Source organism: Triticum urartu, chromosome 7A (genome assembly GCF_056163025.1).
Source record: "Triticum urartu cultivar PI428250 chromosome 7A, HENAU_Tu73, whole genome shotgun sequence".
NCBI lineage: Eukaryota > Viridiplantae > Streptophyta > Magnoliopsida > Poales > Poaceae > Triticum > Triticum urartu.
The window spans coordinates 744,666,636-744,737,575 of NC_141879.1; the positions used below are offsets into that span (position 1 = coordinate 744,666,636).

Here is a 70,940-nt window from a genome sequence, read left to right on the forward strand (position 1 = left end):
ACGTCTCCGGTGACCGAACCGAGTCTGGCCAGGTATATATATTAGTTAAGCTTCTGTTGACTAGCTAATTGATGCATTCATTGGTTTGGTATGTACACATATTAATTAAGTCTTTGTTCTTTTTTCTAGCCCTCCGGATCGAGCACAACTTCGGTAAAGAGACGAGGCCCGAAGAAAAAGTTGAGCTCGGATGAAAAGTTTGAGATCATAGCAATCGCGCCCGACGGCCAACCGATTGAACCCCTCCGGACAAAGAGCGCATTTGTTGCTCAGTGCGGGGTTTTGGTTAGGGACAAGATCTCGATCAGCATTCAGCAATGGTTAAAGCCGGCTACAGAAGACCCTGAGGTGTCTTATGTCAATGATATGCAGAAAAATGATCTTTGGACTGAGCTGAAGTCAAATTTCACCCTATCGCCAGAGGATGATCCAGAGAAGCCAGTTAAAGAGCAATTAATCAAGTCTTTTGCTCTTAAGAGGATGGCAGAACTATTCAGGAGGTGGAAGAAAGAGCTGAATAAGTTTGTCAAAAATAAAGAGACACCAGAATTCAAGGGTAGATATGAGAAGATCAGAGATCACTGGCCCGCATTTGTGGCCCACAAGACATCAGAAAAGAGTAAGAAGATGTCGGCGACAAACTAGCAAAATGCTGCGAAGAAGAAGCATCACCATCGCACGGGGTCAGGTGGCTACCTCGTAGCCCGGCCTAAGTGGGCCAAGACTGAGAATGATCTGATTGATAAAGGGATCGAACCAGAGACAATTAACTGGCCAGACCATTGCCGGACTTGGTTCTTCGGGGCTGGCGGAACCTTGGACCCTGTAACTGGGAAGTGCATTTGAATGAACTATCAAATGGACATACCAGTCAGGAAGCTTCAGCAGTATATCGAAGCAGCGCAGCAAGGGACATTCTTTCCAGACAGAGAGAACCACGAGCTCACAATGGCCCTCGGGAATCCTGAGCACCCTGGATGGACACGAGGCACGCCAGGCTCCATTCCGTGGAAGGTTGGGTTTCCGGACGCAGGCGGTTACAAATCCCATGAGAGGAGGAACAAATTGCAGCAGACCCAAATGCAGGCGCTGCAAGCAAGGGTACAAGCGATAGAGGAACGAGAAGCAAATCGCAGCAAACGTACTGCCGAATCTTCCCCCGAAGCTACCCCGCCATCTCAGCGGAGAAGCAGCGTGGCTTCCACCGAGCTGCTTCAGCCGGAGCATGCCTTGACGGCTCCTGCCAACTATCCCGTGGATGCTATCACGGAATCTCAAAATTGCCACCTTATGACGCAATGGATGAATTTGAAGGTTAAGGCGGCTGTTGGCTCTGTTTATCCTACTGAACCCGGCGCAACTTTTCACTGCTGGCCGATTCTAGAAGGATATGCTAGGGTGATGGTGGATGAAATAACGGAGGGATTTGAGGACCTCCAGCTTGACCACCCTACCGGTGAAGGGGAGACTAGGCTGGGGTTTGCTCTGAAGACTCCATGCCTATGGCGGAAGGAGCTCATCAACCTTCCGAACTGAACGCCTCCGCCTCCTCCTCCTCCTCCGGCAAGTCAGGGCACTCCGCCTCCTCCACCGCCTCCTTCCCCGGCGAGTCAGGGCACTTCTTTAGGAGACCCACATGAAAGACATTATGAATGCGAGCACGAGGTGGCAGTTTCAAACGGTAAGCGACATAGTCAATCTTAGCAATGACATTGTATGGCCCATAGTACTTGGGCGCAAGCTTGCCTTTGGCACTAGAACAAGGAACACAATTGAGCGGCAGTGTTGGGGAACCAAGCCCATTCTTCGATGTCAAAGGAAGAGCGACAAATTAGCCTATCATAGGTGACATTCTGTTCTGTCACCGAAAATGGCCATCAGTGACAACATTTGGTTCGTCATTTAAGATACGAGCATGCATGACGGGGGAAGTGGTACCGTCAAGATTTTATTTTTTTATGACGACGCTTCAGTGACGGGGGGGGGGGGGGCAGTACATTTTCCGTGAGAAAAAATGGTTTTACGTGACAAGTGAAACGTCGCAAAATAGAGCAAATTTTGTAGTGCCAACGCTTATCACAAGTAGCATCCTCCGACATGGAAGTTGCTCCATTTTGGCTTGATTTACAATATTTTTACTTGGTTTCCTTCCATGTGTGATATTTCCTGCCAAATAATGGAAAAAATGGATTTTCTTCTCTTTCAAAGAGTTAGCATTAGAAATAAGCAGAAATCAATATAATCTGGTGAAAACCAAATGAACACTAAATAATCATAAATTCTCGAGCCATCACTGGCTAACCAAGAGGGCGATGGCGAGGGCGCTGTGGTTGAAGAGGGTCATGGGGTCGTTGGTGAGGGACTCGTCGACGTTTGATGGAGGCTTATAAGATGAAGATGTGTTGCAGGAAGACTGAAAACTATAGGGTGTGGTTCTAGCTGGCGGCTGCGGGGGTTTCTAATAGAGACATACAGTGGACAATGCATATAACAACCAAAGTACACAGCAACGCTTATGGACAGGAAACACGAAGGTTGAATTTATTAAATGAACTCAAACGGGTCAAATAAACCAGTCGTTCAGTGACAAATATTGGTCTATTTTTGTCTTTGGACCACAATATCACACATGGGTCATTTTTAGACTAGCTTGTGATAAGAATTCTATCGAGCCCCAGAATTTTATCATTGATGCGCTTGAGTAGGCCAGTCAGTGATAAAACTCGTCACACTAACGCGTGCTTGGTGGCTCATCATGATGAGGGGTCAGTGCTCCCGAATCTACATTAGTGAGATGTTCTGACGGCTCGATATCTTGGAAGTGCTCACATGGTCAGCATGTGCGCCTGTGTGTTTTCAAAGTGGTGAGTATATGTGTGTGTTGACGGATATCTTGCAGTTCTACTATCAAAGCCATTCAACCTTTTGTATATGTTTTGTATGTTCTTTTGTGGCGCACAAAGCATGCAACTTATCTTGTTTTGTGTATCTCATCTTAGTCAACCACAACTAATTAAACATAGCATCCTTTTAATAAGATGAATGGATTCTTTCTTTTTCATGTATTTTCTGGTCTCATTTTTGGTTAGCCGGTTGGTGAAAGACTTTTTGGCTCTCATATTAATACCATGAACAATGGCACCTATTGAACCCTTGTTGTTGCAACTCGTTAACAAGTGAGAGGCAATCAGAAGCAACTTCGAAAGACTGAACTCCTATGCTTTCAGCAAGCATAAGCGCCTGGCGGATGGCCTCTGCTTCAGCAATTTCAGGACATTGCACATGATCAACAACACATCGACAAGCAGCATGCATTACCCCTAGATGATTATGCATGACAGCACCATATCCAGCCTTTCCAGTACCGGAAAAGATCTCAGCATCCACGTTCATCAGCATTAGGCCCTCCGGTGGCAGACCCATTTCTCAATTGACGTCAAGGTCCACTACTTTGGTGACTTAAGAGACTGAGGAGCTTGTTTACTGCACTTCTTTTTTAATATGGTGTTTCAGGTTTCATAAGTGAGGACAAAATATATTTTGTGCTCGATTTCACTATGGATGTTTCAAGCTGCAACCATATGTGCTTGGCGGTAGGGATTTTGTGCTGGGATTGTGTGTTGGAGATAAGAGGATAGTCCGAAATCCGAACAACCATATGGCAGCAAGTGTGCAAACAATTTAAGGTACCGAAACCCCCTATTTTTTGACTTAGGGTTTGCTTTGTTACACTATGCTATCATGAATTAATGAATATGTCAGTTGTGGCCGAAGAGCAAGTTAGAGAACTTGTATGTATGCAATAGCCGAAGAGCAAGCCGGAGGCCTGGAGACATTGGTGTTGATTCTACCGGTGGCAACAACAAATATTGAGAGAGCATTTTCTACCATGAGTATAGTCAAGAGCAAGTTGAGAAATAAGATGGGTGATAGTCTTTTGGATGATGGCCTAGTCACATACATTCAGAGGGATGCTTTTGCCGAGGTGAATGAAGATGATATAATTGATACTTTCATGGCAATGCAAAAGCTTAGGCCAAAAACATAGTCCTTTTGAGCTTCTCAAGGTACGTACTATGGTCCATATAGTATGTACTATGTATGCTTCTTTATGCAAAACTTAGACTTAATTTAGAATTTTAGTGTGTTTATACGAGCATATTTATCTATTTCTATGTGATATTAGTAACTAGTTAGAACGCCCAAATGTCATATTTCTCGTAAATTGTTTTTTGAGGGGTCGGACCACCTTGATGTCAAATGCTAGCTCCGCCATAGCCGAGGGTGCGGGCCTGGACGGGAGTGAGCGGGAGAAAAGGTTGCTCTCCTTCGGTCGCGTTGCCGAGCGTCGCCATTGCAAAGCGGGAGAACATGGTGCTAGTTAGCGCCGCTTCCATTTCTCATCATTAGTTCACGGTTGATAAGGTGCTAGCTTGCTTAGCCTGGATTCAGAATTGACGCTGAAGCATCACGAGCTAAATTGGTACGCAGTGTGGTACGAGCAATTGACGCTGAATTCAAAGTATCGTATTTGTTGGTGTTGATGGAGACGGCGAGCAGCGGCTTGTCATGTGCGGCAGCGCAACTTGGGACCGTCCCAGGGGAGATGAGGCCGTACAGAGGCAATCGCTTAATTCGGTTTCCTGCTCGATTGATAGATCCGAGGCCCTAAACAGATCACGTGCTGGCGGGAGTCTAAGCAGAGATGAACATTACTAGCAAATTAGAGCATCTTAGCCGTTCGGTCCACATGACGTCGAAAAAAGCCGCCTGAAGGTGAGCCGACGCTAAATTAACGCGTGTGGGGGTGATTTAACTCTCAGTCGTCGGCCAACAGGTCATCTCGGGTTCGACGATATTTCGTACAAAATATATGCAAACTCGACGATTTTTGCATGAACTCGACAATACTTTATTGGAATTTGTAAAAAAAAAACATGAAAACATGCAAACTACGACTGAACTACGCCTAAACTACGCCAAACTCCGCCTAGCCGTCACCGCCACCGCCGTCGCCGTCGTCTACATGCCGAGAAGCCAGTAGAAGCGGGTGTAGTCGCCGCCGTCACCATCATCGTCGTCGTCATTGCGCGGCTGGCTTTGGCCGGCGTCGTCCCTGCTGCACCCCTGGCCAGGGTTGCCGAGGCGCGGTGGCACGCTGGATGGCCCGGCCTCGTCCTCCTCGTTGCTGTCGAGGACGATGCCGCCGTCCTCCTCGCGCCCGCGGCGCCGGGCCTGGAGCTCCGCGTACGCCCGACGCTGACGGCTTACCTGCTCCCGGACGTAGTCCTCCTTCGCCCACTTGACGATCGACTCGTCGTCGGGGGCCGCCATCTCGACGTGCTCCGGCTTCATCGAGAGCAGCCCTGGCTCCGGCTTCGGCTGGACCAGGCGGAAGGACCGCGCGGGGAGGGCCAGGCGAGGGCACCGCGGCGGGTGCGGCGCCCGAGCGGCGTCTCCTCCGGCTCGGGCTTCACGGGGCGGAGCGCGGCCGACGAGGACGACCCCGGCTCCATCCGCCGCGGCGTCCAGGAGCTACCACGGCGGCGAGAGAAGGACGGTCGCGGCGGGTACTCGAGGCGCGGCACGTTGCCGGTCTCGATGTGGTCGTGGACGGCCTCGAGGGTGCGGGCTGGCACGCCCCACCACTCACACCGTCCGTCGGCGTTGAGGCGGCCCCGCGGGATGACGCCGTTGGTGGAGGCGATCTGCTCCTCGCAGCGGCGTTGGAAGTACATGGTCCAGTGGCCGTGGCTGTCGGCAGCGTAGCACGGCTCGTTCCGTTGTTCCTTCGTCAGGGACGAGTGGATGCGGGTGATCTTGGCCCGCCACGCCGCCCCTTCGGGCACCGGAGGCACCGGGCCGCCGCCGGCGCTTAGCCTCCACGTCCCCAACACCCGCATGTCAGGGGGCGCCGAGTACTCGGCCTCGTACAGCAGGCGCGTCTCCGGCTCTTGGAGGTGGCGGCGGCCGAAGCCGTTCGCCTGGGTACCTCTCGGCCATCTTTCTCATCGGCGGGAAGAGGGGAGAGTGTTGCTTTCTGCGCCGAAAAGGGGGGAAAATGAGAGCAGTTGCGTCCACCGGCGGGGAGGTCGCCTTTTATAGCCGTAGCTGGGCGGCGACAGGCTGCACGCCGGGCGACGCGTGGCTGGACGCGCGTCGCGACGCGTTCACTGCGCCGCTCGTGAGGCATCAATGGAGGCTGACCGGCGCGGCAGCCTTCGCATTGATTTCCACGGGAATCGAGGCGATGAGGGCGATGAAGCGTTGTCTCGCTGACTCGGCGGGCCCATCCGCTTTCGCGCCCAAAACGCTCGCCTTAGCGCCTCCGGACGCCCCCCAGCGCGCCGGGTTTGGCCTGGTTCCGCCGACGCCAGCTTCGGTCCAAACCAGCGAAAAACGAGCTCTCAAGGACGTGATTGGGCTGATTTTTGGGCGCCGACACGAAAAAATCGCCGGGGAGGGCCTGTTGGAGGCGCAACTGAAGATGCTCTTATCAAGCTATCCTCGAATCAATCTTTGATGCGAACAATATCAGTTGTTGGATCAATTTAATACTACACCTTAAATTCGGTAGTATGATGTACCCTAAAAAAATCTCTAGATAAATCGCGTCTCCTGTCTCCGTTGTCATCACACAATTCGTTTGGCAGGTCTCCTTTATTTATTTTTTCTATGCTTTGGCAGGTCTCGCTCGAGACAACCAAATCGTAGAAGACCATGTACACATGGGCTGCGACCGGCGGATCGGACACGGCCTTGAAACCGTGTGCGATGAGTTGTTGTGTAGTAGTGATAGTGCGTAGCTTGCCTTGTGCGCAATGTCCGACCGAGTCGACATGCAGATGGATTGCCGCTTGTACCACATCATGCATACGTTGTTTATAATTTTTGTACGTAACTATACATTTTATCCTTACTCTATTAGCATCTGCTTCCTAACCTCCACCTAACACTAATTCTGATGTATAAGAAAGGAAGATCAACGCGGCGACGACCACGACCTTTGCCAAACCGCATCCATCCATCCGTGAGTCCATTCATCCGTCAATAACTAATGAATGCATTGAATATGCATATGTACTACTACTACATATATCCAACAAAACAAAAGAGACTGGAACTTCAAAAAAAAAAGAGAGAGAGAGACTGGCCGGTGGAACACGTCAACAATCCATTCTGCTCCTATATATACATGCCATCGATGCGGGCTTCCTCAACCCAACCGGAGCAAAGCAAACACCACATCCACCTCACTCAGCTCAGCTCACTTCATCCCGAAGAAGAAGAAGAAGATCGCGTCATGGGGCCTGGAAGGTTTCTTGGTCAGAAGAAGGAGGAGGCGAGGTCACTAACAGGTGGTGGCCGTGGCTCTGGGGCGCGAGGCGGCGTCCGCGACACTCCGGAGTCCAGCTCCGCGGCGCGCGGCGGCCTCGGCGGCCCTAAGAAGGAGCGGGAGCCGCCCCTGCTGGAGGAGCACTTGGGGTTGGCCTTTGAGGCCGGCGACCCGGAAGACTCGCCGGGGTTCCTCCAGGCGATTCGCGAATCGGAGAAGGCGTCGGCGTCGCCCCTGCTGCTGGAGAAGTACCAGAAGTTGGCCCCGAGGCCGGTCACCCCGACGACCCCCCGGATTCTCCGGGGCTCCACGCCGCGCTCGCCGCTTCGAGGGCCCCGGGCGGCGTCATTGACCTGAGTGACTACGACTTCGGCAGCGACGACGAGGACAAGAGGATTAGGACTAGTTAGGTCAAAACTCAAATTTTGTTTCAATATTTGTAAAAATCCTAAAATTTTAGTTGTTTGAAACGATCGTTCAAATTCGGTTTATTCGGCGTAACTGGTTTGGTTTATTAGATTTTAAAAATATCAGTTTTTACAAAATGCTAACCGAAATATGATACCTAAAAAATCAAGCAAAAAAAAATAGACCGACCTACTTCGGTTTGGTTAATTCGGTATTTCGGTGCACGGGAGTAAATCAGATTTCGGAAAAGTAGAGTACATCCAAGCAAGAAGTTGTATGGTAGTTGCTCATAAGGCAAACACAGATTAGATTGGTGTCTTCGGGCTAATCGGTTGTTTAGCGACTGGAACTGAAGTAACAATCGAACACCGAAGTTCATTTAAACAAAAACAAAACAAAAGAGAAAGATCGAAAAAATGAAACTATTTGATTTATTCGGTTCGGTTCAGTTTCCGGTTGAAAGTGCCCACCCCTACTTCATGTAAAAAAAGGCATGCATGCAAAATTGTGAAATGAAAATAAATATTAAAGAACAAAAATTAAAATAATGAAAATAAGACAGTAAATAATGAAAATGGTTTAAATTCATTTGGAATAAACAAAAGAATTTAAATTTAAAGTTGGGGATGGAATTGGTTGAAATGTTAAAATGAAAATAATTAATGGAAACCATCAATTTAAATAATGAAAAAAGACAGAAAAGAAGAATCTAAAATAAAAATAAAAATAAAATATTTTATAAAAGGAAAAATAAATAATTTAAAGTTGGGGCTGGAATTGTTTGAAATGTTAAAATGAAAAAAATGAATGAAAACATCAATTTAACTAAACAAAATAGACAGAAAACAAGGGTAAGAGGCTGCAAAAAAATATAAAGAAAAAATTAAAAAGTTCAGATGTAAATAATTGTTGAAGAATAAAACTGAAGTAATGAAAATATGACATAAAAATTTTATAAAGACTTACATTTATTTTTAGTAATGAAAACAATTTCAGTTTCTGTTGGAATGACAATTCAAAAGTATGTGAAAAAACAATATAATGAAAAGAATTAAAAATAATAAGCCCACCCTAGTCACTAGGCTTCGCGTGGCATAGTCGGCCCATCCCGAATCAAGCACACACGGGCGATAATGACAAGCCTTTCTGCCGGCAGATGGCCCAGTGTCTGGGCCCAACATGCCAGTGACGGCGAGAGGAACGGCAAGTTAGTTAAGAGGAGCTCGACGGCATAGGTGGGACTAAACTCCCACCCCCGTGCGGGGGGAGCAACTAGTTAACGGGCGCTCCTTCGGCTGCCTCGCAACGATCAGCTTCACTTGGCGCGCTTTCAGCCATTCGTCACATGTCGCGCTTTGGACGCTTCTTCCAGATTTTTTTTTATTTTTTCGCACGCGTTTTCGGCCTTTTAAACGGGTTTTTCGATGTTTTGGTTTTCCCCGGTCTTCCTTAGCTTTTCGATCAAAGAAAAATATTCGGAAAATTTATTTTTGTTGCGCGAAAAAAACATGTTCTTTTCTTTCGCGAAAGTCACTGTTTTTTTCCGCGAGAGGCACGGTTGTGCTTTAGCGAGAGTCACGACCGTGCCTTTCGGAAATGGAAATAACGTGTTTTCTGTTTTTTTTTCTTTCACGAGAGTCACGGTTTTGCTTCGGCGAGACGCACGGTTGTGCTTTCGCGAGATTCACGGCCGTGCCTCTCGGAAAGGGATAAACAAAACGCGTTTTCTGCTTTTTCTTTCTTTCGCGAGAGTCACAGTTTTGCTTCCGCGAGAGGCACGGTTGTGTTTTCGCGAAAGTCACGGCCGTGCCTCTCAGAAAGGAAAAAAATATGCATTTTCTGTTTTTTCTCTTTCGCGAGAGTCACGGTTTTGCTCCGCGAGAGGCACGGTTGTGCTCTCGCGAGAGTCATGGCCGTGCCTCTCGGAAACGAAAAAAATGTGTTTTTTGTTTTTTTCCTTTCACGAGAGTCACGATTTTGCTTCCACAAGAGGCACGGGTGTGATTTCGCGAGAGGCACGGGCGTGTCTCTTTCGAAAAGGAAAAAAAACATGCTCCCGGTTTGTTTTTTCGCCCGGTTTTTTCGTACAGTTTTTTTCGTAAAAAAAGTTCGTGAAAAACTATCAACATGAGATCTAGTTTTAAAAATCTCAACGCGAGGAATCCAATGATGAAAGTGGTTCGAGATTTGGACGTACGGTTTAAAAGATAAAACGTTTTGAACGCTGTGACCGCCTCACATGGACCAAACGGGAGCGCTGCAACGCTGCCGACTTCCACCTTGCCGTCTGCGACCCCCTGTCCAGCAGATACGTCTTGCTTCCAACCATACCTGAGGACCTTGCCGCCCAGCCGCAGGATCGCTCCATGGATTCGAGCCCGTGCTTGCTCCCAACACCAGGGACGACGGCGAGGAAGAGCCCTTCAAGGTGATATGCATAGCAAGATACATGACGAAGCTTGTCCTCTTTGTGCTCCCGTCCACAACCATGCGATGGTCTATGGTCGAGCCTCCCACTTCACCTTCGTTGGAACGCATGTCCTGTTTTGACTGCGTGCGCTGCTGCTTCTACTGGACACAGCCTTATGGCTGGAGTGACCATTTGATGGTGCTGGACACGCGCACTTTGAGGTTCTCAACTGTCGACCTTCTCACCGGCTACCATCTGGAGCTCAGCTATCTGCCTGACCAGAGCTTTGGTCATCGTCACGCAAATGCCGTTGTGATGGGCCGAGAAGGAGCCCTTGAGATGTTTTCCCTTGTCGGTCAACATGGATCCTTTGCCCTCTACCATACCTCTCTGAAGAATAGTTCGCGGCAGTGGAAGCTAGAGAAGATCATACAGCTTCCTGGGCAGTATCATTCCATTTGCACAATGCGTGCAGCCGAGGGATTCTTGTTCATCCGAGGCGCTCCAGAAGGTATTCATATTGGGAATGTGGATTGTTACTCAATAGAGGTCAGGACTTATGAAATTACCAAAGTCTGCACAAAGATGGAGAATACCTTCAATCCCAGACGTGCCCTCCCATACTTTAGCTTCCCACCGCTGTTCTCGGAACTAACTATCTGATCAACCGGTAAACCTAATTATTTCAGTTTATGTTGCCATTGGGTGCAGGCTATGCTTGCTCTATTCACATGGTTATATAGAGAATTAATTATTGTTCTATTGGGCTTGACTACCACGTCAAACTAGCTAGGAGAGGTGGCCAATCGATGGTTTTATAAGCTGATATCTGAGTACTCTTTATTTGCCTTGTTGTGTTTTCAAGAGCATAGAGTTCACATGTCATGGTCTGCTATTTTTTATTTATCTTGCTTCACTGCAATAAGATGGCTATAGGATTATTCAAAGTTTTAAATAGCGCGCTAAGCCTCTTAGCGGCGGATCTTTTCTAAATGCTATAGCGTGCTATAGCGGAGCAATAGCGAGCTATTTAAAAATGTTTGCTCAAGTGTTTAAACAAAAGACTCTTAGCGCGGGACCTCTTCTAAACGCTATAGCGTGCTATAGCGGAGCTATAGCGGGCTATTTAAAACCATGGGATTATTGCGCCTTTGTTCTTAAGCTATATTTTACTCTTTAATTTTTTAGATAGGAAAGATTCCCATTGCATCAACTGCAGTTGCTTCAAAATTCTACTCCCATGGTTATATAGAAAGTTAATTATTGTTCTATTAGGCTTGACTACCTTGTCACCTGCTAGGACAAGTAGTCAATTCTTGGTTTGATTCTGCATGCATGTTTAACTCCCATGTATGTGATTGAAAATGCTAACTGAAAAGAAAGATTAGACTCTAGTTTCGACAGCTAGTTTCTATTGCTCCATATCTCAGGAGAGAAAATGGCATTCACGCTTGCATCTCTATGCAAATCTGTCTTTACGTAGGAGTACATTGTTAGTCATACTTAGCACTTACTACATATTATTCACTCAGTTGAAAAGATGTTCAAAACAAGAATGTTGCATAACCTGTAAGTTGATGTTTGAAGGTTCTGAATCTAATATTTGTGAACACTCCTTATGTACCATGTTCTGTTTCCAAGGAAAGATAGGATTCACCTGTTATGGTCTGCCGATTTTTGTGTATATTGCTTCCAAACTGCAAAATGAGCAGCGGGTGCACCTTTGTTCTTAAGCTATGGTGTGCTCCGCGGTTTAGCACATTCCTCCTTCCTAAGAAGTTGGGATAGGGAAATTTCCCATTGCATCAACTGCAGTTGCTTCAGTTTTCTAACTAAGTACATTTATGCAGATCTGAGCTCGCTTGCTAGTCATTTTGGTCTTGCTTGGGCGATCTATGCCTGTGGGGTTGGATGGCGGATGTTCAAGATTGTGCTGATGTGGTTTGATATGTCTGTATTAGTATGAATGTAAGCAGGATATGCTGTCAGCAAGGACCAACACTGAGGTCTAAGACTCCGGTTTATATTATGTACTGATGTTTGTGTTGAAAGACTTCGCTTTATGTTCCCCTTTTTAATCCATGCCCTTAGTCTAGATGAACTAGCTTTTATTTTGCATGAGTGAATGAGTTCATCTGTAACCCCTTCCAGTTTTCTGGATGATTGAGTTTATCATGCACTCAGCATAGATGTTTTGTGCAAATGAGGACCGGCTGTAATAGAGATGGATATCATACAGACATCAACTTCCAGAGCTTCAGGTTTCGCAAAGATGTGGTCCTCTCTCAAACTTCAGGTTTCTCTACCTTGTTCTAAATTTTCTAGACTTGTGCCTAGGTGGTTCAGGATCCTCCACGCACCTAGGTGACAGTTTCGTTATCAGGCTGTGACTGGGATGCGCGACCCTCGGCTGCTGCCGCCCTCTCAAGCGCCTTGAGCCGGTTAGCCTCCATGTGTGCCTTCTGCTCCTCTGTCTGCTCTAACTTTGCTTTGCTTGCTGCCACCATCATCACCTCCATCTTGATAATTCTTCGCGCCTCTTGGAGGCATGGGTTCTACAGCTAAGTTGGTATTTGTATGTGGATAGATGTAGTATAAGTTGGGAACTTATGACTAGTACATGAAAATTTCCATGGGTATTGTTGTGAGGTGGATGTGGACTACCAAAATGAGTTAGTTTCTGAGCACATATGAATGCCCTGTATTTGCCAGTTCGGAGCAATTTTTTGCTTATCTGCTCCTAATCTGGTACCAAAGCAAGAACTTTTCCCAAGGGTAGTTTCTGAATCTAAACTGTCCTATAATCCCTTCCTGTTTCAGTTGCTTTTTGAAATACTGACTAATTATGTTTGTGGCTAGGCAATGGCATTGTTGATGGCCTGGTGGGCATTGTGAAAGGTACCTTCATAAGCTTATGGGCCTTTTTTTCTCTGTCCATCTTGCTCTCTACTCCCTTTGATCCATACTAACTGTCGCCGATTTAGTACAGCGACAATTTGTATGGATCGGAGGGAGTAATAACTACTACTTGTATCGATCTATTGTAAGTCTGTCAATGACACATTCATGGCATGGGTATTGCTGTGAAGTGGGCAAGCATGATATTTTGTGGATTACCAAAATGAGTTAGTGTTGTCCATTTTACATGATCGAGTCCCGATCAATGCTTACGAAGATCGTGTGGTTGTTTATTTGTCAGACTGATGTTTAACTCTACTGACATGTATACAAATGGTAAAAAGAATAAGGGCAAAAATTCTACCATATGTAAAAATGGTAAAAATTAAAAAAAAAATGGGGGCATTACGAGAATTGAACTCGGGACCTCTCGCACCCTAAGCGAGAATCATACCACCAAACCAAACGCCCTTTCATGCTAGAAATTCCTTTCAAGTTCTTGTATCATCACATCGATCATTCGATCCCATGGGCACCGGAACGAGATAGCTACATGCACCGGAGCGAGAATGGATGGCACGACGAAGTTTTTGTTTCTTTTGGATGGAGCGAGCTAGCTACATACATCATCCAGGAGCTTAAACAAGTGGAAAACTTACTAATTATATCACGGAGAAGAGACGAATGAGCTACACGGCTGCTCGCACGATGAGCTGCATGGCATAGCGTGACTCTGCCGGTTATTCTATCTGCCTGAACTTTGAAATGAACCGACACTGCAAAATTTTCATTTCATAAAGCCATGGAGCTGAGGGAGCAGGCGCCGGAGGCACTGCACAACGCGTCAGCGACAAATAACGTAGTTCTGATCTACAATTACATCAGTCAATGGCTTCTTGTTCCTCGTGGCCATTTGGCATTGATAGTTCGCTCTGAACTGACCAAAACTTGTTGGTTGTTTCTCATCAGAATGTTCTCTGAGCTGAGCAAGGCCAGACGTGCTTCGATGGCTTCCTCAGCTTCCACCAGGAGGCAGTGCAAGCCGTGCCACGACACTGTTTTTGATGTAGCACGCCGTGACCCCTGCCGGCCGCTCCATCCAGCGCAGCACCAGCATCTCAGCCTCGGCTAATCCTGTCACCACGCCAAGCGGCTCGGCTCGGGTAGGGACAGTGTGGCTGGGAGCCGCCATTTGCCGGCCACCGGCGTTGGAGGGGGTGGCTGGATGTCCCGATGTCAGGGGAGAAGTGAGGAGAGAGACAGGGTTGGGCGTGGACGTCCGGTTCGTCTGCTCAAAAAACCAGACACCAAACTAGGACTTAAAAGAAAAAACTGACTATATGGCACAAAATTGAAATAAAATGCAATGGGATAATATTGTGGCACAACTCTGATCAATTGGGGCAAAACTTAAGAATTCTCTCAAAATGGGGTAAAATCTGATACAAAAGCTGAACTTGAGGGTGAAAAGTACTAGAGTTTACTTAAAACTTTATGCTAGAAGGGTTCTAGAATAGAACAAAATTGTAGGTTGGGCTGCGAGAATAAAGTGGGTAGGAGGCCACTTATTTTTGCGGGCCACCCATAAGCACCAAAAAACTGGCCCTAATTTTCTGTCCTTTTAAATTTATCAAACGTCTTTTATTTTTGCGAGGGGAATTTTCAATCTATTCCTCAACTGTCGAGGTAGTACAAAGAACACCAGAAGAAAAAATATATATTTAGGTCTGTAGACCACATAGCAACAACTACTAGCACTGAAGCAAGCCAAAGGTGTGGCGCCGTCTTCGCCCCTCCCTCATCGGAGCCGGACAAACGTTGTTGTAGTAGATAGTCGGAAAGTTGTCGTGCTAAGGCCCCATAGGACCAGCACACCAGAACAGCCACCGCTGCCGATGGAGAGAAGCGTCGCTCAGAAGGATCCAAACTGTAGACACACGATCACATACGAACGAAGATATGATCCACGTGGATTCACCGAAGACAAATGCTGACCGAATCCTGCGAGATCTGTCGGAGATAAACCTCCACACGCCCTTCGACGATGCTAAAAATACCACCGGGACGGGATTAGGCGGGAGAACCTTATTCCATTTTCAGAGAGCCGCCGCCGCGTCACCTCTCTGAGCAAGACACAAATCCTAACAAAACTCAAAGAGAAAAGTATATTTTTGGTCCATGAAGTTCCAAAAAAGTATAGACGTGGTCCCTCAAGAATTTTTGGTATACATTTTGTCCTTCAAGTCTCAAAATCAAATAATTTTGGTCCAAAACCAGATTTTGAGCACGTTGATCGGGATTTGGCCGGGTTTGACCACATTGACCATGTTTGACTGATTTTTAGAGAAAAGGCGCCGGTCGAGCCCGAGAAGAGGTCGAACCTAGCCCGACTTGGAATTAACAAAGCCATCAACCGGCCAGGATTACAAAAAGGCACCATGATACAAATGAAATGCAAAGCAAAGCAGAAGGAAGATACAAGGCACTAGGTAGAACACCACAATGGCAACAACAAACACACTCATGCCGACGACCAGCACTACGCCTACACCAACTAGCCCACTAAGAACACGAAAGGAGGGCCACATCGAGCAAGCATCGAGCACCGGCTGCATCCACAGGCCAAACATGGGCAACACTTGAGATGTCTCCACCGTCGCAAAGGACCACTACCCTTTCACCCAGGCTCGATGAGTGCCGCACCGGCGAACGTCAGAGTGGCTACCACAAAACCCAACTCAAGGTGTCCAGATGCCATATGAGAAGCAAACAGAGCTGACCAACAGACCACAGAGGACCAACCCGGCGAGCACCAAGCCAGCAGAGGCAGCACAGAGCACATGACACGAGCTATCGAAGGAAGGCGCACAACCTTGGAGAAGACCGAAGATGGCAACACTATGCACCGGGCGAAGCCGAGCAAGAGGTAGCAGGAAGACCAGGCCGTCATGCTTCGGAGCCAAGCCAATAGCCACACCACCCCCAAGAGCAAATCTCAGTCGCCGCCTTCAAGAAGGAGCACGGCACCGAGGTGTCGTCGACGCCCAGATCAGGGGAGTGCTGACTTTCACCGAAGCTCAAAGGGGGGGGCGGAAGGGGGAGGAACCACCCCAAAGCCTCCAAGAAGGGGATCAGCGCCAAAGGCGTCGACTTTGGGGGGCCGCCGCACCGGCCAGGGGTTTCCCCCGGATCCTTGCCCAAACGCCAGATCCGGCTAGCATTCACCAAGAAACGGCAACCGCAGCCGCCCGGGACCGGCGTTGGCACGGAACAGAGCAGATCGGGCGGCACCGAAGCTTCTCCAAGGTGGTCCGGCAGCCAGCGAGGCGCCACCGCAGCACCGACGTCTGCAACCACCACGCTGCCCACACCAACCCGCACGGAACAAAGCTCAGGTTTGACCGATGAACAGTAGATTCAAAAAGATAGCAAACAAATTCTAAAAAAATCTGAATTTTCTTGACAACCAACATGCTTGGGCGCGCGAGGTGCATGCAAATTTTGGTGTTCAAATAACATCCGTGGAGCACTAGCAAAAAAAAACAAATCTTGGCTTTTTTTGTGAGCCCAAATTTGTTTTCTTTTGCCACGAGCTCTTCGAATGTCACAACACCACACAAATTTTCACGCACCTAGCGCACCCAAGCATCTTGGTTGCCACAAAAATTTCAGCTTTTTTAGAATTATTTTTGCTACTTTTTTTGAATTTACCTTTCATCGATCAAATCTGGTAAACATGGTCAAACCTGGTCAAATGTGATCAAACCTGGTCAACATGCTTAAAATCTGATTTTGGATCAAGCTTATCCGGTACCAAAAAATCTTGAGGGAGCAAGTCTATACTTTTGAGAAATTTGAGGGACCAAAACATACTTTTCTCAAACTGGAAAAATGAAATAAAATTATTTTATAGGCTATGCAATCTGAATACAGAATTACCTATGGCTACTTATGTTTTTTTAGATACGGGCACGTTCTAACTTTGTTTGCTTTGACATACAAGGAATGTGTGTGCTTGAGATAATTTCCAGATCGTATTTTTGTCCTGCATACATTGTGCTGGGGTCCCATCTGTATGCACGTGTACATAGTAATACAGCTAGAGTACATAACAGTTGAAAATTGAAGAGAACTAATTGGGGTGGAAAGCTGAGCTTGAACCAACTGGAACTGCCAAATGATGATAGACTCAATTGTCACCTTTATAAGCTTATTTAAATTAACAGCTTATTCAGATCTGGATTTCTCTTTTTTGTTTCTCAATGTACATTTCAATTTTGGACCTGAAATTTTTAAGGGATGTAATGACGTTCCTTGTGAACATTCTCATTTTTTTTCGGAATTGTTTGAAACATCTAAAAATGTTTGTTGACATTCTAGCACTGGGAGTATCTTAAGGTTGGGAGCACTAGATATTTTCCGAGTGATTCGTATGGCATTCACCCTATTTTTCCAGGTTGCCTGAAAGTAGTAGCTGCATACACCTGTTCAAACAGCTAGATAAGTTCAGAAACTATATATGCTTTGGCACGAGACATTAATAATATTGTTGGTCATTCTGTGTTGCTGGACGGATTAATTACTGCCACACGATCGAGTCCCGATGGATGGGCGACGTGCTTATGAAGATAGATCGCGTGGTCGTTTATTTATCAGACAGATGTTTAACCCTGGCTGAAGTCAAAGTGTGACTTGATGAGACGATGATGAACTATTTACAATTGAGGCATGCAGCCAAGCCGCCTGTGTTTTTTCGTGGGAGATTGCAGCGGGTAAACTAAGCTCCAACGACGAAGGCGATTCCGTCATTGGACTCCGTGACAAAAGAATACGGAATACTTCATCCATTTCAAAATAAGTGTCTCAATTTTATATTAATTTTAGTATAAAGTTGTATTAAAATCAAGATACTTATTTTGGGATGGAGGGAGTAGTATATATCCGTGAATGCGATGCTACTTGACACAGATTGATTTTTGATGATATCTAATTCGCTAGCTACATGAAAGAAATCCTGCTATACCTGTAAAAACGGTAAAAAGAAAGAAAAAAGAAATTCTGCTATACATGTAAAAATGGTAAAAAAAAGAATAAAGAGAAAAAATAAAGAGGGGCATTCCGAGAATTGAACTCGGGACCTCTCGCACCCTAAGCGAGAATCATACCACTAGACCAAATGCCCTTGGATGTTCGAATTTTCTATAAATTACCATAACAACAGAGTAGAGGTTGACTTTTAAAAAGAACAATACGCGTTGTAGTTTGGAACAGAGGAAGTAGATAGTAGCTAGATTCAGAAACTATATATGCTTTGGCACTAGACATTAATTATATCGCTAGCTGGCCAGATAAATTACATACTGCCACACGGTCGATCGTTTCTTTTTTTCTTTTTTTGCGGGGACACACGTACTGTCCATCGTTTCTTATCAGACCGATGTTTAACTTGTTGTAAGTGAAAGTGTGTATCGATGAGACGGTGATGAGGTATGTATAGATGATGGGAAAAAGGCTATTGTAAAGGGCAATTTTGTGTGGGAGCTAGCTATCTTGAGAGGCCGATCCCAGTCACATATGTGTATATGTGGGTACGTGTGGTGTACACGTTGCTCTCACTCAAGCGTCGCTGCTGCAAAAAGAAGCTGTAGATTGATTCTGTGTTCGTGGGAGAAACTAAGCTCTAACAAAGAAGACGATTCCACCATCATTGGACAGGAGCACAAGGATTGTGAAAAAAGGAAAAAGGCTCTAACTAGTAATGTCTCTCTGAATGCATTGGAGTAAATAGCGGAAAACAATCACAATTGAAGTTAGGATTCTACAAAAAGAACCAGGTTACAAAAATCTAACTTAGTTTGGCAACACAGTTTTTAGAAAATCGTGGTAATTGATAACCAGAGTGTTTTGATGTGTGGGCAAGGAATACTACAATTTCTTTAAACCATGGTTTTTCTCAGTTTTACCAAAACTACCGAGGTGTTTGGCTGATGTTCTTATACAGTACTCCCTCTGTAAACTAATATAAGAGCTTTTAGATCACTAAAATAGTGATCTAAACACTCTTATATTAGTTTACGGAGGGAGTACTATATTTTTAACGGATTGTAAGGCTGGATAACATATGTAACTAACTGGGCTAACAGACGCCTGATGCAGAAGGTCAGCGAGCCCGCACCTATGTAGGAGACTGACTTATCACTTATATGTGCACTTCACATACTGTAGCACCTTTTGTTTGGTCAAATTCCTAACTTCCCACCTGGATTCTTATTGAGTGTACTCTGCCTGCTGCTTACGAGTGCAACCCAGCCGGGGCAAAACTCCTTGTGCGTGTATGTGCACCGCTTATAATCAATCGGGTAGCTAGCTAGCCTGCTGCGTACCGACGAATCGATCTACTCCATGATCAATCTTCGCTTGAGGCATGCGCTACTTGCTGGAAAGTAAGTGGGCACCAACGAGTCCATAAAAGCATGCATCTGATCTTCTCTCCACGTAGACAGGAAGGTCAACTGCGCTCTCTTCAAAGATCTCCCCCGCTTCTGTTTAGAAAAAAGAGATCCGTACCTCTTTTTCAATTACGGAGAATGTTGTATGGGGCCATGGTTCATCCGAACCTACGCTCCACGCCATTGATCTTCGGACACCACTTTTCGAGATATGTGCATGACGGGAACAGTTTACGCGACATGGCAAACTAATATGAATGGCGCCAATAGTTTAGTGAAGGTTAGAAGCCCTACATTGCTAAAATAAGCCTACTTGATGCTTACATCATAAATAGTAAAAAAATATTGTTGTCTTTTTCCTATATAGGTTGATGTCCTACTAATCATGCAGGCAACACAAAACAAAACAAAACTGTTAGAAAATTATTGTTTGCGACATGACATCAGTACAGATTCTCACAAACATCAATGAATATGTTGTATAATTTGTACAGAAGTTTTACAGTCTGCGAAACAAGTTTGTGAAGGTTCTTCTGGCCTGATATTTTTCAATAGTCCAAGTGAATTCTTATTTTTCTTATATATACAAGCTCAGTTCCGTCAGGACAGAGGAAATGCTGGAGCTTTATTTGGAAGAGCTGGGCTCCTCCCTCGGTTCGAAATTTTGCATGGAGGCTCGCCACTAACTCACTCCCGACCTGGCAGAGAAAGCACAAAATTGGCCTTGAAACTATGAGCTATTGCCCGGTATGTGGGATGGAGGAGGAAGATAACTATCATCCTTTCGTTCGGTGCCAATTTGGACGAGATCTTTACCTAGCTATGTCTGAAGTGTGGGCAATTCCGGCGCTGGATGGGATGACAAATAATGGAAAAGAGTGGTTGCTTCATGTTTTGGCCCTCCTGAATGAGATTAGCCGGATGATGATTATGAGATTTTCTGGCGATCATGGTTTGTTAGAAATGAAATAGTTCATGGTAAGCCTGCACCCCCCATGGAGGCCTCGATGAGATTTCTTCGAAGTTATGTTGACTCCCTAGTTGGCATCAAGCTAAATCCCCAGGGAGATCCGGCAAAAGGTAAAACCAGTATCATCTATGAAAGACCCGATGTGAAGTCTGCTAATGAGCCTGTAGAGAGAAGATGGAGGCCTCCGGACATGGGATGGAACAAACTTAATACGGATGGTGATTTTGAGGGATCATCGGGGGGGCATTAATTTTTCAGCTTGCAGGGGGCTGTTTTCATGCCGGGATGCATTGGAAGCGGAGCTATGTGCATGCATGGAGGGTTTTTCCTTGGCTATTCAACGAAGTGATCTCCCGATTGTTGTGGAGATGGATTCTATGGAAGCAGTGACCATGATTACATGTGCGGGCGTCGATCGCTCTGTGTATGCTCCTATTGTGCAGGAGATTAAATACCTGATGGGTCTTAGACAGAGTTGCATTGTTCATATTTCTAGATCCCAGAATAAAGCTAGTCATTCCTTAGCTGTTTTTGCTAGAGATGAAAGTAGGACCATGACCTGGTTAGGGGCGGGTCCGGCCTCATTGTTGGAGGTAGTTGCTGATGATTGTAAGGACATCTTGATTGAGTAATGAAATTTCTTTCCCGCAAAAAAAAATTATGCTCATAGAGACGTGTGCAAAAGTGCTACAGTACCTAGAGACATGTGCCAGCCCATGGAAAAAATACTTCCCACGCAGGCCTAGGGGGTCCTTATAAGCACCAGGATTAACCATGGGCTTTGACGAGTTGGGGCTTAACACAAAATTTTGAATTCAAAACAGGACACAGATCCACACGCGCGTGTGTGTGTGTGGGGGGGGGGGGGGGGGGGGTACATCCTACGGCGTGGATCGTAGGTTCGGGTGAACCATGGTCCTAAAGATCACCTCTCTTTCACATACTTCAAAAAAACCATAGTTTCTGGCATACTACAGTTTACGAAACTTCTGTTTTTGTTTCATACAAACAACTCAAAGTATATAATACCAAAGTTTTTTTTTTAGAAACCATGGTATTTTCAAAAAACTGCAAAAATACTTTGCAAACAAACGCACCATAGAGTCTATTTTTTTGCCAAAAAGAAAACTATCACTTCGCACTAGTTACCGGTTAGCCTGGAATTGACCCTGATTATGACAGGCCTGGCCCTCCCGTCAGGTCCATACGACCATACAACATCACAAGGTCAACTCTGTTTGGTTGACCATTTAGTTGGAAGCGGGGCCCACATGTCATCATCAACCCTCCCCTCTCTCAAGACTTTTCTTTCAAGGATTCTAGATTGCCGGCAGGATTTTCATGACATCTAAGCTAGCTATATGAAAGAAATTATGCTACATGTAGTGTCGCAGGCCTACATGTAAAAGACCTACGGGACAAAAACCTTCTTATCTTAAATCTTACTAACTTATTTAGACTAACTAAACTTCAATACATCCCTAGCCATCTAGTTATGACTTGGCTTTTGAAAGTTGGGACATCTTTGCATGAGGCCTAAGATGTTGATTGGCCTTTTGGCCTTCCCACCAAATTAGGATCGGATGCATTCCCTTGGCAAGGTGGGCTCGCAACGCCTTGTGAGGAGTCGGATGTGCACGTCCTTGGAAAATGGATGGAAGCTCTGGAGGCGTCTCCGGAGGAGGACCATGGTACTTCTTTAGGAGACCCACATGAAATACATTATGAATGAGAGCACGGGGTGGCAGTTTCAAACGGTAAGCGACAGAGTCAATCTTATCAATGACCTTGTATGGCCAATAGTACTTGGGCGCAAGCTTGCCTTTGGCACCAGAACAAGGAACACAATTGAGCGGCGGTGTTGGGGAACCAAGCCCATTCTTCGATGTCAAAGGAAGAGCGACAAATTAGCCTATCATAGGTGACATTCTGGGCCGTCACTTGGTTCATCACTTAAGATACGATCTTGCATGACGGAGAAGTGGTACCGTCAAGATTTTAATTTTTTATGACGACGCTTCAGTGACGGTGGGGGTGACAGCTGGAAATCGTTGTCAGTACATTTTCTGTGATGAAAAACTGTTTTACGTGACACAAGTGAAACGTCGCAAAATATTGCCAATTTTGTAGTGCCAACGCCTATCACAAGTAGCATCCTCCAATATGGAAGTTGCTTCATTTGGCTTGATTTGCAATAATTTTACTTGGTTTCCTTCCGTGTGTGATATTTCCTGTCAAGTAATGAAAAACAGACTTTCTTCTCTTTCCAAGAATTAGCGTTAGAAATAAGCGGAAAGCGATATAATCTGGTGAAAACCTAATGAAAACTAAATAATCATAAATTTTCGAGCCATCACTGGCTTGCCAAGAGGGCGAGGGCGAGGGCACTGTGGTTGAACAGGGTCGTGGAGTCGTTGGTGAGGGACTCGTCGACGTTTGATGGAGGCTTATAGGATGAAGATGTGTTGGAGGAAGACTGAAAACTATAGGGTGCGGTGCTAGAGCTGGCGGCTGTGAGGGTTTCTAATAGAGACATACAGTGGACGATGGATATAACAACTAAAGTACACAACAACACGGACGGGAAACACAAAGGTTCAAATTTATTAGATGAACTCAAACGGGTCAAATAAAGCAGTCGTTCAGTGGCAAATATTGGTCCATTTTTGTCTTTGGACCACAATATCACACATTGGTCATTTTTAGACCAGCCTGTGATAAGAATTCTACCGAGCCCCAAAATTTTTTATCATTGATGCGCCTGCGCCTGAGTAGGCCGGTTGGTGATAAACTCATCACTGACACGTGGTTAGTGGTTCATCAATGATGAGGGGTCAGTGCTTCCGAATCTACAGTAGTGAGATGTTGTCACGGCTTGATATTTTGGAATTGCTCACATGGGCAGCATGTGCATGTGTGTGTTTTCAAAGAGGTGAGTGTATGTGTGTGTTGCCGGATACCTCGCAGTTTTACTATCAAAGCCATTCAACCTTTTGTATATGTTTTCTATGTTCTTTTGTGGCGCACAAAGCATGGCAACTTATCTTGTTTTGTGTATCTCATCTTAGTCAACCACAACTAATCAAACATAGCAACCTTTTGATAGATGAATGGATTCTTTGCTTTTGATAGATGAGTATTTTCTAGTCTCGTTTTTTGGTTAGCCGGTTGGTGAAAGACTTTTTGGCTCTCATCTTAATATAATGAACAATGGCACCTGTCGAAGTCCTATCGAATCCTTGCTGTTGCAACTTGTTAACTAGTGAGAGGCAATCAGAAGCAACTTGGAAAAAACTGAACTCCTATGCTTTCAGCAAGCATAAGCGCCTGGCGGATGGCCTCTGCTTCAGCAATTTCATGACATTGTACATGATCAACAACGCCTTGACAAGCAGCATGCATTACCCCTAGATAATTAGGCATGACATAACCATATCCAGCCTTTCCAGTACGAGAGAAGATCGCAGTGTCCACGTTGATCATCATTAGGCTGGTCGTAATGGGAGTATCATAAGCGGTATCATGCATGCCAACTAGACTATTTGGATGATGTGGCACACAATTAAATAAAAAAAGAGAAGATGTGGTATCATATCATGATACCGTATCATATTAAATGTTGTACTAGTTTGTATCATGCATTGTCATGCATGTCAATTAATAAGGCAGCTCAAGATAATTTATGATACTATGCATTACGGAAGTAGTATCATACACTAGTAGCATATGCATGATACTAGTATATGATACTCCCCATTACAACCAGCCTTAGGCCCTTCGGTGGCGGACCCATTTCTCAATTGACATCAAGGTCCGCTGCTTTGGTCACTTAAGAGACTGAGGCGCTTGTTTTACTGCACTTCTTTTTTAATATGATGTTTGAAGCTTCATAAGTGAGTAAAAAAATGTTTTTGTGCTCGTTTTTACTATGGATGTTTCAAGCTGTAACCGTTTGTGCTTGGCGGTAGGGATTTTGTGCTGGGATTGTGTGTTGAAGATAAGGATAGTCCGAACAACCATAATTTCCCCGCACACACGGGCTAGATTTGGGGGAGCTCGGACTGTCTAGATAGTTGAATTTTTTTGAGCCTGCTCCCGCTCATTTGATGTTACAACACGTTAGTACATATGAGGGAGAAATGAGCTTCGACCTTGAAGACGACTTTAATCATTTGTCTAATTTATTTATATGGATTATAGCCAGTAGCAACATGCGGACGTTCTACTAGTCTTAGTAGTATGAGAGTTAGTGCAATGGGATTTGAGTCTGTTCTTTTTTTATTTTTTTTCTCCGAGCTTTTTTTGTTCCTTCCAGCGATGTGGTTTTTGTGTGCTTATTTTTACTTGCTTCGTACAAACTTAGTGTCTTTATGGGCCTGACCGATAGGAGCAAGGCTTGTGTTCGGCCAATTCATTTGCAAGGCTTGACGGGCTTAGAAGGATGCCATTGTGTCGTGACGTGAAGCATTCCCGCACGAAATGGACACATCACGGGGAAACCATTAACACGTGTATGATATGTCTCGTATCCCGTCATATGGGAGGGGGGCGGTCATAAGATTTTCTAGATATTCAATCGCGTTCACAGGTACTAAATAAGGCAATCTTCTTCGTACCTGTCACAATAATCTCTTACCAAATCATGGCGATCCCTCCACTATAAATCCACCCCTCCTCCCTCACCAAAACCATCAACTTTCTTTTCCTTCGCTGGTTTTATCCTCTTGCTAGCAATGGCTCGCAATGTGACCCTCCAGTATATCCCCCATGACTCAACCCGGCGCAATAGATTTAAGAAGCGCCTCAAGGGCCTGATGAAGAAGGCGGACGAACTAGCCGTCCTGTGCGATGCCAAGACCTGCGTACTGGTGTACGACGAGGGCAAGGTGGTGCCGGAGGTGTTCCCTTCCAAGGCCGAGGCGGTGGGTATCCTGAATCAATTCAAAATCACACCGGAGCTGGGGCGGTGCAAGGAGGTGATGAACCAGAAGGGCTTCATCACCAAGCGCATTGACAAGCTTCGGGACCAGGTCGACAAGACCCGCCGCGAGTGCGAGGATGGCGAGATCAGGTCCCTCCTTCACAAAACCATGCATGGCGACCTCTCGGGCCTCGTTGGCCTCAACATCGAGGAGCTCACCAAAGTTGGCTACAAGGTGGACGTGCTTCTCAAGAGCATTATGGAACGCATGGCAAAAATCCATTCCCAGGCGCCGCCGCCAGCTCCATGTGTCACCACCGGCAGCATATACATGGGGTCTCCCGCGTTGTATATGGCACCACCTCAGCAGGAGAGCCAGCTTGACATGGTGAGCTCCGGAGGGGACCTCGACACTCTGGTCTACGGTGGCTACGCCAACACCAACTTCTCTAGCAGTGATATGATGATGCAAATGCATTCCTTTGATATGGGTTTCGGTTCAAGTCCTTTCCCTCCCATGTAAGCCAGGAGGCCAGCTACATGTGCCGATCTCATCTCATTTTTATTTGGTTTTGGTGGTTAGGATGAGACATTCAGTTAATTTCTTGAAATTATTATATCCATATATGTGCGTTGTTGTATTCATGCATCATGTTCTTTGAGCCAAATCATAATTAATTCCAATGTAATTGTTGAAATTGTTATTCCGTTGATCTCTTCCCTAGGTTGTTTGTTTGATCTCTGCTGTTTTGTTGGTCGTAAATCTTGAGTTGCACCTTTTTTGTGCCAGCACCGTGTTTTCTTAGGCATACTTGCTCCAGCTACGTGCTAGACAATTTCTTGATTGCTGAACCTTGGTCGTGTGTTGGGAAATCTAATGTTGGGGCCTTTAATTTCATTCTATTTTTGGTGTACGTTTTTTTGGATAGAAACGAGTTGAAGATTCATTTTCCTAGGGCCAGCTAGATGTGATGGATGATTAATATTTGCTTGGATAAATATTTGTAAATTAATTATCTTTTGTGACTTAATTACATGGTGACAGCCCGCCACACGCAAATATCAGAAATAGCGATGCTCTACATTGTGCTCTCCTTAGTCAAACCGTCCTCTCCTTATGTGCTCTCTTAATTGGAGCCATGTTCTGTGTTCTTCAGACCGTCCTTCATTCTTCAGACCCACAAGAGGACAACATTTGCTCGTCAACAGGACATCGTGGCCGATCCAAGGAGACAAGGAGACATGGTGGCCTCGCTCGCCTTCATGATGGTGGTAGCCGAAATCTTAATTTGTTGTCGGCACCATCCCGTGGCTTCCCCGAGGCTCTCGGAGCGCCTATGGCTAGGAGTTTCTCTGCACCTCTCCTTCCCATCAATCCTCATCGTCCCACTTACTTGACCTCCAACATCTAAGTTTGAGATTGTGAGCTATTTCCATGATGTGTTGTGGTGTGAATAAGGTTATTTTTCTCTCAAGATTTCCTTAACAGACCGGTTACCGGGTTTCCACTGCTTCTTGAGAAAAAGTTTGCCTAAATTTGAACTTAAAAAGGGTCAATTAACAGTTACTTCTAACTTGTAGCATCCCATGGTGTGGTGTTATCGATCCTTCATATGTGTGTCATGGTTTTGTTATCGAATCCGGCACACCTTGTGTTTTTGCTCTTTCTCTCTCTCTCTCTCTCTCTAATATGGGCCCTTCCTGGTTTAAAAAAGCGAAAAATAGGTACATAACAGAATTTGAACCAGTGACCTGTGCGAAGAGACGATCTACATTGACAGCGTGCCCAGGCACATTTTATGTTGCTAATAGGGCCACAATTTCCGAGACTTTTCAGAAACCGGCCCTTACGGTTCCTCAAAATAAAATAAAAATTGGGCGGTACATAGTTGCATATTGAGGTGGAAAGTCGAGCTTGAACCAACAAACTCAACGTCAAATGTGATAGACTCACTCAATCGGTACTATATAAGTTTATTTGGTGCCCTTTTTTCTTTGTATAGGTGCATATTAAAATGTACAGCCTGCCCTCCCGCGCCGCCCCCGTGAGGAGACGGAGAGGGGCCATCGATCAGCGCTGCCGGTCGCCTCCTCCTGCCTCCCCCTCCCCCGCCGCCCCTGTGAGGAGATGGGGAGAGGCCATCGATCGGCGCCGCCAGTCGCCTCCTCCAGCCTCACCTCCCTCGTCGCCGCCCAAGGGCCTGACCGGGCGAAGCCTGACTGGCGGCGGCGGGGCGTCTTCTTCCCCTCACACGATGGGGCAGCGCGGGCTGGCCTCCTCGGGCCTGGGCGCGGCACAGGGTGCCGCGGCGCGGCAGCTCGCCAGCGTGGGTGATGCGGCGGTGTGGAGGACTTCGTGGCGGTGGCGACCCGGGGCGGCGACCCTGGAAGGTGGTGGCAGGTGAAGCCTAGGCCTCTTGCGGCGGCATGGCGTGGCGGTGTCCCTGTCCAAGGTGGATCTGTGTCGGCAAGCTAGTGACTTTTGCTCCAGATTGGATTGGATTAGCGACGGTGATGAGCGCGCCGGATTCCTCTCGGCGGCTCTTACAGTTTGGCGACGTGTGGTGGCAACCCTCCTCCCAGGCTTCAGTGGTGGCACACGCAGGCAGTGGCCGATGTGTCAGGGCTCCCACGGTGGCAGTGTTGTTGCGGATGGTCGCCGGATCTGGGTGGCCAGATCTGGGGCTTTGAAGACGGTCTGAATGGTGCACATGTTGTCGGTTGGATGCCCATGGGACAAATCCGGGTGAAAACCTGGTCTCTAGCCGGTGGCCGAAGCCAGTGATGGTGACGCCCTCCGCGTCCTTTCCTTCTTGAAGGCATCATCGTGGTGAAGGTCTCATCTCCTTCCGCTATTTCGGGGGGAAAGCCGATCAGTCAATCGGATGGCGGCAGCGCACCTGTGTCGTTCTCTCCTTAGGGGCGTCATTCTTGACGGTGTGCATTGGACTTGAGGGACCAGTGGACGGTTCCAGCGGTGGAGCGGCATTCCAAGTGACACATCGACGACGTGGAGTCTCGGCGGCGTGGTATGGCAGGGTCTCGGCGATAGATGTGTGATGATGGACGTGCGCAGGGAGGAGGCGTTGCCTGGCGCAGTGGGGGCGTCGACGGCAGGCCTGACAAGGTTGTTGCGTCAGTACCTGCTCTGAAGATGGATCGGTGAAAGACGGCGGCGATGACCTGTGCGTCGGACCGGTTTGCACCCAGACCTGGTTTGTGGCTTGGCTGGGGCCTCCGGCTTTAGATGTTAGCCTTTGGTGAGAGGTCTGGGTATTCGGCTCAGACTTTCTACACCCCTTCATCAGGAGGTTAGAATTAGCAACAGATGTTGTCAAGATGACGGTTTCAAGCCTATTGATGTATTACCCTATAAGATCTTTATGAATAATTAATAAAATGGTTGCATGCATCTTCAGATGCAGAGGTCATCCTCTTTTCTAAAAAAAAAGAATACTGCTTGTATCGATCTATTGTGATTCGTAGAGATAGACCACGAGATGTCTACATCGTGTTGGTGTTTTAACTCTGTTGGAAATGAGAATGTGACTTGATGAGACGACGATGTAAACTCTGATGGGGAAAAGAGGAATTTCGTGTGGGAGCTAGCTAGCTTGAAAGATCCATGACAGCCACATTTGTACGTCGGGTATGTGTGGTGTATACTCATGAGTAGTGCAAAACGAAACTGGCTTGATTCTATGTGCATCGACAGTGGCGCCTGATCGTGGGAGATTGCATTGCAGCTAGCTACTGTAGGAAATTAATCAAGCTCTAGCAAAGAAGACATTCCAGCAGCATTGGACAGGACAAAAGCCTCGTCTCCTTGTAGAGAAGGGTATATATATGTCCGAATGCATTGCTGCTTGACGGATATTGATGTTCATGTCATCTGATTCGGTAGCTACATCACAAAATTTCACTATACATGTAACATATGGTAAGAAAAATTAAGGAAATGGTAAAAAAAAATAAAGAGAAGAGAAAAAAGGGGCATTCCGAGAATTGAACTCGGGACCTCTCGCACCCTAAGCGAGAATCATACCACTAGACCAAATGCCCTATGTTGGCTACATTTTTCTATAAACACGAACAAAAAGTAGGAGAGTTTGGAACAGATGGAGTAGATAGTAGCTAGATTCAGACTATATATGCTTTGGCACTAGACATCAATAATATCGCTAGCTGGTCATTCTGGAGTAGATAGTAGCCGGAATGATGACGAGCTTATGAAGATAAGATCGTGTGGTTGTTTCTTTTCAGACCGATGTTTAACTCTGTCGAAAGTGAAAGTTTGGATCGATGAGACGGTGATGAGGTATGTATAGATGATGCCATGATGGGAAAAAAGGCTATTGAAAAAGGGGAATTTTGTGTGGGGGCTAGCTATCTTGAGAGACCGATCCCAGTCACATATGCGTATGTGGGTACGTGTGGTGTACACGTTGCTCTCATGCAAGCGTCGCTGCTGCAAAAGGAAGCTGTAGATTGCAGCTGGTAAACTAAGCTCTAACAAAGATAGAGATAGAGATAGAGATTGAGAGTCCACCGTTGTTAGAGCTGAAGGATGGGACCTAGGATAGGGACACGACCGAGGGGGGCGATGGTAAGGGTTTGCGTGGCTCGGACGCGGATGGCTCAGCCCACGGTGGGTCTAACAAGACCTTGGCCCGGCCGGCCCAGTCGACTGGGGGTTCCGGAGGAAAGGGGGAGGCGCCCCCAGCGATCCCGATGAACTCCCTCAGGTTCGGCTCCTTCGGTGCTGCGTCGGCCCCCAGCCGGTTGTGGAGTCACAGGGCCGACCTTGACGACCGGGTGGAACAGGAGCTGCCACCGTCGTTATCTCCGTTGGCCTCGCCAGTCGCGCCATCTTTGGCCAAGGGGGCGGGAGGTGGTGACCCCTCATGCCTTGCCTTCTTCGTCTCGTCAGCTTCTGTGTGGGGTGTGGTGGGGGATACTAGGTAGGCGGCCTTGTCCAGCCCCACCAGCCCGCGTAGCCCTATGATGGTGCCTACCCTCGAGGAGCCATCGGTGGGGAGGGCTTCGGCAAGGAGGGCGGCCTCACCTGAAGGCCTTTCGTCTGACGTGGGTGTGCATCGGCCGAGGACTCCCGATTGCAGCCCGCGCTTGACCCTGAGGGGGTCTCCGGCACACGCGCCCATGGAGGCGGGTGCGGCTTCTCCGGTAGGGCTGATGGAAGGCGACCATAGCCTGACTGGCTCGGTGGAGTTAGGTCCAGTTGGGGGTCGGGTAGGAGGCTTTACCCCGAGTGGGCCTACGCAGGACGAGATCGTCGCCTTCGGAGGGATCTCGAATCCCATGTCTGAAGTTCGACGGATGAGCAACCGTCTCCACGATCAGCCTGACGTTGATGACCTGCAGCTGGGGCGCGCCATGCAAGCGGCCAAGCTTCGTGACATTGAGGTCACTATATGTATGTCAGTCAATACTTCCAATTCCATTTTGCATTTTTCCAAGGACGATATTATGAATAATGTAAATCGGTTGGGAGTTTCACTAGGTAGTAATGAAAAAGAAATCTGTTAATGACCTACTTGATCTTGAGGCGGAACGAGCTATAGAGATGATTCGAAACTAAGTGGCTGTTAAACCATTAAATGACTCGGAAATAGATGCATTGGGTGTTAGGGTTCTTGATAGTTTTTGTAAGGATCTTGCGCCCTCTCCCTCTGAGTCAAAGGAAGACGAGAGTTTTGTTTCTCAGAGGGGTTCAACTCACGTCGATCCAGAGGCATGTAAGCTCACTGAGCTCGGTTGTATGGACCGAGTTGATGAGCAAAACAAGCCTAAGCGCAAGTGGAACCGGAAGATTTGTCCGGCCTCGGTTGTGCACAAAAGTGCTCGGATCCGGACTGCTAAAAAATTCCATGATGAAAAATGAAAGGAATCTTTTGGAATAGCAGAGGTCTGACAGACTTGGCTAAAAGAAGATTTCTGGCAGATGCATCTATAGAACACAAGTTAGATTTCATTGCCCTCTCTGAAACCGGTAGACAATTTTACCTCTCAGTTTTTTGGCACCTTACCGGTAGGAGTTGATTTTGATTGGCATTGCTTACCCCCAAGAGGAAGATCCAATGGGATTTTACTTGGGGTGAAGTGTGAAATGTTGGAGGTTCGGAACGTTGTCATGGGAGAATTTGCGGTTAAGGTTCGATTCAGATCAAAGGTTGATGGTTTCCAATGGGCACTAGTGGCAGTGTATAGAGCCGCGCAGCATGAGCTAAAACCAGATTTTCCGGCTGACCTAGTTCGTATTTGCGGAGATGAACGGTTCTCAATACTGGTTGGGGGTGATTTTAACATTATAAGAAGACGGGAAGAAAAGAACAATGATAAATTTGACGGCAACTGGTTGTTTATGTTTAACACAATCATTGAAAGCCTGGATCTCAGGGAGATCAAGCTTTCTGGTAGAAAATTCACTTGGGCCAACACATTACCAAATCCAACGTATGAGAAGTTGGACCGTGTTCTCACCAGTGTGGAATGGGAGCGGAAGTTTCCTTTGGTGACGGTCTATGTGTTGTCGCGAGCGATCTTTAATCATACCCCACTGCTTGTTGAGTCTGGGGAGGCAACTCGTGTGGGAAATAAAAACATCTTCTCTTTTGAATTAGCATGGTTTGAGAGAGAAGGTTTCTTGGATCTGATAGCACGGGAGTGGGCAAAGGATTCAGGAGGGAGATCAAACATAGAAAGATGACAGAATAAGATTAGACACTTAGGACAGTTCCTACGCGATTGGGCCAAACATTTGAGTGGTGTTTATAAGGTTGAAAAGTAAAGGCTCCTTAACCTTATAAATGCCTTAGATTTAAAAGCCGAGTCCTCCATTTTAGAAATTAGAGAGCTGGAGACTAAAGTGGAGGCGGAACTGAGAATGAAAGAATTGCTTCGAGAGGAAGAATTGAAGTGGGCGCTAAGAGCTAAAGTGCGAAAAGTCCTCCAAGGGGACGCTAACACGCAATTCTTTCATATGATTGCGAATGGCAAGCATCGAAAGAAGAAGAAAATTCAGCTTGAGCAAGATGAGGGGACGATCTTGGGACAGGAGAACCTAAAATTATACATCACCAATTATTACAAGCAGTTGTTTGGGGCTCCCGAGGATAGTTTTGTGTCCTTAGACGAGTCAAGGGTTGAGGATATCCCTCAACTTGCGACGGATGAGAATGAAATCTTGACCGCCCCGTTTTCGGAGAAAGAGGTGTTTGAGGTTGTTGGGGAACGTAGTAATTTCAAATTTTTCCTACGCACACGCAAGATCATGTGATGCATAGCAACGAGACGGGAGAGTGTTGTCTACGTACCCAACGCAGACCGACTGCGGAAGCGATGACACGACGTAGAGGAAGTAGTCGTACGTCTTCACGATCCAACCGATCAAGCACCGAAACTACGGCACCTCCGAGTTCGAGCACACGTTCAGCTTGATGACGATCCCCGGACTCCGATCCAGCAAAGTGTCGAGGAAGAGTTCCGTCAGCACGACGGCGTGGTGACGATCTTGATGAACTACAGCAGCAGGGCTTCGCCTAAACTCCGCTACAGTATTATCGAGGAATATGGTGGCAGGGGGCACCGCACACGGCTAAGGAATAGATCACGTGGATCAACTTGTGTGTCTAGAGGTGTCCCCTGCCTCCGTATATAAAGGAGCCAAGGGGGAGGGCTGGCCGGCCAAGGAGGAGGGCGCAGGAGAGTCCTACTCCCTCTGGGAGTAGGATTCCCCCTCCAATCCTAGTCCAACTAGGATTCCTCGGAGGGGAAAAGAGGAGGAGGAGGCCGGCCACCTCTCCTAGTCCTAATAGGACTAGGGGAAGGGGGAGGCGCGCAGCCCATCTAGGGCAGCCCCTTCTCTTTTCCACTAAGGCCCACTATGGCCCATATAGCTCCCGGGGGGTTCCGGTAACCCTCCCGGTACTCCGGTAAAATCCCGATTTCACCCGGAACACTTCCGATGTCCAAACATAGGCTTTCAATATATCAATCTTTACGTCTCAACCATTTCGAGACTCCTCGTCATGTCCGTGATCACATCCGGGACTCCGAACAACCTTCGGTACATCAAAATGCATAAACTCATAATATAACTGTCATCGTAACCTTAAGCGTGCGGACCCTACGGGTTCGAGAACAATGTAGTCATGACCGAGACATGTCTCCGGTCAATAACCAATAGCGGGACCTGGATGCCCATATTGGCTCCTACATATTCTACGAAGATCTTTATCGGTCAGACCGCATAACAACATACGTTGTTCCCTTTGTCATCGGTATGTTACTTGCCCGAGATTTGATCGTCGGTATCCAATACCTAGTTCAATCTCGTTACCGGCAAGTCTCTTTACTCGTTCCGTAATACATCATCTCACAACTAACATATTAGTTGCAGTGCTTGCAAGGCTTATGTGATGTGCATTACCGAGAGGGCCCAGAGATACCTCTCCAACAATCGGAGTGACAAATCCTAATCTCGAAATACGCCAACCCAACATCTACCTTTGGAGACACCTGTAATGCTCCTTTATAATCACCCAGTTACGTTGTGACGTTTGGTAGCACCCAAAGTGTTCCTCCGGCAAACGGGAGTTGCATAATCTCATAGTCATAGGAACATGTATAAGTCATGAAGAAAGCAATAGCAACATACTAAACGATCGGGTGCTAAGCTAACGGAATGGGTCATGTCAATCAGATCATTCAACTAATGATGTGACCTCGTTAATCAAATAACAACTCATTGTTCATGGTCAGGAAACATAACCATCTTTGATTAACGAGCTAGTCAAGTAGAGGCATACTAGTGACACTTTGTTTATCTATGTATTCACACATGTATTATGTTTCCGGTTAATACAATTCTAGCATGAATAATAAACATTTATCATGATTATAAGGAAATAAATAATAACTTTATTATTGCCTCTAGGGCATATTTCCTTCAGTCTCCCACTTGCACTAGAGTCAATAATCTAGATTACACTGTAATGATTCTAACACCCATGGAGCCTTGGTGCTGATCATGTTTTGCTCGTGGAAGAGGCTTAGTCAACGGGTCTGCAACATTCAGATCCGTATGTATCTTGCAAATCTCTATGTCTCCCACCTGGACTAGATCCCGGATGGAGTTGAAGCGTCACTTGATGTGTTTGGTCCTTTTGTGAAATCTGGATTCCTTTGCCAAAGCAATTGCACCAGTATTGTCACAAAAGATTTTCATTGGTCCCGATGCATTAGGTATAACACCTAGATCGGATATGAACTCCTTCATCCAGACTCCTTCGTTCGCTGCTTCCGAAGCAGCTATGTACTCCGCTTCACATGTAGATCCCGCTACGACGCTTTGTTTAGAACTGCACCAACTGACAGCTCCACCGTTTAATGTAAACACGTATCCGGTTTGCGATTTAGAATCGTCCGGATCAGTGTCAAAGCTTGCATCAATGTAACCTTTTACGTGAGCTCTTTGTCACCTCCATATACGAGAAACATATCCTTAGTCCTTTTCAGGTATTTCAGGATGTTCTTGACCGCTGTCCAATGATCCATTCCTGGATTACTTTGGTACCTCCCTGCTAAACTTATAGCAAGGCACACATCAGGTCTGGTACACAGCATTGCATACATGATAGATCCTATGGCTGATGCATAGGGAACATCTTTCATATTCTCTCTACCTTCTGCAGTGGTCGGGCATTGAGTCTTACTCAACTTCACACCTTGTAACACAGGCTAGAATCCTTTCTTTGCTTGATCCATTTTGAATTTCTTCAAAATCTTGTCAAGGTATGTGCTTTGTGAAAGTCCAATTAAGCGTCTTGATCTATCTCTATAGATTTTAATGCCTAATATGTAAGCAGCTTCACCGAGGTCTTTCATTGAAAAACTTTTATTCAAGTATCCCTTTATGCTATCCAGAAATTCTATATCATTTCCAATCAGTAATATGTCATCCACATATAATATCAGAAATGCTACAGAGCTCCCACTCACTTTCTTGTAAATACAGGCTTCTCCGAAAGTCTGTATAAAACCAAATGCTTTGATCACACTATCAAAACGTTTATTCCAACTCCGAGAGGCTTGCACCAGTCCATAAATGGATCGCTGGAGCTTGCACACTTTGTTAGCTCCCTTTGGATCGACAAAACCTTCCGGTTGCATCATATACAACTCTTCTTCCAGAAATCCATTCAGGAATGCAGTTTTGACATCCATCTGCCAAATTTCATGATCATAAAATGCGGCAATCGCTAACATGATTCGGACGGACTTAAGCATCGCTACGGGTGAGAAGGTCTCATCGTAGTCAATCCCTTGAACTTGCCGAAAACCTTTTGCGACAAGCCGAGCTTTGTAGACAGTAACATTACCATCAGCGTCAGTCTTCTTCTTAAAGATCCATTTATTCTCAATTGCTTGCCGATCATCGGGCAAGTCAACCAAAGTCCATACTTTGTTCTCATACATGGATCCCATCTCAGATTTCATGGCTTCAAGCCACTTTGCGGAATCTGGGCTCACCATCGCTTCTTCATAGTTCGTAGGTTCATCATGATCTAGTAGCATGACTTCCAGAACAGGATTACCGTACCACTCTGGTGCGGATCTTACTCTGGTTGATCTACGAGGTTCAGTAGTATCTTGATCTGAAGTTTCATGATCATTATCATTGGCTTCCTCACTAACTGGTGTAGGTGTCACTGAAACAGTTTTCTGTGATGTACTACTTTCCAGTAAGGGAGCAGGTACAGTTATCTCATCAAGTTCTACTTTCCTCCCACTCACTTCTTTCGAAAGAAACTCCTTCTCTAGAAAGGATCCATTCTTGGCAACGAATGTCTTGCCTTCGGATCTGTGATAGAAGGTGTACCCAACAGTTTCCTTTGGGTATCCTATGAAGACACATTTCTCCGATTTGGGTTCGAGCTTATCAGGTTGAAGCTTTTTCACATAAGCATCGCAGCCCCAAACTTTAAGAAACGACAACTTTGGTTTCTTGCCAAACCACAGTTCATAAGGCATCATCTCAACGGATTTTGATGGTGCCCTATTTAACGTGAATGCGGCCGTCTCTAGAGCATAACCCCAAAACGATAGCGGTAAATCAGTAAGAGACATCATAGATCGCACCATATCTAGTAAAGTACGATTACGACGTTCGGACACACCATTACGCTGTGGTGATCCGGGTGGCGTGAGTTGCGAAACTATTCCACAGTTTTTCAAATGTACACCAAACTCGTAACTCAAATATTCTCCTCCACGATCAGATCGTAGAAACTTTATTTTCTTGTTACGATGATTTTCAACTTCACTCTGAAATTCTTTGAACTTTTCAAATGTTTCAGACTTATGTTTCATTAAGTAGATATATCCATATCTGCTTAAATCATCTGTGAAGGTGAGAAAATAACGATATCCGCCACGAGCCTCAATATTCATCGGACCACATACATCGGTATGTATGATTTCCAACAAATCTGTTGCTCTCTCCATAGTATCGGAGAACGGTGTTTTAGTCATCTTGCCCATGAGGCACGGTTCGCAAGTACCAAGTGATTCATAATCAAGTGGTTCCAAAAGTCCATCAGTATGGAGTTTCTTCATGCGCTTTACACCGATATGACCTAAACGACAGTGCCACAAATAAGTTGCACTTTCGTTATCAACTCTGCATCTTTTGGCTTCAACATTATGAATATGTGTATTACTACTATCGAGATTCAAAAAATAGACCACTCTTCAAGGGTGCATGACCATAAAAGATATTACTCATATAAATAGAACAACCATTATTCTCTGATTTAAATGAATAACCGTCTCGCATTAAACAAGATCCAGATATAATGTTCATGCTCAACGCTGGCACCAAATAACAATTATTTGGGTCTAATATTAATCCCGAAGGTAGATGTAGAGGTAGCGTGCCGACCGCGATCACATCGACTTTGGAACCGTTTCCCACGCGCATCGTCACCTCGTCCTTAGCCAATCTTCGCTTAATCCGTAGCCCCTGTTTCGAGTTGCAAATATTAGCAACAGAACCAGTATCAAATACCCAGGTGCTACTGCGAGCATTAGTAAGGTACACATCAATAACATGTATATCACATATACCTTTGTTCACCTTGCCATCCTTCTTATCCGCCAAATACTTGGGGCAGTTCCGCTTCCAGTGACCAGTCTGCTTGCAGTAGAAGCACTCAGTTTCAGGCTTAGGTCCAGACTTGGGTTTCTTCTCCTGAGCAGCAACTTGCTTGCCGTTCTTCTTGAAGTTCCCCTTCTTCTTCCCTTTGCCCTTTTTCTTGAAACTGGTGGTCTTGTTAACCATCAACACTTGATGCTCCTTCTTGATTTCTACCTCCGCAGCTTTCAGCATTGCGAAGAGCTCGGGAATAGTCTTGTTCATCCCTTGCATATTATAGTTCATCACGAAGCTCTTGTAGCTTGGTGGCAGTGATTGGAGAATTCTGTCAATGACGCAATCATCCGGAAGATTAACTCCCAATTGAATCAAGTGATTATTATACCAAGAAATTTTGAGTATATGCTCACTGACAGAACTGTTCTCCTCCATCTTGCAGCTATAGAACTTATTGGAGACTTCATATCTCTCAATCCGGGCATTTGCTTGAAATATTAACTTCAACTCCTGGAACATCTCATATGCTCCATGACGTTCAAAACGTCGTTGAAGTCCCGATTCTAAGCCGTAAAGCATGGCACACTGAACTATCGAGTAGTCATCAGCTTTGCTCTGCCAGACGTTCATAACATCTGGTGTTGCTCCAGCAGCAGGCCTGGCACCCAGCGGTGCTTCCAGGACGTAATTCTACTGTGCAGCAATGAGGATAATCCTCAAGTTACGGACCCAGTCCGTATAATTGCTACCATCATCTTTCAACTTTGCTTTCTCAAGGAACGCATTAAAATTCAACGGAACAACAGCACGAGCCATCTATCTACAATCAACATAAACAAGCAAGATACTATCAGGGACTAAGTTCATGATAAATTTAAGTTCAATTAATCATATTACTTAAGAACTCCCACTTAGATAGACATCCCTCTAATCCTCTAAGTGATCACGTGATCCAAATCAACTAAACCATGTCCGATCATCACGTGAGATGGAGTAGTTTCATCGGTGAACATCATTATGTTGATCATATCTTCTATATGATTCACGTTCGACCTTTCGGTCTCCGTGTTCCGAGGCCATATCTGCATATGCTAGGCTCGTCAAGTTTAACCTGAGTATTCTGCGTGTGCAAAACTGGCTTGCACCCGTTGTAGATGGATGTAGAGCTTATCACACCCGATCATCATGTGGTGTCTGGGCACGACGAACTTTGGCAATGGTGCATACTCAGGGAGAACACTTCTTGATAATTTAGTGAGAGATCATCTTATAATGCTACCATCAATCAAAGCAAGATAAGATGCATAAAAAGATGAACATCACATGCAATCAATATAAGTGATATGATATGGCCATCATCATCTTGTGCTTGTGATCTCCATCTCCGAAGCACCGTCATGATCACCATCGTCACCGGCGCGACACCTTGATCTCCATCGTAGCATCGTTGTCGTCTCACCAATCTTATGCTTCCACGACTATCACTACCGTTTAGTAATAAAGTAAAGCATTACATCGCGATTGCATTGCATACAATAAAGCGACAACCATATGGCTCTTGCCAGTTGCCGATAACTCGGTTACAAAACATGATCATCTCATACAATAAAATTTAGCATCATGCCTTGACCATATCACATCACAACATGCCCTGCAAAAACAAGTTAGACGTCCTCTACTTTGTTGTTGCAAATTTTACGTGGCTGCTACGGGCTTAAGCAAGAACCAATCTCACCTACGCATCAAAACCACAACGATAGTTTGTCAAATAGACTCCGTTTTAACCTTCGCAAGGACCGGGCGTAGCCATACTTGGTTCAACTAAAGTTGGAGAGACAGTCGCCCGCAAGCCATCTATGTGCAAAGCACGTCGAGGGAACCGGTCTCGCGTAAGCTTACGCGTAATGTTGGTCCGGGTCGTCTCGTCCAACAATACCGCCGAACCAAAGTATGACATGCTGGTAGGCAGTATGACTTGTATCGTCCACAACTCACTTGTGTTCTACTCGTGCATATAACATCAACATAAATAACCTGGCTCTGATACCACTGTTGGGGAACGTAGTAATTTCAAAATTTTCCTACGCACACGCAAGATCATGTGATGCATAGCAACGAGACGGGAGAGTGTTGTCTACGTACCCAACGCAGACCGACTGCGGAAGCGATGACACGACGTAGAGGAAGTAGTCGTACGTCTTCACGATCCAACCGATCAAGCACCGAAACTACGGCACCTCCGAGTTCGAGCACACGTTCAGCTCGATGACGATCCCTGGACTCCGATCCAGCAAAGTGTCGGGGAAGAGTTCCGTCAGCACGACGGCGTGGTGACGATCTTGATGAACTACAGCAGCAGGGCTTCGCCTAAACTCCGCTACAGTATTATCGAGGAATATGGTGGCAGGGGGCACCGCACACGGCTAAGGAATAGATCACGTGGATCAACTTGTGTGTCTAGAGGTGTCCCCTGCCTCCGTATATAAAGGAGGGCGCAGGAGAGTCCTACTCCCTCTGGGAGTAGGATTCCCCCTCCAATCCTAGTCCAACTAGGATTCCTCGGAGGGGAAAAGAGGAGGAGGAGGCCGGCCACCTCTCCTAGTCCTAATAGGACTAGGGGAAGGGGGAGGCGCGCAGCCCATCTAGGGCAGCCCCTTCTCTTTTCCACTAAGGCCCACTATGGCCCATATAGCTCCCGGGGGGTTCCGGTAACCCTCCCGGTACTCCGGTAAAATCCCGATTTCACCCGGAACACTTCCGATGTCCAAACATAGGCTTTCAATATATCAATCTTTACGTCTCAACCATTTCGAGACTCCTCGTCATGTCCGTGATCACATCCGGGACTCCGAACAACCTTCGGTACATCAAAATGCATAAACTCATAATATAACTGTCATCGTAACCTTAAGCGTGCGGACCCTACGGGTTCGAGAACAATGTAGTCATGACCGAGACATGTCTCCGGTCAATAACCAATAGCGGGACCTGGATGCCCATATTGGCTCCTACATATTCTACGAAGATCTTTATCGGTCAGACCGCATAACAACATACGTTGTTCCCTTTGTCATCGGTATGTTACTTGCCCGAGATTTGATCGTCGGTATCCAATACCTAGTTCAATCTCGTTACCGGCAAGTCTCTTTACTCGTTCCGTAATACATCATCTCACAACTAACATATTAGTTGCAGTGCTTGCAAGGCTTATGTGATGTGCATTACCGAGAGGGCCCAGAGATACCTCTCCGACAATCGGAGTGACAAATCCTAATCTCGAAATACGCCAACCCAACATCTACCTTTGGAGACACCTGTAATGCTCCTTTATAATCACCCAGTTACGTTGTGACGTTTGGTAGCACCCAAAGTGTTCCTCCGGCAAACGGGAGTTGCATAATCTCATAGTCATAGGAACATGTATAAGTCATGAAGAAAGCAATAGCAACATACTAAACGATCGGGTGCTAAGCTAACGGAATGGGTCATGTCAATCAGATCATTCAACTAATGATGTGACCTCGTTAATCAAATAACAACTCATTGTTCATGGTCAGGAAACATAACCATCTTTGATTAACGAGCTAGTCAAGTAGAGGCATACTAGTGACACTTTGTTTATCTATGTATTCACACATGTATTATGTTTCCGGTTAATACAATTCTAGCATGAATAATAAACATTTATCATGATTATAAGGAAATAAATAATAACTTTATTATTGCCTCTAGGGCATATTTCCTTCAGAGGTGATTTCACATATGAAGAATAATAAAGCTCCTCGGCTGGATGGCTTTCCGTGTGAGTTTTATAAAAGGTGTTGGCTTATTATTAAGGATGATTTGCTTCCAATGTTTCATGATTTGTTTCTGGCATTTGCAGTTGTTTCACTTAAATTTCGGAACGATAACTTTGCTCCCAAAGAAGGCAGAGGCGGTGCGTATTGAGCAGTTCCGACCGATATGTCTTCTTGATGTCAGCTTTAAAATCTTCACCAAGGTGGGGACTAACAGGTCGACGCAGATTGCACACAGTGTGGTGCAGCCATCTCAAACAGCCTTCATGCCGGACAGAAACATCCTTGAAGGGGTTGTGGTCCTACAGGAAACGCTCCATGAAATCCACACAAAAAAACTAGATGGGGTGGTTTTTAAGGTGGATTTTGAGAAAGCATACGATAAGGTTAAGTGACCATTTCTTCAGCAGGCCTTGCGGATGAAAGGATTTGATTAGTCCTGAAGAAAGCAGGTAGATTCTTTCACGCAAAAAGGCAGTGTCAGAATCAAAGTGAATGATGACATATGTCATTATTTCCAGACACAAAAGGGTCTAAGACAGGGAGACCCGATGTCACCTACTTGTTCAACATAGTAGTGGACATGTTGACAATTCTGACAGGAAGAGCTAAAGAAAATGGCCAAGTAGGTGGTCTCGTCCCGCATCTAGTGGATGGTGGAGTGTCCATTCTACAGTACGCCGATGATACTATCATCTTCATGGAACATGATCTGGCAAAAGCAAGAAATATGAAGCTTGTGTTATGCTTATTCGAGCAGTTTTCGGGGTTAAAGATTAACTTCCATAAAAATGAATTGTTCTGCTTTGGGAGAGCTAAAGACGAACAAGAAGCTTACAAACAACTGTTTGGATGTGGGTTGGGTTCGTTGCCTTTTACATATTTGGTCATACCGATTCACCATTGCAAGCTCTCTAACAAAGAATGGAAGTGCATTGAAGATCCATTTAAAAAGAAACTAGGTTGCTGGAAGGGCAAAATTATGTCATATGAAGGCCGAGTAATTCTCATCAATTCGGTGCTCACGAGTATGCCAATGTTTCTCTTGTCCTTCTTCGAGGTACCAGTAGGGGTACAGAAAAGACTGGACTTCTATCTATCACATTTTTTCTGGCAGAGTGATGAGTTAAAACGAAAATACAGACTCGCCAAATGGGATATTATTTGTAGGCCAAAAGACCGAGGTGGTCTTGGCATTGAAAATTTAGAGGTGAAGAATAGATGCCTTCTCAGCAAGTGGTTGTACAAGCTATCTGTAGAGACCCATGCCACATGGGCCCAGATTCTGCGTTATAAGTACCTTCATTCCAAAACCTTATCCCAGGTGATGGTCAGACCAACCGATTCGCCGTTTTGGAAAGGACTGATGAGAGTGAAATCAGCCTTCTTCCATAGGAAAAAATTTATCGTCGGTAATGGTACTTTCACGAGATTCTGGGAGGATACGTGGCTAGGGGAGACGCCTCTAGCTATCCAATATCCTTCTCTCTATAATATTACTCAGCGTAGAGATGCTTACGATTGCAGCAGTATTACAGTCCAATCCTCTCAATATTCAATTAAGGAGGACTTTAGCGGGAAACCGTTGGGAAGCTTGGTTCCATCTTGTGATAAGATTGATGGATGTTAACCTTTCTCAACAGTCAGATCAGTTGCACTGGAAACTAACCAAGAATGGAGTGTTTTCGGTAAAAACCACGTATTTGGGTATTATCAACTTTGGCTCTGTCCCTCGATCTGTGCATATTTGGGAAGTCAAAGTGCCCTTAAAAATTAAAGTGTTCATGTGGTTTGTCCACAAACAAGTCATTCTCAATAAGGACAATTTGGCAAAATGTAACTGGGCAAGATCTCGATGATGTAGCTTCTGTGATCATGATGAATCTATCAAACACCTCTTTCTTGATTGCCCAGTGGCCAAAATTTAATGGCGGTCTGTTCATATAGCGTTTAACATTACTCCTCCAAATAGTATCCACGCGTTATTTGGGACGTGGCTAAATGGAGTTGAGACAGAAATAGCGAAACATATCCGTGTAGGAGTATGTGCTTTATTATGGGCTATATGGAACTGCAGGAACGATTTGGTTTTTAACAAAACAACACATATTCATTTCTTGTAGGTTATTTTCTGGGCCACTACATTGATCAGTATGTGGTTGCTACTCACTCCGACGGATGCCAGAGAGCGTATGGTTACTGGGTCTACCCATTAGGAGACGGTAGAGTGGGCTATCTTCAACCGGTTTGGATGGTGGTCATATAATAGGATAGGTGTTTAGTTTCATATCTATCTTTATTCCGCCGGTTGTGGCTATCCCGTTTTCATATTTTTAGCTCTTTGTGAGCCCTTTTGCTTTTTGAGACTTGGAGACTTTGTTGAACTATTTGCTTATTAATAAAATGACGCATGCATCTTTCTGATGCAGAGGCTGGGGGATAACCTCCTTTTCGAAAAAATGGTTCGTCTGCTAGGTTGACCGTTATAGTTGGAAGCGGGGCCCACATGTCATCATCAACCCTCCCCTCTCTCAAGACTTTTCTCTCAGGCATTCTGGATTGATTCATCACGTCCACCGATTGATTTGTCATGACATCTAAGTTAACTATATGAAAGAAATTGTGCTACATATGTAGTGTCGCGGGCCTACTTGGATAGAAGGAATGGAAGTGATCTCAGGTAATAGTTGCGGGAGATCATAGGGCACGGTCAGTAGCTACGCCGACCTATCGCTGGAAAGAGAGGCTGGGATGGAGCACCAGGGCTTGGGACCAAGGAAAATAGAACGGATAAATTTATACTTGTTTTCTTCCATGTCCAGGGGAGCTATATATATGGCACAATATAACTTTGAAACTAAGCCAACAACGTAAAAGACCTACGGGACAAAAACCTTCCTATCTTAAATCTTACTACCTTATTTAGACTAACTAAACTTGAATATATCCCTAGCCAATTCTGAAATAGCTCATGCATCCTTGAGCTGGAAAGTTGGGTAGCATTCTTTGAAAGTTGGGACATCTTTGCATGAGGCCTAAGATGTTGATTGGCCTTTTGGCCTTCCCACCAAATCAGGATCGGATGCATTCCCTTGCAAGGTGGGCTTGCAACGCCTTGTGGGGAGTCGGATGTGCACGTCCTTGGAAAATGGCTGGAAGCCCTGGAGGCTTCTTCGGAGGAGGACCATGGTACTTCTTTAGGAGACCCACATGAAAGACATTATGAATGCGAGCACGAGGTGGCGGTTCCAAACGGTAAGCAACAGTCAATCTTATCAATGGCCTTGTATGGCCGATAGTACTTGGGCGCAAGCTTGTCTTTGGCACCAGAACAAGGAACACAATCGAGCAGCGGTGTTGGGGAACCAAGCCCATTCTTTGATGTCAAAGGAAGAGCGATATATTAGCCTATCATAGGTGACATTCTAGGCCATCACCGAAAATGGCCATCAGGGAACACAATTGAGCAACGGTGTTGGGGAACCAAGCCCATTCTTTGATGTCAAAGGAAGAGCGACATATTAGCCTATCATAGGTGACATTCTAGGCCATCACCGAAAATGGCCATCAGTGACAACTTTTGGTTCGTCACTTAAGATACGATCTTGCATGAAGGAGGAAGTGGTACCGTCAAGATTTTATTTTTTATGTGACGGCCGGAAAACGTCGCCAGTACATTTTCCGTGACGAAAAATGGTTTTATGTGACACAAGTGAAACCTCGCAAAATAGAGCAAATTTTGTAGTCTCAACGCCTATCACAAGTAGCATCCTCCAATATGGAAGTTGCTCCATTTAGCTTGATTTGTGATAATTTCACTTGGTTTCTTTCCGTGTGTGATATTTCCTACCAAATAACGGAAAAATGGATTTTCTTCTCTTTCAAAGAATTAGCATTAGAAATAAGCAGAAATCGATATAATCTGGTGAAAACCAAATGAAAACTAAATAATCATAAATTCTCAAGCCATCACTGGCTGGCCAAGAGGGCGAGGGCACTGTGGTTTAAGAGGGTCGTGGGGTCCTTGGCGAGGGAGTCGTCGACGTTTGATGGAGGCTTATAGGATGAAGATGTGTTGGAGCAAGACTGAAAACTATAGGGTGCGGTGCTAGTTGGTGGCTGTGTGGGTTTCTAATAGAGACATACAGTGGACGATGGATATAACAACCAAAGTGCACAACAATAACTAACGAACGGAAAACACGAAGGTTTGAATTTATTAGATGAACTCAAACTTTTCAAATAAAGCAGTCGTTCAGTGACAAATATTGGTCCATTTTTGTCTTTGGACCACAATATCAGACGTGGGTCATTTTTAGACCAGCCTGTGATAAGAATTCTACCGAGCCCTGAAAAGTTTATCATTGATGCGCCTGAGTAGGCTAGTCAGTGATAAAACTCGTCACTGACGCGTGGTTAGTGGCTCATCAATGATGAGGGGTCAGTGCTTCCGAATCTACAGTAGTGAGATGTTGTCACGGCTCGATATCTTGGAAGTGCTCACATGGGCAGCATGTGTGTGTGTGTGTTTTCAAAGAGGTGAGTGTATGTGTGTGTTGCCGGATATCTCGCAGTTTTACTATCAAAGCCATTCAACCTTTTGTATATGTTTTCTATGTTCTTTTGTGGCGCACAAAGCATGCAACTTATCTTGTTTTGTGTATCTCATCTTAGTCAACCACAACTAATCAGACATAACAACCTTTTGATATATGAATGGATTCTCTCTTTTTCATGTATTTTCTGGTCTCGTTTTTTGGTTAGCTGGTTGGTGAAATACTTTTTGGCTCTCATCTTAATATCATGAACAATGGCACATGTCGAAGTCCTATCGAACCCTTCCTGTTGCAACTTGTTAACAAGTGAGAGGCAATCAGAAGCAACTTGGAAAAACTGAACTCCTATGCTTTTGGCAAGCATAAGCGCCTGGCGGATGGCCTCTGCTTCAGCAATTTCAGGTCATTGCACATGATCAACAATGCCTCGACAAGCAGCATTCATTAACCCTAGATGATTACGCATGATGTTGGAGTTGTGTCGAATATAGTGTACGAGATAGGTTACAGTTGGACTTGTAGTTGTATTGTGTTTAGATAGGATATGAAGTCGTGTCCTAATAGGACACTTGTATCCTAGGCCTCTCATATATAGCGGAGCTAGACACACGATGTAACATATGCCAACATAATAGCACCGGAACACAGGGGAAGCCGGCGACATGTGCCGGTGTCCAGGGCGACCGGGTGCGGTATTGTGACGGTGTCACGGGGAGGAGCGCCCATAGTCAAGCCCCGGGGATGTAGCCATATCGGTGAACCTCGTTAACAAATCTCGGTGTCGTGCTCGTGTGATTGTTTGGTCCTCGGATGATCGACAGTGGCCTCGGATTTATTCTAACAAGTGGTATCATGAGCTAGGTTATCCGGAGATTGTGGATTGTTGATTTAGAGGAAGTATCAAGTCTAAGATGCACCCGGCTGCGGTGTGGTTCTCGACGAGATTGAAAAAAAGCAATCGGTAGCGAAATCGGCGAGCAGGCTTTGGATCAGCGGAAGGCTCGCGTGCTCGTTGGAGTGGCGGGGACGTGCAGCGGTTGATCACACGGATCGATCGAGCGAGCGTCAGGCTGCCGTGCGTACGTGCTGTGGATATTTGGCGCCTTGCGACCCATGGCAGGAGGTCCATCAGGAGTAGTTCTTTTTTTTTATTTGTGCATTCCATCAGGAGTAGTTCGCTGGCCCACGCTGGGCTAGCAAGTCTGTGGACCAGGTGTTGGTGCAGCGCTGAATCGGGAGCAGATCGAGGAACGGAAGAAGCTTGTATATGAGATTTGTTTGGACCAAAAGTGGACCGAGTCCATGTATGACATGGCGAGATGCAGATCAGATCGAGCGGAAAAAATCCAAAGTGATACGGAAGTACATTGGACAGCACAGGCAAGACAAAAGCAATGTAGCATTGGATTGTGTGCTAAGTGTTATTTTTCATGGGTCAGCCGTACATATATAAAAATCATGGTGTCAACGGATGCTAGGTTCGGGTTATGGCAGACATGGCTGAAAGATTTATTGGCACAACAGGGATGCTTGAAAGCGTTGCGGGAGGTCAGGTCAGTTGAGATAGAATTATCATGTGATGGATGGAAATTCGCGGAAGGCGAGTTGGGAGCCTCGAGCATGTCATGCAGTCGGAGAAGTTCGGCTTGGTTGGACTAGATAGTCTGACGGGATCGACGCAAGTCGGTTGGTACAGAAGACGGTGGTGGGATCAGCGACGACGACATAGGAGTGTGGTGCTGATGGTGACTGTTTTCTGGGCGTGGATACACGCGGCACGGGCCTAGAGGGCTTGTGTGGCTTCGACAAGACTATGGCGCGGGGTTGATTCAAGGTGATGTGCACATGTGAGCTTGAAGTCGACGGGGCGCGAGGGTGGGCTGATCATCTACCATGGAGTCGTGTTGAAGGTGGAGATGGATTGAGGGGCTACGGTGTAAGGATCCAGAGAATCGAAGCCTATTCAGCAAGGGGAAAAGCGAGTGACATGCAATTTGGACTGGAGCCCAGTGGTCTGATGGAAGCATGAAACTCGTCACCGGTCGGTGATGATCGGTGGTACTCTGCAGTGGGGGTTGGGTGGTGTGGGTTCGCGACCCTTGAGACTCGACCGGGACAGCGAAGACTCGACGCGATAATAGCGGCGAGGCGTGCGGTATGCACGGACATGGAGACGGGCCAGGGCTCTTGTGGTCATACATGTGGTGAGACAACTGCGAATTTGACTCGGTATGACTACAACCAATGGTGAAATTCCTTCAAGTTTCAGATAGGTCAAGAAAGGAGCGGTGATGTTGAGTTCAGGTAACTCTTATGTGTGACACCCAATATGTGAGTTGTTCACTTTCACGCAGGTCAGTGATCGGTGTGTGATGATGTTGAAGGATACTCTGGAAGTTGGGAGCACAGACTAGAGTAAAGAGGAACTTAATTTTGCTCGAGTGTTGACTGTGGTCAGGAAAAGGAGGGACTACAAGTTGCAGGTGGAGTCACATGGAGTCTTTGGAGTAGCAGCGATACTCACGGGATAAGCTCAAGTCCAATGTACATGGAAGTTTGACGCATTGACGAATCCAGAATGGTGGAGAATATTCGCTAAGGTGGAGTTTGTTGGAGTTGTGTCGAATATAGTGTATGAGATAGATTACAATTGGACTTGTAGTTGTATTGTGTTTAGATAGGATATGGAGTCGTGTCCTAATAGGACACTTGTATCCTAGGCCTCTTATATATAGCGGGGCTAGACACACGATGTAATCTATGCCAACATAATAGCACCGGAACGCAGGGGAAGCCGGCGACATGTGCTGGTGTCCAGGGCGACCGGGTGCGGTATTGTAACGGTGTCACGGGGAGGAGCACCCGTAGTTAAGCCCTGGAGATGTAGCCATATCGGTGAACCTCGTTAACAAATCTCGATGTCGTGTTCGTATGATTGCTTGGTCCTCGGATGATCGACAGTGGCCTCGGATTTATTCTAACACATGACAGCACCATATCCAGCCTTTCCAGTACGGAGAAGATCGCAGCGTCCATGTTGATCAGCATTAGGCCCTCCGGTGGCGGACCCATTTCTCAATTAACGTCAAGGTCCGCTGCTTTGGTGACTTAAGAGACTGAGGCGCTTGTTTACTGCACTTGTTTTTTAATATGGTGTCCGAGGCTTCATAAATGAGTAAAAAAAATTGTTTTTGTGCTCGTTTTCACTATGGATGTTTCAAGGTGCAACCATATGTGCTTGGCGGCAGGGATTTTGTGCTGGGATTGTGTGTTGAGGATAAGGAAGGTCCGAACAACCATAATTTCCCCGCACATATGGGCTGGATTTTGGGGGAGCTCGGACTATCTAGATAATTGAATTTTTGGGAGCTTGTTCACGCTCGTTTGATGTCAGAACACACTTAGTATGTATGAGGGAGAAATGAGCCTTGACCTTGAAGACGACTTTAATCATTTGTCTGATTCATTTATATGCATTATAGCCCGTAGCAATGCACGGACATTCTAGTAGTCTTACCAGTATGAGAGTTAGTGCAATAGGATTTGAGTCTGTTCTTTTTTTTCCTCCGAGCTTTCTTTGTTCCTTCTAGTCATGTGGTTTTTGTGCTTATTTTTTACTTGTTTCGTACAAAATTAGTGTCTTTATGGGCCTGGCTGATAGGAGAAAGGATTGTGTTCGGCCAATTCATTTGCACGGCTTGATGGGCTTAGAAGGATGTCACCGTGTCGTCGTGAAGCGTTTCTAGCACGAACGAACACATCGTGGGGAAACCATTAGCACGTGTATGATATGTCTCGCTCCCGTCATATGGGGGGGGGGGGGGGGGGGGCATGCGCTATCATGTCCAAGTTAGTATGTTTAAATTGACGCCAAATTTACAGATGGGCACAATTAAGGCCGGGTCAAAGATCTGCTAGATATTCGATCGCGTTCAGAAGTACTAAATAAGGCAATCTTCTTCATACCTGTCACAATAATCTCTTACCAAATCACGATGATCCCTCCACTATAAATCCACCCCTCCTCCCTCGCCGAAACCATCAACTTTCCTTTCCTTCGCTGGTTTTATCCTCTTGCCAGCCATGGGTCGCAATCTGACCCTCCAGTACATCCCCATGACTCGGCCCGGCGCAAAAGATTCAAGAAGCGCCTCAAGGGCCTGATGAAGAAGGCGGACGAACTAGCCGTCCTGTGCGATGCCAAGACCTGCGTACTAGTGTACGAAGAGGGCAAGGCGGCGCCAGAGATGTTCCCTTCCCAGGCCAAGGCGGTGGGTATCTTGAATCGATTCAAAAGCATTCCAGAGTTGGGGAGGTGCAAGGAGGTGATGAACCAGAAGGGCTTCATCACCAAGCGCATTGACAAGCTCCAGGAGCAGGTCGACAAGACCCGCCACGAGTGCGAGGACGGCGAGATCAGGTCCCTCCTTCACAAAACCATGCATGGCGACCTCTCGGGCCTCGTTGGCCTCAACATCGAGGAGCTCACCAAAGTTGGATACAAGGTGGACGTGCTTCTCAAGAGCATTACCGAACGCAAGGAAAAAATCCATTCCCAGGCACCGTCGCCAGCTCCATGTGTCGCCACCGGTAGCATAGACATGGGGTCTCCCCCGTTATATCCGGCACCACCTCAGCAGGAGAGCCGGCTTGACATGGTGAGCTCCGGAGGGGACCTCGACACCCTGGTCTACGGTGGCTACACCAGCACCAACTTCTCTAGCAGTGATATGATGATGCAGATGCAGTCCTTTGATATGGGTTTCGCTTCGAGTCCTTTCCCTCCCATGTAAGCCAGGAGGCCAACTACATGTGTCGATCTCATCTCATTTTTATTTGGTTTTGGTGGTTAGGATGAGACATTCAGTTAATTTCTTGAAATTGTTATATCCATCTATGTGGGTCGTTGTATTCATGCATCGTGTTCGTTGAGCCAAATCATAATTAATTCCAATGTAATTGTTGAAATTGTTATTCAGTTGATCTCTTCCCTAGGTTGTTTGTTTGATCTCTGCTATTTAGTTGGTCGTAAATCTTGAGTTGCACCTTTTTTGTGTCAGCACCGTGTTTTCTCAGGCATAGTTGCACCAGCTACACGCTAGACAATTGCTTGATTGTTGAACCTTGGTCGTGTGCTGGGAGAACTAATGTTAGGGTGTTTAATTTCATGCTATTTTGGTGTACGTTTTTTTGGGAGAGAAACGAGTTGAAGATTTGCTATCTCCTGCCTGCAACTGTACTTAAAAAGAAAGAAAACAAGCCTAATGATCTCTCCATTAGAAAAAAGAAAAGAGTTAGACAAGGTTCTCAATTGCTACAACAATTACCTGAAATGCTTGCAGCCTAAAAACAATTGGACGCCACCGCCGGCCTGGGCCTAGTCGCCATGCACTAGATACTCCCTCCTTTCCGGTTTATAGGGCTTATCTCAAAATTTTAGTTTTTTCATTTTATAAGGCTCAATTTGGTTGTTCCCCACCACATGTTCAGACTTTAAGGTGCATTAAATCATTGCATGCAAGTATTAAGAGAAAACTGACCAATGCATGCACTATATGCATGCATGCATTGCAATTAATACATTCGTAAACATAATTTTTTGAGGAAAACAAGAGCATTAATTGGGTGCTTTTGCAAACTACAAAAAATATTCCACCACTCATCATCTACCTTGGTTGGTGAGATTTTTGAATTGAGCCTTATAAACCGAAAAGGAGGGAGTAGAAGAATGGAGAAAAGTTCATTAATCTGTCTCTTTGGAGTCGGAAGCTCCTTGGGACTTGGGTTGATTAGCTGGGGAGTGAAGGAGATGGAGTTGGGGCCCTTGGGGAAAGAACGAGAGACGAAGCGATTAGCGAGGTTGGGGCCCTTGGGGCGCTTACCGGAGAACGAAGCGATTAGCATTTTTTTTCAGGTAAAATAACGAAGCGATTAGCAATCTGGTTTTTCTAGGGGTGATTAGCAATCTGGTGCGTGTGTGCGTCAAGGGAGGTGTCTCTCTCCGAGTGGGTTGGGCCTGCTGAATCACTTTCTTCTTATTAACCAGTGCACACATACCGTACGTAAGAAACATGCCAGGGACGGGCCCTAGGCGGCCGCACTAACTGCCTATGCCCAGGGCCGGCCCTGAGGACAGGAGTAGCAACAGATGTTGCTAAGATGACGATTTCAGACATATTGATGTATGACCTTATAAGATTTTTGTGAATAATTAATAAAATGACTGCATGCATCTTCAGATGCAGAAGTCAGGGTCATCCTCCTTTTCTAATAAAAAACTATTACTTGTATCGATCTATTGTGATTCGTAGAGGTAGACCAGGAGATGTCTACATCGTGTTGGTGTTTTGACTCTATTGGAAGTGAAAACGTGACTTCATGAGACGTTGATGTAAACTCTGATGGGGAAAAGGGGAATTTCGTGTGGGAGCTAGCTAGCTTGAAAGATCCATCACAGCCACATTTGGACAGGCGGTGCCTGCCTACCTTGATTCGCGGGAGATTGCATTGCAGCTAGCTAGCAAATTAATCAAGCTCTGGCAAAGAAGACGATTCCACCAGCATTGGACAGGAGTACTAAGAGCCCCGTCCCCTTGAAGAGAAGAGTATATATATCTGTGAGTACAATGTTACTTCACAGAGATTGATTTTCATGACTTTTGATTCGCTAGTTACATCACACATGGTAAGAAAAAATAAGGAAATGGTAAAAAATAAAAAGATGAAAACTGGGGCATTCCGAGAATTGAACTCGGGACCTCTCGCACCCTAAGCGAGAATCATACCACTAGACCAAATGCCCTTTGTTTGCTATATTTTTCTATACATATGAAGAACAACGCAGCAGAGATTGACCTTTTAAAAGAACAATATGCCTTATAGTTTGGAACAGAGGGAATGGATAGTGGTTATATTCACAAACTATATATGATTAATGATTTGGCACTAGACATCAGTAATATCGCTATCTGGCCATTCTGAGTTGCTGCTGGCCAGATAGATTACATACTGCCACACGGTCAATCGTTTTTTTTTACGGGGACACACGGTCGATCGTTGATGTGCTTATGAAGATCGTGTCGTCGTTTCTTATCAGACCGATGTTTAACTCTGTTGTAAGTGAAAGTGTGGTCGATGAGACGGTGATAAGGTATGCATAGACGATGCCATGATGGGAAAAAAGGCTCTTGAAAGGGGGAATTTTGTGTGGGAGCTTAGCTATTTTGAGAGACCGATCCCGGTCACATGTGTATGTGGGTACATGTGGTGTACACGTTGCTCTCACGCAAGCGTCGCTACTGCAAAAGGAAGCTGTAGGTTGCAGCTGGTAAACTAAGCTCTAACTAGTAATATATCTCTGAATGCAATGGAGTAAGTAAATAGCGAAAAACTATCACAATTAAAGTTAGGATTCTATAAAAAGCTAGGTTACAAAAATGTACAACTTAGAGTCTTTCTTTTTGCCAAAAAGAAAACTATTAGCTATATGAAAGAAACTGTGCTACATGTAGTGTCGCGGGCCTACTTGGATAGAAGGAACGGAAGTGATCTCAGGTACTAGTTGCGGGAGATCATAGGGCACGGTCGGTAGCTACGCCGACCTATCGCTGGAAAGAGAGGTTGGGATGGGGCACCAGGGCATAGGATCAAGGAAAATAGGTTGAATAGATTTATACTTGCTTTCCTCCACGTCCAGGGGAGCTATATATATGTAGCACAATACAGCTTTGCAGCTAAGCCAACAAGGTAAAAGACCTTCTACGGGACAAAAATCTTCCTATCTTCAATCTTACTACCTTATTTAGACTAACTGAACTTGAACACATCCCTAGCCATCTGGTTAGGACTTGGCTTGCGCCTCCTGTAAGTCGCCCCCCACATGACATATCCCCCTGCATTGTGAAACAGCTCATCCTCGAGCTGGAAAGTCGGGTAGCGTTCTTTGAAAGTTGTGACATCTTTGCATGAGGCCGCTGATGCCGATTGGCCTTCCCACCAAATCGGGATCGGCTGCATTCCCTTGGCAAGGTGGGCTCGCAACGCCTTGTGAGGAGTCGGATGTGCATGTTCTTGGAAAATTGCTGGAAGTCCTGGAGGCGTCTCCGGAGGTACTTCTTTAGGAGACCCACATAGAAGACATTGTGAATGCGAGCACGAGGTAGCAGTTCCAAACGGTAATACTCGTCCCATGGCAGCCATTGAAGATTGGCGAGGACGGTCATCGGTGAGTCAGCATGGGTACATGGATATTACATGATTAACGGCTTCAGATTGTCTGTCAGATTGTAGATGAAAGGCAGGCCTCATATGCAGACGAGTGCGTCAAGGCGTGAAAAAAGCCATCTGAAGGCCAAAAGTGAACACGGCATCGCAGCCAGAGGCGATGGAGGCAGGAACCCATGGAGGCGGACAATGTTGGAGAAGAATGCCTTTGCCACTGTCTCAGCCGTGTAGGGGTGCCCCAAATGAGTATATTTGGAGAAACGGTCCACGTCGTGAGTGTGACACACTTGCCATCAACTTTGGGAAGCCCTTCTATAAAGTCAATGGCGATATCTTCCCAAATACGGGAGGGAACAACCAGTAGTAGAAGCAAGCCGGCTGGGTGGAGTTGTTTCATCTTGTTGCGCTGGCACACCATGCAGCCACACTCGAGCTTGAGGCAGGTGGAAGTCGCAGCAGAGACGATGAAGCGACTTCTTGATGCCTTCATGGTAGTCATCATGGGCTGCTAGCACGTCAAATGTGATGGTGCTATCAATGAGAGCCGATGGATCACCAAGCTCGCCAGCCTCTCGTTGCTCGCGGAAGGCAACCAAGGTCGGGTCAGTGTGAGCGGCCTGACGACAGGCATTAGTGACCTGTATAACATGTACTCCCTCCGTTCCTAAATATTTATATCTTTTTAGAAATTTTAAATGAATTATCACATATAAATATATATATATACATATTTTAAAATGTAGATTCACTCATTTTATTGTGTATGTAATCATTTGTTGAAATTTCTAGAAAGACAAATATTTAAAAACGGAGGGAGTAGATCAGAAACTACACTTCGGCATTAGTCAGTAATAACACTGCTGGTCATTCTTGATTGGCCCGGACGGATTCATCACTACCAAACGACGTGCTTATGAAGATGCCACACAACGTGCTTTATGAAGATGGTGTGTGAATTGATGAGATGATGATGAGCTACGACCATGTGACACATGTGGTAAACAATCCCGAACAAGAAAAAATGATGATGAGGTATCTGCGATCGAGGAGAAAAGCGGAAAAGGGCTCTTGAAAGGTGGAATTTTGTGTGCAGTCACATACGTATGCTGATCGGTATGTGTGGTGTGCAAGTTGCTCTCAAGCAAGAGTCACACTGTGATCGATCGATGGTCCGATTATCTTTATCGTACGTGCACTCATCAAAGTGAATACATGTTCTCGCAAAAGAAAAATGAATACTTCTTTTCTGCCAAGAATCACGGTTTCTTTCTTGTCATGACAAGAATCACAATTGGTATTGCCTCGCTGTCCGTCCGCTTGTACCCCCACACATGTACATGCCCAAGTTGGAAAAGGAATTTGATTTTCATGGCGTCTAAGCAGAATTATTATTATTTTCAACAACAAAAACAGCGAAAAAACAATTATGGGGCTTTCTGAGAATTGAACTAGGGACCCCTCGCACCCTAAGCAAGAATAATACCACTAGACCAAATGCCCTTTGTTCCATACATGTTCTACAAATTCATCAAAGATAGGAGTGTTTGACTTTTTACAAGAATAATACTAGTATAACTTATAGTTTGGAATTGAAGGAGTATGTAGTCTCCGTAGACCGTAGCCTATAACAAACCTAAGGAAGTGCATCTGCAGTGTAGATAAGAACTAATAGTTGTGATTGTAACAATCTCTTGTTCGGCAGGTTTGCACTTCTATATACATAAATGTATGATCCATCGATCAGCAAGTTTGCATTTCTATGTACATAAATATACGATCACTATTGGGAGGTTCTTCTTCCTGCGATCGACCGACATCATCCTTGATGCTCTTATCATGCAAGCAATCTGTCTCTACCTTAACTCTCAGTAAATTCATCCCCTTCATACACAATGGTCATCCACTTCCATTGAGATTGGTAACATGGCACATACAACTATGTACCACTTGTTCCATACACTGTAGGGGGGGCTAAACTAAGAGCATCTCCAGCCGCGCCCCCAACAGGCCCCCCAGGGCGACTTTTTTCACGCCGACGCCGGAAAAAAAAATCTAGTCGCACCCCCAAGACATTGAAATCCGCCGGCTCGGCCCGTTTTTGGACCCGGTGATCTCAGGCCGAACCCAGCGCAACTGGGGGAACTTCGCGGCTCCGGCAGAAGGGAAAAGAGCATCTGGGCCACCACTGTCAGGCGAAAACGCATCTTTGCACGTCCAGATTCGCCCTCCCCCGCGCACGCGCCCTCCCGCCGCCTTGCCGATCCTGGCCCGGACCACCCCACCCCCCCCCACCACCACTGCTAGATAGGCCATTCCCCTGCTGGAAAAGAAAGAGGGTTCCGCCGCGGCATCCCCCACCCCCCCCCCCCCCCCCGCGCGCGCGTGTTCCTGGGCGAGCTTTCCGGCCGCGCAGGGCGGGATACCGCCGGCCGCATGCCTACCTGGATGGTCTTTCTCAATATGCGTCAGGAGATCCAAGACCCACTAGTGCATCAAAAACTGCAGCAGGATCTGGTGGAGCACCTATGGAGGCTCAAGGGCAACGCCTAGCTCGACGTGTGATGAAATATGAGTTTTTATTTGTTGAACTATATAATTTGTATTGAACTATTTGTTGTTGAACTATTTGATTTCTATTGATTTTCTGTGATGAACTATGTGATAAAAAAAAATATTTTATGTTGAATTTGCACGAAGCACGGTGAATATGGGCCGGCATTAGTCAATTTGCACTGATAGCGGGCCAATTTTGCGCCAAAAGTGGGCAAATTTGCGCCAAAAGTGGGCCGAAATCGGCGCCTGGGGGCGGCGGCTAGGAACCCAATCACCCCCACGCCAATTTTAGCACCGGCTCGCCCCTAGGCGGCGATATTTCAAACCCCCTGAAGAAACGAAAGGCTGGAGATGCTCTAAGCATTCCCACACCTAATGCGCAATGTCCGTTGGTGGTGGCCTATTTTGCTTCCACGAAGACAAGGAAATCGGATGGGTTTCAAGAGCACCGAGTAGAATTGACATCATTTTTGTGTTTGTCGGTGATTATTATAAGTGATGTTATTTCATTGACAAATACTCCCTGCATTTCAAAATATAGTGCGCTCGCGTTTCCCGAGGTCAAACTTTGACCATAAATTTAACGAACGAGACCGATTGCAGCGGGAAAAAAGGTTACATAATTAAAAACTTCTTTCGAATACGAATTCACTAATATAACTTTTGCTCCTGCCGCAATCGGTCTTGATAGTTAAATTTACGGTCAAAGTTGAAGCACGAGGATAGAGGAAGCACTGCATTGTGGAATGGAGGGAGTACAAAGCAAGCACATGTTATGAACTTATTATTGAACCCAACTTGCGAGACACATCTTCCCTACGGTTCAATTTCTACACTAGAAGTTTCTAAAGATTTATACCTAGCTAATAATACACTGGAAACCACTATTAAGATATTAATACACTTTAGAGATTTCTACGATATTATTCAACGATACTAAAATACATGGTACACATGTACATACAAACAAAATATATGTGCATAGAATAATATATATTTTAATATTTTTAGCAATATAGCACATTAGAAATGTATAGCAAGAACAGGCTATAACTCATATTTAGCAATATATTTATGTGATTAACTACACCATCTAGCTAACAGAAAATTATACTACTAAACAACATATTTGCTTGTCCATTGTACAAGTAAATTTAAAAATATAAAAGTTTGGTATAAAACATGGACAAGCCGGCCAAGTAAACAGGGCCGGCCCTGGTGTAGGGTCGGAGGGGCGACGGCCTTCGGCCGAGGTCAAGGGGGGGGGGCATGATTTGCTATGTATGTGTAATATAGCCCAGCAAACATATTGGGCAGGGGAAAAAATTAAAGGAGGAAAGCAGGCACGAACGGGTGTAGATGGGCTAGGCCCAATTGCTGTTAGCGATATGTGAAGCATCGTCACTCGTTATATCTGATCATTCGCATGTTCGTTTTGTCTTCGACTCTTCATCAATCGCGACTGGAATTCTTGTTCGTTGACACATTATCGCCGATGTGGGCAACAACCTGGTGTTGCGCCGCCGCCTACCGGCGACCCGGAATCCTCGATACCACGAGTCGCAACCATGAGTTGATCTAGTTTTTCATAAGTATGTATTCATCCAACCAGTCTTTCGCTTCTCTTTTACCGTATATTTGTAGGACTGTCTCGATTTTGAGATTAAGACTTATACCCCTCCAGGAAAATTGTAGTCACTGTTAAGTGCATTCAGACGGTCGTAAAAGATTTCAACTTAGATCTTGAGGATAAAAGTGGCCACTAATCTATGTTTCGGGTCTATATATGATATCAAGTAATATAGTGAATACTCTCTTCAACAATTTTCACAATTAATGAAATTTAACTCACATTCCTCATTATCTACATGGCTTGGAACATGGGTCTAATCCTTCATCAAAAAGCAAAAAAAAACTTATAGAAAAGAACATACATGAAGTTGGCACTGGATGTGTTGATGTCGGCTGAGGTAAGCATTGTTGCCTTATGTGTTTTTTTCCTGTTATAAGCAGCATGTGCATCTTTTATATAGCTACATATTGAAAGAAAAAATGCCGTCTATGTAAATGTCCGAAGAAGTTTATATTAAGGGGCCCCGGCTTCTAGGTTCGCCCTCAGCCACCAACTTCTCATGACCGGCCCTGCAAGTAAACTATAATTCTAGCCAGTCAACCATCTCTCGCTCGACCAAATCATGACACTAAGGAGTCGACATGCAAGCTGGAAATAATTGATTAGTACAGTATGTAATAATCACTATGTTGTTGTTTAATAGGTCCAAAAGATTACTGAAAATATCAATCGGAACAAGTCTAGAAGAAAAAATGCGGTGGGATAGAAAACCGTGGGAGGGATGACATGCCATCATCAAAATGTAAGAAAATTCCATAATGATATGTTACAGTTTTTTAAAACAGTAGTAGGGTCCCCAGAGACCCATAACTCCATTAGATAATCATCAAGGTACATATTACACCAGGACCCAAGGAAAATAGAAAAGGACAATAAGATCCTGTTTTTTGCAAAGAGCACCCCTACATTGAAAAAGGAATGCAATCGGGTATGAGTGTGGCTCCTACCAGAACCAAGCTCGCCGGCGCCGGGGACAGCACCACTTGGCCCGACAAGACCTCCATGGCACCATGCCATGGAATCAATCCAGAAGCAGAACTGCCTCCCCTATGGAAACATGCCCGGGAGGAATAGCTTGGGCCGCCATTAGGCCAGAAGATAGGATGGGCCGTCGGAGAAGACCGACAGGTCACAATGGCTGCCATAGCTCCTCTATAACCACCATCTTTGATGTTCACGGTCCTATCTATAGCTTCCAGCTCATTGCAAATCCTCTGCTACACCTTCATCATCATGATGGATCTGACAGCTGAGGTCAAGCTGGAGGCCCTACTTCTGATCAGGGCAAGACAGCATTCTCATCGGAAGCTCGGATCCGATGAGAAAACACAATAGGCAGTCGAGCCATGTTGCGATTTCCTGCCAAATCCTCTTACATCACCTTGGCGGCGAGAAAGAGAGGATGGAAACCACCATGGTGGATCATCTCGGTGGAACTGCATGCTTATTTATGGAGTTCGCACAAGATCCTTCACCTCCTGTTTTGTCTCCACCATGAAGGAAGAATAAAAACAACACCGCCGACCATTGCAAGCTGCACAGAATGACATAACGCCAGTCGCCATCATGGCAAATCCAGGCCACAACCTCGAACCTAGCCTACTATATACAAGGAGGGCCAAACTTCTCTCCCTCCCACGCTTTGGTCGGCGAGGCCACCGGAGGAGGAAGGGAGAGGAGCCGAGAGAGAGAGAGAGGGAGATTCTACTATTTAGGAATAGAGGATATGTTTATTCAAATGAAAATAAGCATACACCCACACAATCATGTTTAACAATATATTTATCCACTTTTTCTATCGTGTAGATCTGTATCGGTTTCCATTCGCCATGTCCATGGTTGTCTACCCATATGAAAATGGAATATATAAATATTTTCCCTGAATCGATTCTCAGCTTTTTTGCAATTTAAGATTGTACATTAAGATCAAAAGGAATAATGATAGAAAACACACTCTCTCTCTTCTCTCTCTCTCTCTCTCTCACAAAAGTACAACCGCCTGTCACAATAAATAAGCAACAAGGTTTAGATGAGGCGAGAGGAGAAAAAAATCCCGCCACAGGGCGACGTGGATTTTTTGGTCCGCCTACTTGAGACGGTGAGACCGGAAAGTGAGGTCAAAGATTATAGCCCTGATTACATCATTTGGGGAGTGATGTACATCCCTAAAAGGCTCCCCATTTGTGAGCATCCCATATTTTCCAGAGCATAAGCAAAAGAGTAAAGGGCCAGGCCCATGGAGGCAAACCCGGGTGGCATGGCGAGCTCCACAACTCAACTAGTGGCGTGAAACATGTCTGTAGGCGCAGTCCAAATGGAGGTGGCTGTGGGGTAGAGGAAGAGCAGATGAGCACTTCCCCGCAAAATAAAAGAGAGCAGATGAGCACAATCTTGGGGAGCTACATTACATAGTGGACATGACGATGACTCAATGATGGTCTTGCGGTGTAAATTTTCCAGAATGCTTAATCTGTCCAAGTAAAACAACCACCCAAACACATGAACCCTACTAGGGACCTTTGAGTCCCAAATGTGAGTGAGGTAAGATCAGACAACTGAGAAGCAAACACATCATAGGCTCCTTTGGTGGAGAAAGTTGTGTCATTGAGCAGGGATCTGTCGTCTGGAACTACAGTGAGGTGCACATCCCGCAACAAAAGTCTCAAAGAAGGTAGTTCATTGGAAGTGGTTAAGGTTAGCCAACTATGCGAGTCTGAATCAATCCCATCCATAAAAAATTTCCTGACCAGAGCATTTCGCTTTGTGCGGTGTGAAAAGAGGGCTGGGAAAGTGGTGGAGAGAGGCTCATGAAGTAACCATCGACCTAGCCAGAAAAAAATTAGAGGAGCCATTGCCAATATTAACCTAAGAGATCTCTCTGAGTGTATGTAAATGCTTGAAATAGGCTTTGCCAATGAAGGAGTCATTTTTACCTAGACCTATATGCAAGGACTGGTTGAGAATTCGGTCCTTCCAAGGCAAAAGTGAAGAGTGTAGGAATTTGTATTCAAATTTCAACAAAAGGCAAAAAAATTGTGCTAGTAAGTTTTTAACGCCTAAACCACCTGCTTGTTTGACATACATACACGGTCCCACGCAACCAGACACTTTGCCCCAAAGAAGGAGTTGTCGTTTGACCAGGAAAAAAAACTTCTATGCTTATCAATTTCTTCGAGGACGCTTTTTGGGAGTGAGAAGCACATAATAAAATAAGTGGGCAGGCTATCCAGGACTGCTGACAGTAAGATGAGGTTTCCCCATGGGCGAGAAAAGGTGCACACCATGCAGCTAGGTAAATATCACAACGGGCGATAACAAGTTGAAACGCAAGGGGGGTAGTTTGTGTGGAGAGAGTGGAAGGCCAGTGAATGACTGACTTTTTCAATCCTTTCGACCTTGGTTCCGTAGGAGCGAATCAGAAAGGTTGGGGATTTCGACAATTCTGGGGTGATTGAACTATTTCTTATTTTTATGAGAAGGTGGCCGCCGAGGTGGCAAGTGTATTAGCCATTGAAGCGGCCAATTCTGGTGCAATATTTAGAGGAGTGAAGGTTTGTTTTCGAGAAGTTTACTGAAAGGCCGGTCATTTGAGATTTATGGTTGCAGATTCCTCAGCCTTAAGGATAATTAAGTATAAAACACCGCAATCATAATAAAAATTACATCGAGGTCCACAGACAACCAAGCGACCATTGTCGCCATAAGAGCAAGCCGCCGACGCGCCGCTGTCGCCGCTCCCATATCGGAGCCGGCCTAACCTTGTCGATGACTGCCGGAAAGTCTTCTTACACGTGCCCCTAAGGACCAGCGTTCAGGAGCTACAGTTGTCACCATTGAATTCTTGAATCGACCTGAAGAACTTGACAGCAAATCTTGTCGTTGCGTACACACGACGAGAAACCCTAACCTCGCCGCTCCGAGGAGCTGGCAGGAACCCACGCCGGAGCTCCGTCTAATCCGTCCTGATGAACGAATTTGAGGAGGATCGAAGTCCGAAAAACTGACGCAAAGAAGAAGCGTCGTCATCCATCCAAGTGCCACCCTTGCAAGAAAGTTTTGTTCACAAGCGCTCACGATCATTCTTTGAAGCACATCAGCAACTATTGTGAATAGAAATAAAGAGAGCGGATCCCCGTGTCGTAATCTGTTCCTACACTGCATCGACGGACCTGTCACGAGACGATATTTTCTCGTAGATTTAGGTAGATACATCGGTCTCAATTCGACATTGACCATGCTCATCTGTTCTACCCACATCAGCTTTATAATCTACCACTAGTCAATAATTGTAAACTTTTTGTAAATTGAGATTTTATTTACACTTATTAAAGATGCTTGAGATGAAAGGGAATACTGTTGGATAAGCATATTCTTTTCCCTCTCTCTCTATCTCTGCATTCTTTTGCGTGGGGTGGGGTGCATTTTGCTAGGCGTCCCCAGCAGTAAACGGGACAGGAAGCACGACCGCCGGCCACCCACAAGCCCCACCCAAATCCGAAGAACACGTTCCCACTCACACTGTAGAGCTGCCGCCGCCGCCGCCGCTCGCCGAAGAATCGTCTCCTCGCCGTCGATCGCTCCGGGTAATCGCACGTTTCCCTCGAGTAAGCCGCCGCCGCCGGCCGCGAATCCGCGTGCTTTCCTCCTGCCTTTTTTTAGCGCCTCCAATTTTTGTGTGGCGTCCTCGTCGCTGCCCGCCCCCCTTCCCTTCTCTCCTAACAAAAAGTTTGTGTTTTTTTTCTTAGATTCCGCTCCGGATTTCGCCTCCCCGCCCCTTCCGCTGCTCTCCGCCGGCGCCGGCGACCGACATACCGACCGTGATGAGCTCGTGAGGTCCGTCCGTCGCCAATCCCCGCCTTTCTCTTGCTTCCCGATGCAGAAACCGTTCGCGGGGTGCTTCTTGCTGCTGCTGCCCGTCGATTGGGCGCTGCGATTAGGAGGAGCGAGGTCGGATTTGGTAGGAATCTGTGCTTGCTCGTGTAGATTCCCGCGTGATTGCGACCGGGCAGGTCGCCGCTCGTTCATATTCTCGTGTGATTAGAGCTCTGCGCGCCGATTAGTCGGAGATTCAGTGACGGCCGCTTCGATCCTGCTACAGCTTAAGCGCAAGCTGTTCTGAATTTTCACGGACGTCATGCTAAGATCAGTGCTTACGAATTACGATGGCGCTAATGTAAACATTGTTGCTTTCTTAACCAAAATCTTTGCTTGCTTAATGGCTGCCTGGTTCATTGCTTGGTAGAGCTTATGATGCCATTACATAGAGAGGCCAGGGTGCTCCAAGTTAGCCTGGCAGTTCCATTTGGGTTCATGTACTACTCCCTCTGTCCCATAATGTAAGACATTTTTTTATGCTAGTGTAGTGTCAAAAAACGTCTTACATTATGAGACGGAGGGAGTACTAGTTTAGTACAAGATGTGGTTTTGCTATATCATTTGTACTACATATAAGGCTTGCTTAATGACTGATTAGGCAGTTTCGGTGGTTGGCGCACATGTGTTGCACTAAATCTGCTACTGTCATTGCAGGATCGCCGAGAAATGTCATGCCATGTGCACTCGAAGTAACTGACAAAAGGCCGAAGAACACGTCGCGTATGCGGTGTAACGGACTGGTTGGGAACGACAACTTCTTTCCAGAGGTTTATAACATTCTACCGCACAAATGTGTTCCATTCTTCACCAGAAAGATTACCGATCTGCTCGTGGGATTTAATGAATTGCCACTTTTATCTTCCCATCGATCAGGACCATCTAATTCACAGACCGGTTTACGGCTTCCCTGATAACAGGTAATTATTTGTCACCAAACCCTTCTAATAACAACCAACTTCAGTGGGATGTACTGAAGTAGTGATCTAGTAAATCTTATATTAGTTTACAGAGGGAGTACTTGACTAAGCTTGCTATCTGATTTACTGCTGAGTACATGTATTTAGTGAAACAAGAGGTTCATGCATGAAATGAACTAGTCTAAAACTAATTCTATGAACTTGAAAAGCTACAGCTTTTACAGGGTTATAAAAATGAAGAAAAAGGAGAAGCAATAGGAAAGACCACTAATATATCTTACTGTTAGGAAATGCAATAATAAAATTTAAGAAACGCATATACGTAACCATTTTGGGACAGTTGGTGTTCATATCTGTTTGACTGTTTTTGGGGACTGCCCCACTTTGCTACTGAATATGAAAGGCTGGCAAATAAGGGTTTGTGATCAACTTATGTTCCACTTGTATCATAGGGTCGCCATTGATGAATCTAGGAAACTTAGGTTGGGAGTACATAACTGGTTGATGAATGTGTAAGGCGTGTATATCTATATTTGTAGTCAGTGATAGGTAAACTTTTATGAATAATGTGCCTCTTAATTTCACTTAAAAACGTGCCAATATCGATTCAATAATTTGTAATATTGGTACGGTGGTCTGTACAGTATGGACCTTGAGTGCAGGTATAAATGTATAACTGTTGACTAATTGTGAGTAATCCGCTGCATGTCAAGTATATTCGCTGTGTCATATAGGCAGGGGCAAACCCAGGTTGGCCCCTGTATTCAGGTCTGAACTCTCAATTTACCTGTTTTCCCTTTGTTTTATAAGAGATACTTAGTGGTATTTTGGGTCTAAGCACCGGGTTAAATCCCAGGCTGCCTAGATGATTTTTTGTGTGTGAAAATAGTGGTCATGAAGCCTTTTCTTTTGCTGGGGCCATTTGTGAAAATGTGAGATGACTAGAAAATGGTTGTACGCGAACAAATTATCACTGAAACAACCATTTTATTGTCTTTTTATGCATTTTGTTATTCTTCTCTGTTAGTTTGTTAACATTTTGCGCTTGCCAGCTTACAGTGACCTATGTGTACCTTTCTCGTATGCATGACACAATCACCATGTCCAAACACTTCATAGTTTCTATCCTCAATATCCTTTTTCTTTTTTACTTTTCAGGGCAGTCACTGTGGTCCTCTCACCTGTTATTCAGTTTTTCGGGAAGCTACTTGTTTACTGTCTTTTTGTGGTGTGGCAGGGACAGTCCATTTACGGTGCTTTCTCTTGGGCACAGTTCAGATTGGAAATTGGCGCCGTTTTCATCTAGCAGACAGGAGGTCAACAGGGCAAGATATTTGACATTAGGAACTGCTGCTACAGAGGGCTTTGAGTTACTATTCCCACAGCCAACAATAGTATACTGGCTAGATCTGCCGAATGAAAAGAACATGCATGATCAGGACATTTCTTCTAAACCACATCCCAATGGAGGAAGCACTGTAGGACAACATCGGCATAGGAAAAAGATTAAGAAGTCATTGACAGCTTGCCCTCCCTGCCACGCGGTTGCAAGTACCTCTTCTGGGCCTGATACTGCTCCTCTGGGATCTGATTCTGATATTTTGCATGACGATGACAAGCCTCCTAAAAGGAGTTCTAAGAAGAAAGTAAACAAGTGGAAACAGTGCAGGCGAGCAACCGGTGAAAAGCTTAATTTGTTGCCAGAACTCCCCTGTGAAGAGCATATTGATACCGCTTCTCCTGTTGAGGTATTTCTGCCTGATTTACTAGCTGGTAAATTGTCAGATGCCTCGTCATCTGCCTGCTCATTGGTTAAAGATGCCCATTTGGGCAAAGATAATGGTGAGAGCAACAATGAATATGTGGAACACGGAAGTGATGGGAAGGATGGCTCTGGATATGCAGGGTCATCTAATATATATGTAGGCAAAAGAGTTAGCTGCAAAGGTGCTCCTTACCTGAATGATGGGCCAAATACTGCGGATTCTTCAGAATTTGGTGAACCTTCTGTCACTGAACATGCGAGAGAAGAAAGCAATAGCTGCCAGAAGTCATTGTGTGCCTGTGTTTGTAACTCCAGTGATGCAACAACAGCTTCATTCTTTACGGGTTGGAACAGTGAAAACTGTGGGGATTGCAGTATTGATTTTGAGGGAAATACACGAGATGGTTTGCAACATGGCGCTTCTACTTGTCTGGATAGTGTAAATAAGGTATGCCATTTGACAGATGTCCATTTAAGTGGCGCTCATGCTGAAGATGTTACTGATACTAGTAGTCATTCTGAAAGAGTTCAGTGCAGCAGTGAAGCCTGTAGCAGCAAGACGTTTCTTCCAGTTAGTCCGGGGAGGAGCGGCAGGAAATCAAGAAACAAATCTAGCTGTACTAATGTGACTGCGACTAATAGGGTAGTAGGTTCTAATAGGCACAAGCATAGTGGAAAAGACAGTCCAGTTTCTGTGTGGCAGAAAGTAGAAAAAACTGACAAGGAAAACTCATCTGGAGCAGGACATGTGGTTGTTTCAGCAGTTGAGGATAAAAGTGCACTAGAAGATGATAGCAAGGGTGTGCAGCACGATCCAAATAGGCCAATGGATAAACATCGCTGTAGAAAAAACTGCAAACAGCACAAGAAGCAAACCTTGTCTCTGTATGAACAAACAAGTTTGTCTTGTAAAAAGGGTAGCTGTCCGTCGCCGAGGAACTACTACGCTCCTAAGAATGGTAGCCCCAAGACGCCCAAGAACCACTCGCAACAGACTGAAGGATTGTTGATGTTACAGCCAGTATGTGCCAGGGACATCAGTGATACATCAATCATAACTGGTACTGAAAAAGCAACAGTAGCATCTTACAACTTGGGTTCTCATTTGGTGCCACAAGTTACATCCAATGAACCATGCACATTGGTCATTCAAGACGATAGTCACTCTCTTTGCCTTGAAAATAAGGCCATATCAACAGATTTGGACTGCAGGAACTTGTGCGTCGGTCCTTGCGCCGCAGAAATGGAAGAAACTCAATGTGTGAAGTCATATTCTTCTGCTGGGCACATGTCACATAAATGGGTTCCTATTGGAAAGAAAGATATAACACATTTGGATGTTCCAGAGGCTTCTGTTGTTGAAGCATCAGTTCCAGCTAATGATGTTTCTCTTTTTGCTAATATAGAAGTGCAGAGAAATGTTTCAGATGCTCCTGCATCAACTAAATGTGAAGGCAGCAAAGTTGCTACTGAGTTGACTGCTAAACCGAAGCCATCTGGACAGCTTGATTCGAAATGCCAAGGACATACTGACAATGGAACTGTTTTCAGCTTGATAAGAGAGGCAGTGAGTGATGCTCATACCGCCCAACAGAGAGCGGAAGATATTCAACTTCACATTGGCAGGCCTCTTGCTGATTTTGAACAATTTATTTATTCTGCTTCTCCAGTTCTGCACTGTAGCTCTTGCCCTACTGGCTGCAACTCTTCTTCACAGGAATGGATTAGAGATGGCTTGTGCTGTCATCAGACTGCAGATATCTCTCTAAGTAGCATTTGGCAGTGGTATGAAGAACCTGGCTGCTATGGCTTGGAAGTGAAGGCACAGGATCTCCGTAGATCGAAAGGCTTATGGAATAGTCGTTATCAGTTTAATGCCTACTTTGTGCCATACCTATCTGCGGTTCAATTGTTTAGGCAACCTAAGAGAACCGTTGATAAGGATGAAGCCGATATGGGTGCAAGATCTAAAACATCTCCATGTATGAGCTCTCTCCCAATATTAGCGAAGCTTCTACCTCAAGAGTCTAATAAAAGAAATAGCTCGCCGGCTTTCCGTGATAAAGATGATCAGCAGTTGGAGGCTACAGAGCTCATATTTGAATTCTTTGAATCTGAACAACCATTTTGGCGGCGACAGTTATTTGACAGGTGAGTGCGAGTCTCTGCCTTCATGAACAAAGGCGTCCAGGATTCTGGCTCTTATTTGTTAGCCTTTTTTATGCTCTTATTTTAGTATAAATCTTCATGGTGTACAGTGAAACTCTAGGAAAGGTACTTTTTTTCTGAGATGATTTTATTGAAATCTCATTGCAATTTTACTAGGGTAAAGGAGTTGATTGGTGGTGCAAAACAATCAAATTGCCAAATATCAGGAGACCCAAAGAATCTGGAGCTCAACCTGCATGATCTTCATCCCGCCTCTTGGTCCGTTCTATGCTCTAGTAGTATCTGACCCGTCATCAGCGGCATATTCTTGCATATAGATATGTGAAACTATTTTTTGGACGAGCTTGTTTTCAGATAACATGTTACTCTGGATTTCAGGTACTGTGTCGCGTGGTATCCCATATACCGTATACCTGATGGGAAATTCCAGGCTGCTTTCCTGACGTACCATTCTCTTGGACACTGGGTTCATCGAGGAAACTCAGCAGATCAAGCTGGCCATTGTAATGCTGTTTTGCCAGTCATGGGTTTGCAATCTTACAACGACAAGGTAATATGGCTGCTTTTCTCCTGACATGTACATACAGGTTAACCGAAGATTGTTTAAGTTGGTTTTAAGACCCCAGGCATTGAAAGACATGTTAGTTCTGATGCAAAATTGCAGACGGTGACATGGATATTGCTGAACAAACTCTGAAATGGTTTCATGCTTCTTATTTGTCAGCCCTTCGTTTGGCTAAAGAGGGATCCTCGTTGATCCTATCATCAACAGATCCCAATTTAATGTCTTGTAGTTTCGTTCCAAGTCATGGCCAGAAAAGTTCTGTCGCGAATGAAACGTTGAGCTGTGGCAAAGGCTTGTTTTGGTCCCAAGTTAATTTGCAGTGTGTCTAGTATGTGGTCAAGTGTATGTATGGTTTCAGTCGAATATGGTCGTGTAAACAAACAGAGTGGCTAGTGTGCTTGCTGGCTTATTTTTGCTTTCGAAACGGCAAATACATGTTTTGCTCATGCGACCATTCTTTGCATCTTGCATTGCAGGGGGAGTGGTGGTTTCAGACGAGCAGATCCGGTTCGGAAGACTCAGAGTCCTCGTCAAGTGAACCATCTCAGGTTCTTGAAGAAAGGTTGTCGACGCTGAACCAAGCCGCGGCGGCCATGGCCAGGGCGGACGTGTGGAAGAAGGACCAGGCCCACAGGAACAGGCACCCGGACTATGAGTTCTTCCTGTCCCGACAGCAACGGTAGACGACCCCAAGCTTTTTGCACACACCATGTTTCAGAACACTGACGGGGGCCACTTCCCCTGTAACCAGAACCATGCGGACTGAGCGGCGCCGTCCGCCTGTGTTACCCCTGTATATATTTGAGATAGAGGTACATGTGGAGGTGCTGCTCAATTGAAAGTGAAACCAGACCAGAAAATGTTTAGCTCACTGCTTACTTACTAGTTGGGGTTGATATCATAGGTGCAACCCCTTTTTAAATCTAATTAGCTTGCTCACCCATGTGGTGTGTGTACATATATGCCTGTAACTCAACTCAGCACTGTATCTATCTAACTCTGTAGCTGCATAATATAGATCTGATCACCAACAATGCAGGAAATCATCGTCATTCAGTGAGAATGAGAAGGGATCACTCATGTCTGCAACTGCAATGCAACCCAACACTGGCTGCGTGTAACTCTTATCTTAGCTTATGGGATACTGTAACTAGATCTGGCCAGCAACAAGGCAGGCAGGGAACCAACAGGCAGAAACTCTCTCTTTTATTTATGCTATGACTATGATAAGATCACAGAGCATTGTTCCCTGAGAGTGGGAACAGTGGCAGAGCGCTGTGTGAAGATCACATACAGCACGTACTAGTGGAAAGAAGATGCATGACAGAAGAAGATGATTTCTCCGGGTCAAAGTGTTGTGTCTAGGCCTCTAGGGGCACTTGAGCTTGCCGTTGTGCGGGTTGGTCATGCGGTCGTAGCAGGGGCAGATGTGGCGGGTGTCCTGGCCGGTGCCCGGCGGCACGCAGTTGCAGCGCTGGCAGCAGACGTTGCACTTGTCGTTGCACATCTCGTTCCTCCAGTTGTTGGCGCACCGCCCCAGGCACACCTTGGGGCAGTCTGCGAGCGAGATCCCAGGAAGGCAAGAAAACCAACCGCGTCAGTGTACATTGAGCACAGAGAGCTTTGAGCCGGTGTGCGTTCGTTAGGGCGTACGTACCTAGCCTGGGAGGCTGCTGCTGCTGCTGGAGAAGGGACCTGGCGGTGCTGGCTCGCATGCCGCCGTGGGTCACCTGCAGCACAAGAAAAAGGGCTCAGATCTGAGGGTGAAAACAAAAGGGTGTGCATTTGCATCTGCGTGCGTGTTTGATTGTGCGGTTTGCTTGCCGGTGGATCGGAAGCGCCGGCGGCAGGCTGATGGTGGGCGGCGACAGCGAGGAGGAGCATCAGCAGAAGCAGAGGAGGGAGAAGCTGCTTGCCCGGCGCCATGGGTGCTAGCTCGAGCTCGCGCTCCGAAAGTGGTGGGAGTATGTGTGTTGCAAGTGGCAGGCAGGGGTTTGTGAGGGTTCTACCTCGACATAGGCGAGAGAGAGAGAGAAAGATCGATGGCAGGAGGAGGGGTTGTCGCTTAGTATGTAATAACACCGGCCGGCAGCAGCGCAGTGCGGCGTGGTGGTGGCAGAGGTAGCAGCTACCACGGTGACCATGCCTCTGCGCTCATTGATTACACCACTGACCAGCCAGCCCAGCCCGGCCAGCGTCGGCACTCACTCACCACCGTCCATCCCATCCCTCTCTCTTTTCATTTTTAACAAGCAAGCATGCATGAAAAACGCAACAAGGTACCACGCGCACAGTTTTGCTTCGCTTCTCTCCCGCGTGATGA

At 45.8% G+C, this 70,940-nt stretch overlaps 3 protein-coding genes, 1 long non-coding RNA gene, 3 other non-coding genes and 1 pseudogene across 13 annotated transcripts; 4 read left to right on the forward strand and 4 right to left on the reverse strand.

Moving 5' to 3' along the window:
• Positions 1-2,854: 2,854 nt before the first annotated feature.
• LOC147962652 (uncharacterized) lies at positions 2,855-13,292 on the forward strand. The gene is made up of 3 exons (XR_015611784.1): positions 2,855-3,686; positions 3,763-4,067; positions 12,005-13,292. It is a non-coding gene; the product is annotated as an uncharacterized LOC147962652 (long non-coding RNA).
• On the forward strand, positions 7,304-12,006 carry LOC125519590 (uncharacterized; annotated as a pseudogene).
• A 4,870-nt stretch (positions 13,293-18,162) lies between the features above and the next one.
• On the reverse strand, positions 18,163-18,234 carry TRNAP-AGG (transfer RNA proline (anticodon AGG)). Its single transcript has one exon. It is a non-coding gene; the product is annotated as a tRNA-Pro (tRNA).
• A 6,970-nt stretch (positions 18,235-25,204) lies between these two features.
• LOC125532025 (MADS-box transcription factor PHERES 1-like) lies at positions 25,205-50,710 on the forward strand. Its single transcript, XM_087535225.1, has 2 exons — positions 25,205-25,914; positions 50,473-50,710. The coding sequence occupies exons 1-2, from the start codon at positions 25,205-25,207 to the stop codon at positions 50,708-50,710; spliced, it is 948 nt and encodes a 315-aa protein (XP_087391351.1).
• Positions 29,383-29,454, reverse strand: TRNAP-AGG (transfer RNA proline (anticodon AGG)). The gene has a single exon. It is a non-coding gene; the product is annotated as a tRNA-Pro (tRNA).
• A 1,937-nt stretch (positions 50,711-52,647) lies between the features above and the next one.
• On the reverse strand, positions 52,648-52,719 carry TRNAP-AGG (transfer RNA proline (anticodon AGG)). Its single transcript has one exon. It is a non-coding gene; the product is annotated as a tRNA-Pro (tRNA).
• Positions 52,720-62,724: 10,005 nt separating this feature from the next.
• On the forward strand, positions 62,725-69,693 carry LOC125522813 (uncharacterized). 7 transcript variants are annotated; one of them, XM_048687845.2, is made up of 8 exons: positions 62,725-62,930; positions 63,072-63,159; positions 63,856-63,968; positions 64,075-64,118; positions 65,356-68,034; positions 68,209-68,310; positions 68,431-68,602; positions 69,094-69,693. In XM_048687845.2, exons 3-8 carry the CDS (start codon positions 63,873-63,875, stop codon positions 69,298-69,300), a joined length of 3,300 nt encoding a protein of 1,099 aa, XP_048543802.2. In that variant the 5' UTR covers positions 62,725-62,930; positions 63,072-63,159; positions 63,856-63,872; the 3' UTR covers positions 69,301-69,693. The 7 variants fall into 7 exon arrangements, 6 of the variants coding, with proteins under 6 accessions (XP_048543802.2, XP_087390636.1, XP_048543801.2 ...); XM_048687844.2 differs by having other exon boundaries at positions 62,729-62,909; XM_087534510.1 differs by having other exon boundaries at positions 63,856-64,118; positions 65,277-68,034.
• Positions 69,694-69,801: 108 nt separating this feature from the next.
• On the reverse strand, positions 69,802-70,786 carry LOC125522816 (cypmaclein). Its single transcript, XM_048687851.2, has 3 exons — positions 70,442-70,786; positions 70,275-70,347; positions 69,802-70,174 (listed from the first exon to the last, which is right to left on the reverse strand). The coding sequence occupies exons 1-3, from the start codon at positions 70,541-70,543 to the stop codon at positions 69,987-69,989; spliced, it is 363 nt and encodes a 120-aa protein (XP_048543808.2). The 5' UTR covers positions 70,544-70,786; the 3' UTR covers positions 69,802-69,986.
• Between the last annotated feature and the right edge of the window lie 154 nt (positions 70,787-70,940).

Excerpts from the sequence above, each read along its gene's own strand:
- LOC125532025 (XM_087535225.1), top strand. The coding sequence starts at position 25,205 with ATGGCTCGCAATGTGACCCTCCAGTATATCCCCCATGACTCAACCCGG. Across the intron at positions 25,915-50,472 it reads AGTCCTTTCCCTCCCATGTA|CCAGGCACCGTCGCCAGCTC; the intron begins AGCCAGGAGGCC and ends AAAAATCCATTC.
- LOC125522816 (XM_048687851.2), bottom strand. The coding sequence starts at position 70,543 with ATGGCGCCGGGCAAGCAGCTTCTCCCTCCTCTGCTTCTGCTGATGCTC. Across the intron at positions 70,348-70,441 it reads CCGGCGCTTCCGATCCACCG|GTGACCCACGGCGGCATGCG; the intron begins GCAAGCAAACCG and ends CTTGTGCTGCAG. Across the intron at positions 70,175-70,274 it reads GCAGCAGCCTCCCAGGCTAG|ACTGCCCCAAGGTGTGCCTG; the intron begins GTACGTACGCCC and ends TCTCGCTCGCAG.
- LOC125522813 (XM_048687845.2), top strand. The coding sequence starts at position 63,873 with ATGCCATGTGCACTCGAAGTAACTGACAAAAGGCCGAAGAACACGTCG. Across the intron at positions 63,969-64,074 it reads ACGACAACTTCTTTCCAGAG|GACCATCTAATTCACAGACC; the intron begins GTTTATAACATT and ends CCCATCGATCAG. Across the intron at positions 68,311-68,430 it reads GATCTTCATCCCGCCTCTTG|GTACTGTGTCGCGTGGTATC; the intron begins GTCCGTTCTATG and ends TCTGGATTTCAG.